The sequence below is a fragment of the Lactuca serriola genome, chromosome 8 (assembly GCF_051521515.1).
Source record: "Lactuca serriola cultivar US96UC23 chromosome 8, Lser_US96UC23_V15, whole genome shotgun sequence".
NCBI classification, from domain to species: Eukaryota; Viridiplantae; Streptophyta; class Magnoliopsida; order Asterales; family Asteraceae; genus Lactuca; species Lactuca serriola.
In genome coordinates, this window is record NC_136415.1 from 179,987,018 (window position 1) to 180,047,965 (window position 60,948).

The 60,948-nt window shown below is 37.0% G+C and overlaps 3 protein-coding genes across 5 annotated transcripts in view; all 3 read right to left on the minus strand.

Moving 5' to 3' along the window:
* LOC145065919 (disease resistance protein Roq1-like) overlaps positions 1-2,003 on the minus strand; it is a 5,362-nt gene extending 3,359 nt beyond the window's left edge. For both annotated transcript variants that reach the window (XM_079013029.1, XM_079013028.1), the window contains exons 1-2: positions 1,175-2,003; positions 1-976 (exon numbers count right to left, since the gene is read on the minus strand). The exon at positions 1-976 is cut by the window's left edge and continues 156 nt beyond it. In XM_079013029.1, coding sequence (XP_078869155.1) covers positions 1-976; positions 1,175-1,725 — 1,527 coding nt within the window. In that variant the 5' untranslated portion in view covers positions 1,726-2,003. The remainder of the gene's footprint in view (positions 977-1,174) is intronic.
* Positions 2,004-40,792: 38,789 nt separating this feature from the next.
* On the minus strand, positions 40,793-45,068 carry LOC145069307 (disease resistance protein Roq1-like). 2 transcript variants are annotated; one of them, XM_079016244.1, is made up of 5 exons: positions 44,424-45,068; positions 42,773-43,910; positions 42,261-42,677; positions 41,354-42,172; positions 40,793-41,255 (listed from the first exon to the last, which is right to left on the minus strand). In XM_079016244.1, the coding sequence occupies exons 1-5, from the start codon at positions 44,939-44,941 to the stop codon at positions 41,154-41,156; spliced, it is 2,994 nt and encodes a 997-aa protein (XP_078872370.1). In that variant the 5' UTR covers positions 44,942-45,068; the 3' UTR covers positions 40,793-41,153. The 2 variants fall into 2 exon arrangements, with proteins under 2 accessions (XP_078872370.1, XP_078872371.1); XM_079016245.1 differs by having other exon boundaries at positions 42,773-44,293; positions 44,424-44,533.
* A 6,269-nt stretch (positions 45,069-51,337) lies between these two features.
* Positions 51,338-56,093, minus strand: LOC145070080 (Protein kinase superfamily protein). Its single transcript, XM_079017004.1, has 16 exons — positions 55,774-56,093; positions 55,558-55,641; positions 55,156-55,296; positions 54,822-54,892; positions 54,602-54,695; positions 54,088-54,165; positions 53,755-53,821; positions 53,253-53,338; positions 53,112-53,162; positions 52,897-52,944; positions 52,574-52,694; positions 52,308-52,488; positions 52,072-52,209; positions 51,863-51,975; positions 51,683-51,754; positions 51,338-51,530 (listed from the first exon to the last, which is right to left on the minus strand). Exons 1-16 carry the CDS (start codon positions 55,987-55,989, stop codon positions 51,427-51,429), a joined length of 1,665 nt encoding a protein of 554 aa, XP_078873130.1. The 5' UTR covers positions 55,990-56,093; the 3' UTR covers positions 51,338-51,426.
* Positions 56,094-60,948: the final 4,855 nt, after the last annotated feature.

The window sequence follows — 60,948 nt, forward strand, 5'->3', positions numbered from 1 at the left end:
ACCTCTATTGATGAGCTTTGTTATCCCATAAGATGTGCGGATACCACATCCCTTTAATATTCTTTCGGTCACTTCTCTATCTCTTCCAACAAAAAAACATGCAATATGCTTAAACAATTCTTTGCAATTTTCAGATGGCAAAGAATCAAAGCTAATCTTCAGGACCTTGTGTACCTCTGTATGAAGTTCTCTAGTCTCTAGCGGTTCAAAGATATCATTCCATATGGCTACATCTTCATTAATTAATGAACTACCCAAAACTTTAAGAGCCAATGGATTTCCTCCACAATACTTTGAAGCTCTTATTGCCTCTTCTTTATAACCTTCCTTGGGTTCATAGCCTCGAAATGCATGCCAACATAAAAGTCTTAAAGATCCGCTATCACTTAAACCATGAAGTGCATGTTTTCTATGTTTTGGAGGAAATCTCATGCAAAATAATGCACATTTTTCTGTTAGGGACACATCTCTAGTTGTAATGATAATCTTGCTTCCAGGATGAAAACCTTTTGCTCCAATCAACTCATCCACTTGCTCAGAGTTATCAACACCATCAAGAACCAAAAACGTTTTTTTATTAAGCAATGCTTTCTCAATCTTAGATGTGTGAGCATCTACATTATGTTCTTCATTCATTCTTTTCTTAAGAATGTCTCCAAGAAGCTGTCTTCGTAAATCAAGCAGTGCACGTTTTTGTCCTGCACATCTTCTTTCAATGTCTTCAAGAAAGCTACTTCTTTCAAATTCATGGCGATGCAACCTATAGATATATTCTGCTAGAGTTGTCTTTCCGATCCCAGCCATTCCCCAAATTGTGAGAATTTCCACAGTTTCTGATGATCCTCCTTTCAACCAGGAACTGATGAAATGAACAGAAATGTCCATCCCAATTAGGTGTGGGATTTTACTCCGCATGTGTAGTTCCAGTTTACTACTAATTTCCTTAACAAGTTCTTCAATGACCACTGTCTCTCGTCTGAAAATTGAATATAATTTGATGAACAAGTCACACAACCCAAGTATATCTAAATAAATGAACGTAATCAAGAATTTTACTTTTCTTTGTTTATTATAATTAACACTCTGGCCTAGGCTCTACTATGATCTGTTTTGTCTATAGTCGATGATACAAAACTGACAACAATTTTGTGGAAATATAGTATAAAAGTATTACCTGCCAGTTGCATTTTTTCCTTTCAAATCAGCAATTTCTGTAAGTCCTTTCGTCCACATCTCCAACTTACAAGCGCCTTGAATTTTCTTCTTCGCATCCTTTTCGGACTCAATCCTCTGTTTGTGTTCAAATAACGCTTCCCCAAAAGTGCTTTCTTGCTTTCTGATATGTGTCGGCTCGACATTGTAAAAAACAGGGAGAACAATATGATCAGAGACCCTTCGTTGCTCAAGGATCATCACCAGCTCATCCAGACACCATGTTGAAGACGCGTAGTTCTTAGACAAAACAATTATCGAAGCACGAGAGCTTTTTATAGCTCTTGCAAGCTCGGGTTTAAGTTCTTCCCCAGTTTCAACCTCTTCCTCATCAAGAAAGGTAGAGATGTTTTCATTCACCAAAGCTTGGTAGAGGTGATCCGTAAAACCTAGACGAGTGTCTTTACCTCTGAAACTCAGGAAAACATCATATGTTGTTGTTGCTTCTTCTTCTTCTTCTTCATCTTCTTCTTCTTCTTCTTCTTCTTGTATATGATCAGTTATGATGGCCATGCTTGGAAATTGAAAATTTCACGAGTATGTATGAGCTGGGAATATAACTTTCCTTGCTTTTTAAACGATAAAGAGAAATCACAGAAGTGCTTCAATAAAGTAAATATCGTTCTTCGGTGTGAAGAAGATATTAAAGCACAATTTGTGAACAAGTACCGTTACACAAGAAACTGACCTACTAAAGCATCTATGAATTTAACAAAAATCTCTCAAACACTCGAGAACGATTTCAGAGCTCTGTTTAGGGTTTCTAGTAAAACGACGACTAAAATGAAAATTCTGCTATGGCAATAGTTTTATATGTGGAACATACCCCGCGTCTTCTAAATCTTTTGCATGTGACACTTTGGGTTCTTCGAGTTCCGTTTAACACAAAATCAGCAACACTTTAAAATAAATCTGCACAAGACCCTTCTGGTTCCAAAATTTACAGTAAAGACCCTCCTAATAGCAAAATTGACAATGAAGACCCTCCTGATTGTACACTCTTGGAAATAACAAAGCTTCTCATCCGAGAGATGAAACTTGTAGCAGATCTCAGTGCAACATTGAAAAAATGTTCTTGGGAAGAATTATCTGTGTGCCCATTCTGACTCGATTTTTGGTGCTATTGCTGAATTTGTTGACAATTCAAGAGATGCCAAACAATATAAGCCTTTCCTCACCCATTTGGCTATCACATTGTAAAATTGTTTATCTTTATTTTTCTTTTTGATAATTATTGTGTGTGCCCACACAGCTCTTATTTTATAATATGGCTTACTGCATAAAATAGCAATGTACTTCCATTTTTTATAGCATCTATTTTCCATTTCTTTCTATTACAACATTGTACTTAAAAAAAATCTTTTTAAAACATTCTAGTTTGAAATTTCTGCAAAACTATAGTATTGTACTTTTTTTAATGTAGAAATTGTTTGTAGCAGCAACATCTACTCAATTATAGTGGTGAAATTGCTTTGTATTATGTAATAGGAAAAATAAAAAGGGATGTTATAACAAATAAATAAAATGAAAGTATGTTGCTATTTCTGATATAATAAAACTCAATTGCATGTGTTTGTAATTATCAGGTTGGATATTTCAATTGACATGATATATTCAAGCATTGTTGGCAAATAAATTCCAATGCTAGCAGTTATAGATAATGGTAATGGGATGAGTCATGAGGAGATTTGAAAATGGTGTCATTTGGTCAGAAGCAACCTGATACATATGATCCAAATTATATAGGAAGATATGGTGTTGGATTTAAGGTACTTCTTCCTTAATTTAGGAAAACAGTCTAATTTTATTGAGAATGAAAGTGTGTGTGCTGTTTTTTGCATTTTAACCCTTTCACTTATATTATTTTCTTTCAAACTGGAATAATGAGACTTAGAAAGGATGCATTTATTCTTACACAGACGACAAACTCCAGGTCAATTGCTTTTCTTTCACAATCACTAAATGATGGATGTCTTATTTGAGTCTGTGTTGTTACACGGGATTGGACAAGGTTTGAAGGATTGTTTTTCAATGAGCATGAGAAGAGCATTCATGTCTTTTGTATTGTGTAATTTTCAAATATATCCTTATGCACAAGTCGGTGTATAAAGGGAAATAAAACCTAGTTCGAGTAGGATACTAGTGATGGGTTTATAAAACTATGTGCTTGCGGAATTTCACTTAATACTTAAGGGGACATGCAACCTAACGTATCTATGCCGTAACACTTTGAATGTAACATACAATGAACAAAAAAATTAACATGGAACCCAATGAAACCCTAGTATAATTAAAATACAAGAATTAGGTTAACATATCTTTGATTTGTTATAGTAAACAAATCACTTCAATCCCTTGTGTTTGTTGGTCTTGAAAATCTAGGACCAAAAGGATGATGTCTTTAATGGCTCACATCCAAAACCAGAAACCCTAGAATAAGGATGAGAGAGGATATATGAGGGAAATTTTGTTCATATGCTTATAGGTAATGTCATGAACAAAATTTGCAAGCCAATGGGTCCTATTTATGGTTTAGGTAACTTACAGGCAAAGCAAGATTTGAATGATTTAATAATAGATTTAATCATAATTTAAATTCTTTCCTTTTATGCAACCAGGAGGCTTCCATAAACCCTAGAAGAGCTCCTGAAAACGTTCATGTTTGGATGGTTCTAGAATTGCATCTTTTATTTAACTATCGAACAATTATAATTCACTCATTGCACCTTTAATAAATTTCAATTAATCACGAATTAATTTCAGATTAATTCTGATTAATAATTAATCAATTCTAATTGATTTAACATTAATTTATTAATCATATAAATTAACAAATCAATTATTTAACAATTGATCTCATATTAATTTATTAATCACATAATAAATTAACAAACCAACTATCTATTTCCAATTAATATATTAATCTTATAATATATTAACAAATCATTTTCTTGCAATTTCAGTTAGTTTATTAATCATATAATAATATAATAAATTATCATCTCTATACAAATGTCATTCTAACTAAGTTCTAGTTATTTCTAGTCATGAGGACAACCCAAAAAAGAATTAGATTCTAATTAAAAGAGTATATCAATTTAGTTATGAGGTTAGACACCTTAATCCAACAACTAGGAGTTTAAGTAAGAGTCAAGTTTCCTTGGAGAGCAAGGATTAGGATCTCTGTAAAAGCTATGTATATGTTACGATTAGTCTGATTAAGAAAATTGATAGGCATTGTTTGTAACCCAATTTTTGAGTAATTTTCTTAAGTTATAAGAAGTTGTAGTTTCGGTTTTGTCAATTGTGTTCAACAATTGGTATCAGAGTAGCAACGATAGATGGCTAGAGAAGACGGTAAATTGGGTGGAGATGGCAACAAAGGAAAATGTGAGGTGAGTACCAAGGAAGGTCTGTCTATATCAGTCTAAGTTCCCATGCTCAACTCGACAAACTACATAGTATGGACGATACGCATGAGAGTGATCCTAAATACACACCAAGTCTGAGATGTCCTTGATCCAGGTACGACGGAGCCTAAAAAGAACAACATCGCGATACTGGTATTCTTTCCAGCAATCCCTAAAGATCGCATATTGCAAGTTGGTTCAATGAAGACGGCAATGGAAATATGGGAAGCGACTAAAACACGACATGTTGGAGCAGACAGGGTAAAAGAAGCTCGACTTCAAACCCTAATGAATAATTTTGAGAATCTGAAGATGAAAGAAACAAGTACCATAGATGACTTTGCAATTCAGTTGTCAAGTATATCATCGAAATCAACATATCTTGGAGAAACGATAAGTGAGACTAAGCTTGTCAAGAAGTTTCTCACAAGTCTACCAAGGAGATTCATACATATCATAGCCTCGATTGAACAGGTCCTTGATCTCAAGACTATTGGATTTGAGGACGTGGTAGGACGTTTATAGGCATATGAAGAATGAATTGGGTAAAATGAGTCAATCATTAAACAAATTATACTCATGTTTAACAAGGATGAACATGTTGGATTGGGTGTCTAAGCATATAACTATAATTGGTATAAACTTGAATTGATAGTAGCACAGTCACTTTGGGTTGCCCTCAAACCTAGCAATTGGATAGGATGACTTTTAGATCAAGAGAGAGAAAGAGAGAGAGAGGGAGAGAGAGAGATATATATTAATTTATTATTTGTATAATAAATTAAATAAATGGTTTATTAATGCATTACAAAAATAATATATTAATTAATAATTAATCAAAAATTAATTGGAATTAATTTTGGGATTAAATGGATTAATTAAAAGTGCAGGGACTATTTGGTTATTTATTGAAAGTTGAAGAAGGAAAGCCCAAGGACCTCATTGGATAAGGTAGACGAAAATCACTTGGGCAAGCCCAAGAGTTTTCGTCCAAGCCCCTTGAACGAGGGGAGTGGGCTGCTTGGTCGCCAAGCTAAGGAAATTAGGGCTTCCTCCTTAAACCCTAGCTTTGGCACCAAGCTACCTTAGCTATATAAAGGTCATATCCCTTCAGAATTTCGTGTACTCCTTCCCTAAAGAAGCCTTGGACGAATTTGACTATCTCTTCTACTCTTTCTATATTTATCATCTTGCTAACTTGGGTATGATTCCATTAGAGGCGCGACAATTGTGGTGTTTGCTTCCAAGAGATCAAAAAGAAGGTGTTCATTGTTATTTGCTACAATGACAATATAGGTGTGTAATCCGTCACCCTAATTTATTATTTTCGAAAATAGCCTATTGTTCTAAGGGTTTCTTTTTGATGTTCTTAGTTATAGGTTCAATAGAGAAAACATAGTTCCTTATTAGGGTTGCATGAACACTTAAGATTTTAAGTTTATTTGTTTTGCATAAAACCCATCAATGGTATCAGAGATTGGCTTGTTTTCTATTGAATTTGCTATAATGGTTGAATTGATCAAATTAGGGTTTATGGAAATTAAACCCAAAGAGGCCAAAAAATTCGATTTTAGGGTTAGGTTTTTGAAACCCTAATCTTGCCACCTATGTTTCGAAATTAGGGTTAGGGTTTTAAAACCCTAACCCTCCTCCTCAAGATTTCGACTTTTAGGGTAAGGGTTTGAAACCCTTACCTTCCTCCCCAAGCTATTTTCGAAAATTGGTAGGTAATAGGGATAATTTAATTTTGGTAATTATCTTGGATAAATCCTTTACATGATTTTCGAAAATCTAGGGGTATAAGGATTAGGATTAAATTAATTGTTTAATATAATTAGTTTATCCTTATTTGATTTAATATAATTACTCAAATTTTAATTAATAGATAATCATTAAATCATTTGGTTTATTTTTTAAATTTAAATTAATTATTTAATTTTCTAAATTTAAATATAAACATGGTATTTTGAAAAGTTTTAAAATACACCTTATATTATATGTAAAATTAAAAGTTTAATTATTACTATATGTATAAGACTAAGTCAGTCAAACCGCTAGTACGCCTCATTCACGAAGTCATACTATAAAGGGAGTTTAAGGAAGCGACTTATAAAATGACCGACATTGGGTATCTATTCTTACCCACCACTCTCTTGTATGGTGGAGGATCGTTAGCCGAACGGGTTTGATAGGACAATTAATTCTCATTAAAACTATAATGATATTAAAAAAGTACTAGAACCTTCTTTTATTAAAATCCCAAATGTAGTTACTTTAGGAAAAATGTGAAAAGTATGCTAATCCATGAAAACACACATCATGCTTTATATGTCGTTAGTAGAGCGTGTGTGGTTAACCAATACAATAACAGGGACTATAAATAAATATGATGGGCATCTCGAGAATTATCATTATTGATGGAGCGTGTGTGGTTAACTGACACATCAATGTAAGATGATGAATGACATCAAGGTTGCCAAATGAGTTTCATGGTTATTCACATCTCGTTTGTGATCCTCGGCATCCCAGTCACAAAAGTGAGAGCATAATCTGAGATTAAACATGTCATTGAATAGATTCAATGAATCTCAAAAGATCTAGGAGTTTCATAAGATTGAAATTGGTAAGATCCTTACCTACCTAAAATAGATTCGAATTTGATTACGACATCTCTCTTCAAAGTTCGAATAAAAAATATGGATCCTAGCCTTAATTTAAAATTTATGGGTTAATAATTAATGATTAAAATCAACTAAATTGAATTCTCCTTTCTCCTATTATAGATGTCGAGTCAAGACGATAATGGTCTTCCTCGTTCCTATGGAAATGGTTTTCCTCTTCCTTCTCAAGATGATCCTCCACACTTTGATCAAGGTGAAAGTATGTTCCCTTCTTCGAGAAATGGTGGAACCATACATCATGCTTCTTCAACTCTTCCACCTCCTCTAGTGACTCTCCCTACATCATGTTTTCCTCGAGTTGAAAGATACAAAACTACTCAAGCCTTATTGGCATGCAGACATCAAGATGGAAATTCTATGTATGTGCAAGTTCTGGAAATGGAATCGTACATCAACAAATTGGATAGAATGGGTGTCGTTTTCCCAAGGGTGCAAGCCACTGGTTTGGTTTTTCTTTCACTTCCTAAGTCATATGTTTAGTTCATTAAGAACTTTTATATGAGGAACCTCGACGTGACCCTAATTGATCTAACCCAGATGTTGATTGTTTCTGAAGCAGAAATGATTAAGAGCATAAATGATTAAGAGCACAAATGAAGAAAAGGTGATTGAAGGGTCTAATTCCAAAGTTTCCATGGATATTGACAATGGTGACAATGATGGTCCACAAAAGATTTCTTTTCTAAATGGAAAGAGGTCAGCCAAGATCATACCGTTTGATCGTACGGTAAAGAGAAAGGCTAGTTTTGAGATAGTTCCATGTGCTAACCCTAAGGAGTCCATATGTTTATATTTCCACTTGAAGGAACATTGGTTGCGAAGCTGCCCAAACTACCTGAAAGATCTCACAGATAGTGAATTCAAGTTAAATGACTCTACTTCAGGTACATCCATTATTTAACTCCATTATCTTAACAATTTCCTATTCATAGACTCTTAATACATGAATGTGATGATCACATTTTGTAGTTATTGTAGTATCTAAGAGAAAGAATGAAGTTTAAGAATAGTGAACTAAATCTTATCGTGATTGATGGTCTTCGGTTACATGGTTCAATGATCAGAATTTGGAGCTACTGATTGGGAGTTAAGATAATTTAATAGATTGCTTAGGAGATGTCTAGAAACATAGTTTTCATTTTTATGCATTGTAAGGACAAGTTCCAATTTTTCGTTTATTTTCGATAAAAGTAAATTTTGGTTAATCTAGTTGGCTTATTTATATATTTCCATACAATGCAATTTGTGAAAGTGTTGGTTACATTTCTATTATTGGCAATGCTAATTAGATTCTTGTTATATATCGCTTGTGGAAATGTCATAATTGATTTAGTGATAAAGAATTCTCATCACCCAAGTTTCAATTGGATAGAAACTTGGAGTCATGCAATTTGAATTACATGATGTATGGGAATCTTGATCATTGGAAGATTATGACTAATTCATTGATCACATGTTTGTGTGAGTCAAGTGAAGGACCGATGGATCTAATACATGTTAATGTGGACTATTCAGAATGATAACTCTATTCGTCATGATTTCTTGATGTTTCAGTAAATATGGTTGTGCTTATAAGATTACGCATAATTTTGATACTTTGAAAAGATTGAAAGAATAGTAGAATGAATAAGAAGAATCTATTAGGCAGAAAGATAAGAGTTTCTCAAATCTGAAAGGAAATGATAGTACTTTAACATCATGTTTTATGATCATCTTAATGATTGTGGAACTAAATCACTATTGATCCTCGAAGAACGTATTAGTGCAATTGTATGACTAAGAAGATGAATTGGATATGGTTGAGATGGTTCAATTGAGAGATGAGTCATACTTCGTTTCCAATCAAGTTTTAGAGCCATGCTCTAGTTACTACAGATCATATCTTTAAAAATTATTTCATACTAAGTAGGTTTATAACACCTCATAAAATGTGGAGTAACAATTTTTTTCTTACTCTAGTACATTTGGAATTGGAATTTGTGATGTTTTGGTTAAAACAAAGGATAAACTAAGACCAATTCCATGAAGTGTTTCTTGTCGGGAATCTACACTAACTTTTGAATATTTGTTTTAGCTCGCCAATGAATGTTCCTTAAGAGGTAAACTTATATGTCAAGAAGTCAATGGGAGTCTTATTGATCTTGAGAGTTTCAAGAGTCAATCGACAATGAACCTTTTTAGTTATCACTAGCACACAATCTAATGAACCTTTTTAGTTATCACTAGCACACAATCTAAGATTAATAACTTGTCATGTTTAGATTCTTGTTTCTATGCACCTTCTAGTTAAGTTGGCAATGCTTATGAGGATCTATGTTTTTTTATTTGACTACAAAAAGCAAAGCACGTTGGTCAGTGAATGTAAATTGATCAATATGGGTGAGCTACTTAACAACACGGAAGCACTGGTAGGCCCTTGTGCTACCAGAGGACAAGAAATTTAGAATAACAAAGTTCAATCCATGAAGGAAAGCTAAATTTGAATTTGGTTTTATCCCTAACCTTATCTTATGATTGTAGGTCAGAAATGATAGATTCACATGGATGGGAACGTATACACCATAAAATCTAGGTGGTAAAAGGTTTCGCTCTAATTTATGAGAATGATTATGAGGAAACACTTTTCCTAGTAGATTTTGAAAGATCTGATAAATACCATTATAGTGAGTAGTTGTGTTAATTGCATTCTCAAATTCATAATATGATTACGTAATGCATCTTCATATTTCGAATTGTGCGAAATGGCAAGGAGTTTTTTAAACTTTCAGGACATATAGTTCTAAGTTATGAAATGGTTTAAACACATGCATATTCTATCTAGTGAAGGTGTATAATCTTAAGAAGTCTATTTGGAGATTTATCGAAACATCATGTATCAGAAATCTGCACTTTAGTAAGAAAGTCAAGAGTATTGATTTCTAGAAGTCCAGTTGATTTCTGGGTACATGTCAAAGCAAGTTGGAGCATAATTATTATGTTAGTGGGGGCATAATTGTTATGCTGGTATTGCAAGTTGGCAATACTATTCGTAGGGAACAAAGTTTTCAATTTGCAAATTTCAAAGTTTGGGAATTGTTTCTCTATGATAAACGTAAGGGAGAGGGCACTCATACTTCTTTTCGAATCTAAAAGTTTAGATTGCATAGTTTAATATAACTTAGTCATAAACATATATTAATATCATTTTAAGATAATTCAACATAGGAAATTCAATATATAGAAATATTATAGCAAGAGACAGAACAAATATCGGGTCCTTATGTAAGACATAATGAATCAAGTCACATATGATTTGGATATAGGATCGATTACATATGCTATAATATTCACTTGTTCTAATTTTTCCAAATGCCTTGGGCATTGAGAGGGAAAAGGACTAGACCTTTGTGTGACTAAAGTTTTTAGGCAACTGTCAAGAATATTCTAAGGTTATACCAGAAGATTGGTTGTTAGTAGACATTTGGAAATATGGTATTGTTTAGAAGGACTATAGTGACATGTTTTAGATTGGGATGATTCTTGGCCAAAATTGATGGTCATATGAGAATATGGAAATGTTTCCATAGTGGGAGTTGATTATTAAAATCTACATGTGAGTTGGGAACTTTAATCCAAGAAAGGTGTTCAAGGAGTGTACCTTGAAATTTGAGACTTCATTTCCATGGAGTTGTATTTTAAGAGACAAAGTTCCAATGGAACATTTTGTACTATCCTTGGCTAAGTCTCTACGACTTTTAAGCCTCGACATCTCAGAAGGACAATGCATATAAGGTTGTAATTCTAACACATTTTAAGTAGTGACAAAAATTTGGAATTGTGAAATGAGCATCATTGGAATAGTGTCCAGTCGATCTGTTCACAAAAGAATGAGCATATAGAAACATAGTATGCATGTTTATAACATGACATAACTGATGTTTAATTTAAGTGGCTACTTGATTACTCAAAACATTATACAATGAATAAAGTCTTAATTAATATGGTGATTAAATAATAACAGTTTTATTTATATTTAATAGTGTTGAGGCCACAGTTAATTAGGTTATTAGTGTGTTTCACTTTGCATGTTTTACATTCTGAATAATTTGATTATTCGAAATTCCATTCGCTCATACTTTTGGAAGTAAGTAGTGAATTAAGGTTGTCATGAATTGAATTGTAGAATGTCTATGGAGATTAGACATTTCAATGGTTGCTACAATGTTCATGAGTACTTAGAAAATAAGGATTTTGAGTATTGAATAAACTCACGTTGAAAGAATTACTTCAAGGATTTTATCATGAGTAATTATGAGACGATAATATATTATATTCTTAAAACGGATATATATGAGTTGTTGTTTACATGTTAGTTGTTCATTGATAATACGTAAACGTATCAGTAACTTGATGTTATAAAACGTATTGTTGTGCATGATTTGATGAGTAAATGGTGCAAGCATATAAGTTAAAGTTTATTCATTCCTTTTTCCCTAACGGGAAAAGAGATATCTTTGGGCCCCTCAGTGATTTGGTGTTGACTTATAAGTGTTAGGCCTAGCCAAGACTAAATTGATGTGCTCAATTAGAAGTATTATGTCGTTATCACAAATCAGAAATCAGGAAACAAAAATTGGACAATGAGATTGATTATAATCCATGTCTCATGTCCGTACGATAACTTGTAGAACAGAGAAATATTTGATCACTTATCTTAGGACACGTAACTGACTGGGTTAGAGTTCAGCAGTGGCTTTTGGAAGCTACAATTTGCTGATCAGTTTGGAAGTTATACTGGAAATTATAGTTACATATTTATCCAAGTGGGAGACTATTGGAGTGGGTGTCTAAGCCCCTAACTATAATTGGTATAAACTTGAATTGATAGTAGAACAGTCCTTTTGGGTTGCCCTCAAACCTAGTAGTTGGACAGGATGACTTTTAGAGAGAGAGAGAGAGAGAGATTAATTTATTATGTGAATAATAAATTAAATAAATGGTTTGTTAATGTGTTATGAAAATAGTATATTAATTAGAAATCATGTTATTTAATTAATAATAAATCAGAAATTAATTGGAATTAATTTTGGATTAATTGGATTAATTAGAAGTGCAGGGATTGTTTGGTTATTTATCAAAAGTTGAAAAAGGAAGGCCAAAGGACCTCATTGGATGAGGTGGATGAAAACCACTTAGACAAGCCCAAAAGGCCAAGAGGTTTAGTCCAAGCCCCTTGAATGAGGGGAATGGGCTGCTTGGTCACCAAGCTAAGGAAATTAGGGTTTCCTCCTTAAACCCTACCTTTGGCACCAAGCTACCTTAGCTATATAAAGGTCATAGTGTGACATCCCCAAATTCACGGCCAGAAAAGACTGGTTTCATTTATGCTTTTAAAAATAATTTCAGAGTAAATCCATTGATTTAAAAGAGTTGCGGAATTTGTCCCCAAAACGATACATGATAAAATAAGGTTTATCAAAGCATTTCTTAAAGAAATGTATTTTCATTATATATATCAAAACACGGGACGTCATATTCCGATACAAACACAAAAGCATAAACAATAAAACATAGACCTTACACAGTTACATACAACTACTGGTCTATAAACAAAATATCTTCACAAGTTCAACAACTTATGCTCTCGCGCCACTACTTGTAATACAAAGAAACTGAGTGGGTCAGGCTTGGGATCCTAGTGAGCATATAGGGTTTTCAACCCACAATAAATAATTATATTAAGTTTCACCAACCAACAATAACCCGATTACCCATTCCCGTTATCCTCACTTTTCGTCCCTAAAACAACAACTATCACGAGGGACCTAGTCTAGGAATTTTCATCGGGACGGACACTACTGCAAAGGGGATTCCTCAGCAATGAATGTCCTAAGGCAACCATGAGGGGGATAGAATACAGCAAATGAACATCCAAGTTCACTACACCTACAGGTTATGAGCCTACCAGTGTTCCACTAAACTATCTAGAAAAGTTTGTGGTCGTCATCCAGATTCTGCTGGACAACTAGATCACAATCTATGACAACCCAAGTTTGTTCCATTACATTTCCCCGTTACCGTTAATAGAATATCCCCTTTTGTAAAAAGTTCCGTTAGTTAGAGGTCGCGAATTAAATAAATATTTCATTTATTTATATCTTTATGTCGTTAAGTCGTGATAAGAGAAATAAAAACTCATAATACACATTTCCATTAAATTGGAAAAAGTTAGTTTTTATTTTCACGACCACTAAATCGGGTGCGACCAAAAGCCCCGTTTAACGACAGTATCGGGTAGAATATCACTGAGCTCCAACTTCCACCCATATATAAGGGGGAGTAAACCCCATTTGAGCCTTTTCCACCCTCTCTCTCTATACCCTCTCTCTAGACTCGTTTTCGACCCGAATCCGCAACCAAACGCTTCCAAATCGTAAGTCCACTTATCCTAACTAGTTCTAAACATTATGATTCATTTTTATAGCTTAAAATTCGACCATTTAAGCTGTTGAAAAGGAGTTCACGGCCTAAGATCCTCCTTAGGCCGTAAACACCTTAATTGAGGCCAAAAGGACCCAAACTTGTCCCTAAAAGCTTGGAAATAAATTGAGGATTTAGCCTAGGAGTGTTTGCTCATTTAAAACAATCAATTTAGGGCATAAAAGAGAGTTTACAGCCCAAGCACATGCTTAGGCCGTAAACACCTCTAAACCTTGTCAAAATTCCCCAAAAACACTCCCAAAACACCCTTAGGCTTAATACATAACTTAGGGACTTGCTACTTCGGGTTTAGATCATTCAAACACAAAGAATTGAGGGACTAAAAGGAGTTTACGGCCCAGACATATGTCAAGGCCGTAAACACCCCCAAACATGCCAAAATGTTGGTTTTTGTTCCTCAAATGGCCTTAGACTATTATTATAAAATGCTAGGAGGGTATTAGGGACTTGAAACTTCAATGAACTCATGATATAAGAGTTCACGGCCGTGAACTCCCTTAGGGGTGGTTCATGGGCCGTAAACTCCATAATGGTGCCCTTAAAGACCCCAAACTCATTCATACCATTTAGATTTGGACCTAGAAAAATCCCACGAACAAGATTGAACCCTTAAAACACACTAGAACCCCTCACCATGATTTTACGGCCGTAAACTCATGGGGAGTTGTCCCTGGGCCATAAACTAAGTGTAGAGAGTTTACTCTCGGAGAGTAAACTCCATTCCTAAGCCATACACACCCTTAGATGTTACCCGGGACACCCCAAACGCTTAACCAAAGTGTTTTCCGCTCCTTAGAGAGCGTATACTTGTTTAATTAGTATTAAATATACTAATTGTATGTGAACATATGTTATCATATGTTAAATAGGTCATTGAGTGTGTTCGAGTCTTTACTTGACAACCGAACACCCAACCGGCACCTTCTTCGGATCTACTTACACAAGGTGAGTTCATACCCCTGAATGAACCTTTTAAATGTTTTTACATGTTTTGTAGGGGGGGAATACAAGTTAAACATGACAGTTATCATATCAATCACATGTGATTGATAACCCGCATGCACAAGGTTTTACCACACTGTACACTATTTTACCAACTAGGATACTATAAAGGGGTTTTCAAAAAGGTTTTCACTTATTCAATACTCTTACTTATACTATTTTATCTAAATACATTTTAAACTGGTTTATAAATGTTCCAAATATTTTTAAAGGTTTTCAAACTTATCTTACCAAAGGATACCAAAAGGTGATTTTCCCTGAGTATAAAGGTTTTTCCAAGGTTTTCATCAAAGTTCCCTTCACGTCTTACACTTTTACTTGTTAGTTACCACTGCTTCGCTTTCACTTATTTTAAACTCCTACTTGATAACGCTTTCACTTATTGATACGCTTATACCTGTTATCGCCTCTATTTTTCTTATACTTGTAGTCGCTTATACCTGTTGTTGTCTCTATTTCGCTTATGTTGGTAGTCACTTATACCTGATAGACGCTTTCACTTCACCAGTTGTCGCTTCCACTTCGTGATATACTTATACTTGGTACACTTATACTTCACGATTCGGTTATTCCACACTATACGATTACACACCACGATGATACGTTTCCACTTGTTACACACTCAGTCGTAGTTAGGTGTATGTCTGTGCTTGTATGGATATATATAAATAATGATTGAAGGACTTAGGAAGGTTCATCCGCCCTATTTCCTTTTCTTCGTTGAGATGTGGTCTGGTGGGATCGGATAGCCGTCCGAAGGTCGTTTGGTTCATTTGTTATATATTATGTATACGAGTATAGATGTATAGGTATGCTCTAGTCAGTTCAGTCATGAGTCTCTACCTCTAGTTCAACACTTACATTAGAAACCCACTACCCACTGTTTGGAAGTCATTACCCACTATTTGGGATGCATCTTCGGGACACGACCTTCTTCGTCGTCTAGTTGGTAACTAGAGTCTCCTGTAGGGAGAGCGGATATTGTGTGTATAGATCTATACGGGATTGACACCCCCGCACCCTGACTGCTAGCTACAATCCACGGCCCACCAAGCCAAGGGGTGACAAATGTCATATTTTATAGACGCTTGTAGGGCGTCTGGTACTCTAGTGTCGGTTAGTATGGTTACGAGTATCCCGGGTTACCTTATAATTCATGACCTTAAGGTAACGGTATTTCACCAGCAATTTACATTGTATGCTGGTAACTCATTTTCAGAGTCACACTGTTTTTGACCTTGCAAGTTGTATCTTTCATTTGATACTGTCTGCGGTCTATATTCTCTATTTTTGACCTTGCAAGATGTATCTTTCATTTGATACTATATGTGGTCTGTATTCACTGTTTTAGACCTTACCAGGTGTACCTTTCATTTGGTACCTTCTGGGGTCTGTATCTCCATTTGTTAGACTGAACCAGGCGTGTCGTTCGTTCGATGCTCTCCTGGAGTCTAGGATTCCTTTGCCTTAGTCAGCAGTCCTCACTGCTGAGGCATATGTTATTTCCCTGATTCTTCTTGCTTTCTTTAATAATCAAATTCAGTATTTTGACAATGATAGCGATTAAGGGAAAACTACTTTTACCACACTAACTCCGTCCAGTCTTAGTAGAAGACTGCTTTTATTAAAGAAAATATAGGATTTTCTGGAAAGAACTCTAATACACTGTAAATTCTTAAACTACTACATTATAAATTTATTCGAATAAAATGTCACTAAATACTTATGAACTCACCAGCATTTGTAAAAATGCTGATACTCGCTTTTCAAATAACTTGTATTCTCAGGTCAGCATTAGACAGGTACATCCCCGAAGCTGTTGATGAAGATGGCTTAGTACCATGCTGTATTTATTATATTTGCTTGTATTACTTTGATACCCTGTAATGTAAACCATGTAAAATTATTACTATTAATGCAATGTTTTGTTATACTTTGATTACTATAATACATGTGTTGTGATACTTGACATGACGTCATCCACCCCAGAATGTTTCCGCCGTTCCGGTTTTGGGGTGTGACACAATCACATCGAGGCCTCTCATCATTTTTATTTCATCACATATCACTATCTTGTGGGCAGAGCTTTGGCTCGGAAACTCTTTTCTTTTCGGGATCTTCAGCGCATCGGGACTTGCTTCGGGCGTCGGGGTGATACCGGGGCTTCGGGGGTATTTCTTGCACATAAAACGAGGGAATAAGGGTGAGAGAGAAGAATTTTGGCAACCAAACTCGGTTGTCCTTGTGATCTATTTATAGGGTGCTGAACCCCTGATTACGCTGGGCGTAACCCCAGAGTACGTCGGGCGTACTCCCCTATCGACATGTACGCTGGGCGTACGCCTCGTACGCTGCGCGTACTGGGTGGATAAGACCGAAGGCTTTCAAGGCTGCGACGTGGCTCATCCGTGACCAAGAACACGAGTATGCTTGGCATACTCCCTTACACTGGGCGTACTCCGCATTTCCGAACTTCTAAAATTCGTATCTTTCGCATACGAGCTCCGTTTTCAACGTTCTTTATATCCACGCATAGTTGAGACCAAGCTCTACAACTTTCATTTAGACTCCGTCGGCTAATTTTGACTTTATTTTTATTATATTATTTTTAGTAGGTCGGGACAGGAAAACTCCGTTAGAAATTCATAACTTCTTGATCTGACGTCCGTTTTCATCTGTCTTTCTTCCGTTGCACTACTATCGACGAGATCTTCGATTCTCGTTTAGATTGTTTCGGTTAGAAATCACTCGATCTCAAATCCGAACTTCGGGCTGCGTACTGCTAAGCTGAAACTAGAGAAAAATCATAACTTCCTCATACGAAGTCAGATTTGGACCTTCTTTTTATGCACGCTCTCGGTTTAACAAACTCTACGAATTTCATTTACATAACTAAGGCTAAATATCGCTCTATCGTAAATTCACATTTTATGTCATGCAGTGTCGTATTGGTTCTGTCGCGAAACTTCGACAGGTCATAACTTCTTCGTTATAACTCGAATTTCGGTATTCTTTATATATTCGGAAACCTCGTATTGACCACCACAACTTCATGTATTGATATTGGTTTTATCTAACATTTTATTTTTACGCTCATTTTTATTCTTAATTCAATTAAGCCACACAATTAAGCATAAAACACATAATACTCAAATAATACATAGATCCTTATTAGGGTTGCATGCACACTTAAGAGTGTAACTTTATTTGTTTTGCATAAAACCCTTCAGAACCATCCAGTCGTAACATAGATTCAAATATGGGATGAAGAGGAGGTCGCGGAGGTGGACATGGAGGATGTGGGGGACGTCACAATACCTCATACCAGCAGCAGCAAAGGACCATTTCTTCGAGCAATGGGGATTCATCTGATAAATGGAAGGGTAAGTCCAAAGATAGATCCAAAGTTCAGTGTTATATATGTGAAAAATTTAGACACTTTGCTTCTTAATGCCCTAAATGAAAAAACAAGCAAATGGAAGCTAACCTAGCCGAGACAGAAGATCATGACCTACACTTGTTCATGGCCAAAACCCTATATGAAATGGTGTTTTTAATGAAAAGGGTATGATTCCAAGTCACTGCGAATCAAGAGACGATGATAAGAACATATGGTATTTAGATAATGGTGCAAGAAATCACATGACATGTAATCTCTCCCTCTATACTTAGATAAACAAGCGAATAAGAGGTTAAGTAAGATCTGGATATAATTCATGTGTTGAGATTATGGGTAAAGGTTCCATACTCTTTGAGGAAGAAAGTGGTAAACAAAAGCTACTAACATATGTGTTTTACATCCCAAACGTTAAGGCAAACATAATAAGTTTGGGACAAGAAACGGAGGTATGGTGTGAAGTCTCAATGAAAGGAGACTGGTTGTTATTATTTGATAGCGGAAACTCTCTTTTTCAAAGTAAAACATTCACTAAACAGGTTTTACAAAAGTAGAATTGCAATTGGAAAACCTATGTGCTTACACAGTCAACTAAATAACCAAGATTGCATGTGGCATGCTAACTTTGACACAATTGCAATAATGGGAAGAAAGGAGTTAGTCTCAGGCCTACCACTCATCAAAGGGAACAATAAACTATGTTATTCATGCCTAGTTGGAAAACAAACATGAAAACCATTTTCCAAGAGATCACAATTTCGAGCAGGAAACCTCTAAAACTTGTTCATGGTGATCTATGTGGACCCATATCCCCGCCAACCCCCAGTGAAAATAGGTATATTTTTGTATTAATTGGTGATTACTCACAATACATGTGGTGTTTTCTATTGAAGGAAAAGAGTGATGCAATAAAACACTTCAAGATATTCAAAACAAGGACAGAGACTAAAAGTGGAAATATTATGTATGTACTACAAGCAGATAGAGGTGGCGAGTTCACTTCTCATGAATTTAACAACCTATGTGAAGATAATAGAATGATAAGTCACCTCACGGAACCATACACTCCACAACAAAACGACGTGGTGGAAAGAAGAAATCGTACTATTCTTGAGATGACTAGAAGTATGTTGAAAGCAAAGCAAGTTCCTAACAAGTCTTGGGGTGAAGTTGTACTTCATGCAGCTCACATAATAAATAGAATTCCAATTAAGGAAGTAAAATAAAATGACTCCATTTGAAGTTTACGACAAACGAAAGCTAAATATTGGACATTTGCGTGTGTTTGGATGTGTAGCTTAATCGAGATTGTAAGGTTGCATGTGAAGAAACTTGGCGGGCATTCGGTAAAAACAGTACACATTGGAACAGAACCAGGAACCAAAGGATATCGACTCTATGATCTAGAAAAATAGAAGATTATAGTATCAAGAGATGTTGTCTTTGATGAAAAACAAGTTAGAATTAGAATAAAGATGAAAATTCCACACTCAAACCCTAAATGTTTTGAGTTTACTGGTCTAATCTTGTTGATACATGAGATAGTTCAGTAACACATAACCTAAACAATAGCGACGTAGAAGTAGAACCAGAAGTAAGTGAGGATGAGGCATAAGAGGTTGTTAACAATGGAGGTGGTGGCAGAGATACACACGAAAAAAAGAGTCATGAAGTCTTCGATCATCATAAGCCAACACAAGCAGCGTATACTCGCCCAAAATCAAGTTAAATTTCACACCTACCAAAGAAATTTAAAGACTTGGAAATGAACTTTCTTATTGAAAACATCAAACTCTTATTGTCTTTAAATGAGGATGAGATATCAACTTACCATGAAGCCAAAGACAATCCAAGGTGGATAAACACTATGAAACAAGAGATAGATTCAACTGAAAGGAATGGAACTTGTAAACTAGTCCCAAGACCAATTAATGCAACCATCATCAGTTTAAAATGGGTCTTTAAGGTCCAACGAGACACAAATGGGTCCATCAGCAAGTACAAGGAAAGGATCGTAGCAAAGGGTTATCTACAACAACAAGGGGTTGACTTTGAAGATATATTTAAACCTATAGCTCAAATAGAGACAGTTTGAGTGCCTATTGGCCTCGTAGCTCTTAAAGGATGGCAGTTACATCACCTTAATGTAAAATATACGTTTTTACATGGTGAGCTACAAGAAGAAGTGTATGTTCATCAACCACAAGGTTTTGTAAAGACGGGGCAAGAAAACTTGGTGTATAAACTAGAAAAGGCATTATATGTCTTAAAGAAAGCACCATGAACATGGAATATGAAACTTGATAAAATCTTGAAAGACATGAAGTTTCTAGGGTGTGTACAAGAATAGGCGATTTACACAAGGCGAATAGAGGCAAATTTAATTATTGTTGGTGTGTATGTTTATAATCTTGTTCTCACATGATCAAACACCAAAATCATATAAAAATTCAAGTAAGCAATGGAAATGAAATTTGACATGATAGACTTGGCTTACTTACTTATTACCTTAGAATTGAAGTACACCAGGTGGAGAAGTATATTATTATTACACAAGAAGGGTATGCAAAAAAGGTACTCAAAGATGTGTAACACCTGTTTTTCAGAGTGGATCAGCTAAAGTCGTAATAGGGTCAAAGTTAGGGGTTTCGGAGAAAACCTTGTGCCATGACGTGGGGCATGGGTCATTACAATGTGGCATGGATTTATGAAACAAGCATCAATCTTGCGAGCCACGATGAGGCAATATTATGGTCACAACCTGGCGGCCGCCTGAGTGCTTAACCTTTAATTATGGGGTTTTTGTCCCTATTTAAAGGAAGTGAGGGCTAGGGTTTGCACACGATCAGCCTCCATCACCTCCCTTTCACCCTCCAAGAAACCATAGCCCCCATTTTTGAGTTCTTGAAGCTTTAGGTGGTGTTTTTGGTGTCTTGAAGGAGAAGGAATCATCCTTGGTACATAGATCTAGCTTTCAAGTCTCATCATCATCTTCTAGCACTTATTTTGGACCATTGTGAGTGTTCAAGTTCCAAGCTTTATATTCTATGCTTCTAAATCTTGGATTTTTGTGCATATTATCCATGTTTAGGAGAGTTTGAGTGGATGGATTTCATAAAGTTGGCAACTTTATGGATCATTGAGGTCCCTTTAAGGTTTAATGTTCTAGATCTGAGATTTGGTTGGGTTCTAGATCATGCGTGAGAATTTTGACCACATTTCCACCATTGTTATGACATAGGTTGGAAAAGACATGCATCAGACATGCATGACAATAAAACAAAGATTTTTATGACTCATTGGGTGTAAGGAAGCCTTCTAGAGGAGACGAGTGTGTGGCTTAATATATTAAGAGCTTAATCCATTAAATTTTCCAGGATCAGTTCCGATGACATGGTGAAATGCCCATCACGTCATGGCGTTTGAGGTTCTCGCGACTGTTTTGTTCGGTGTAACGTCCCAAAAATACTAATATAAAAAATTTCTTTTCCAACCATACATTTTTTTTTCAAAACCATTCATAGTAAAATTTATCTCTCAAACATCAGAGTAAAATGATAATTATCAAATGCAAAAAAATCCATTAGGGGATGTTGTGCAGTAAAGTCGGGTCGTTCCATTTGGAACTGGAAGTACCTGGAAATATTCAAACCACAAAACCGTAAGCATAAAGCTTTATGAGTTCCCCAAAATACCATATACCATACATATCAGTGGGCCAAACCCTAGGGGTGAATTTCAACCATATATGATCCAACCATGGTCTTCCATACAAGTCACAAAGAAAAAGAAGTATTGTGATCCAACCATGGTCTTCCATACAAGTCACAAAGAAAAAGAAGTATTGTGATCCAAGCACAATCTTTCATATAAGTGTTGTGATCTAACCAAAGTCTTTCATACATGTGTTGTGATCCAACCATAGTTTTTCATGCAAGTGTCACAAAGACAATCTTGAAACTTACATAGTATAGTTAAAAGACTCACCTCACAGACATAGTCAACAGCTAACAACTCTCACGGACAATGAATCGGGTGCTATACACCTCCTAATAAACCATAAAAGGTAAAAGTTTAGTCCACCTTCTAAAACTACCCAATTAGAAAAAAATCAACCAAGTCATAAAGTCGATGATCAAACTCAACTCTAAATGGTTGTCATGTTGTGGCCAATCCTTAGCCACGCCATGTAGACTAGTCGACAGAACAGTCGTGAATTATTTGATCCCTATGTCGTATCAACATACTTGCCATGTCGTGTTTTCTGGGTTTGGACAGCCTAATGGATTCAATCCTTAGTCCATTAAGCCATAAACTTATACTTTCCAGAAAGCTTCTAGGGACACCAAAGGCTCATAAAAATCTAAACTTTATGGACATGCATGCCCCATGCATCTCATTTATCCAAGCTAGGTCAAAATGGTCAAAATATGGCCAAAAACTCTTTCAAAGTTCACAAACCACATCCAACTCTTAGATCCATAGAATATAATGCTCATGGAACTTAGAAAGGTCATAAAGTTGCAAAATGTATTCCACCCATTCACTCTAATCAAAACCATGGACCATAATGGGCTAAAACAAACTAGATCGAAGACATTAAACTATAAATATGAAAACTTGAATCTTTATAAATGGTCCAAAAAACTATCTTAAGGATGGGGTGGTGTTGCTTGCTTGATCCTTGCACCAAATCTTCTTCTTCTTCTTCTTCCTTCAAAGTGCACCAAAAAACTAAAGATAAGCTCAAATATGAGAAGGAGAGAAAGTGTTAGGGTTTCTTCAAGGCTCTTAGAGGTGATGGAGGCTGAGGGTGGAGAAAACTCCAGCCATCACTTCCCTTAAATAGGGCCTTAAACCCAAAATTAGGGTTTGCCCAAGACAGATGTCATGTCGTGGACAATATATTGACACCTCGTGGTAGCCAATTTGAGACATGCGATTAAAACGGAAATGCCACATCGTGGGGATACTTTCATCACATCGTGACCAACACTAAAACTCAAAATTACTTTAATTTTCATACCTCGAGGATCCGGATGTTACATTCGGAGATTGCAACATCGTGGAAAAAGTTGGGCCATGATGTGGTGGCCAGTAAAGTTGTCTTTTGGGCTGTTGACTTTGATCGTTAAGTTTTTGACCAATTTGACTTTTGGTTAAACCTTGGTAGAATTGAGTGTTTATCTAAGAGCTAGTCTCAGTTTGGCGCTAGATAGCTTGAGTTAGCTATTATGATTTTTGAGGGTTACGATTGAGCTTTTGCTAGTTAGCTCAGGTGAGTTTCTCACTATACTTTATACTGCAGTATGCATCCTTGTATGTAGGATGGTGGTATGTGTTGGTGTCAGGTCCATTAACATGGCTCCGGCAGCTCTGGCATGCCAGCCTTGCCTGGAGCTCACCTGTCAGCCATGTCTGGCGCCTGCCCGTCGGCCTTGCCTAGTGCGTGCCTCCAGGCCACATCTGGCACTCGCCTGGCACCCCCGAGTGGCCTTGCCCAGCTCCATAATATATGGGCATGAACTGTTGGTCCAAGACCATATCCAATTCCCCTTGACCTAATTTGTCCCCTACAAATAGAATGTTTCCTCCTCCATGAGGAGGCAACTTCTAAGGACCTGAAACCCTAGACCTTTCTCTAGGGTCTTGAACCCTAAGGGAATCAACCTCAATTATGGCCAAACTCACACCCTACACACTAAGATGGTTCCCTCCATCCAAGAAGAACCATCTCCTTTCACACACCGATCTGACTTGATCTTCGGAGATTGATCTCGGGACATAGTCCATGGGGAAACTCTAACGAATTCGTTGTGATGGCAGCTAGGTATCTAGCTGTAAACATGCTAGTGGAACCACTTCTAGATCTTTTGTCCTGAGACACTAAGACCTGGCATCCTGAGCACATATCACAACATTTGGTGTCATCCTTAGGAACTCGAGCAAATAGCTACGCTTTTTGATCTCAATCTCATTTTCACCACCGATCTATTCAGATATGTTGTTCTTAGCCTCAGTTTTGCTTAGATTTGTTCATATATACCATTATTTGTTCAGATCCTTTTAGCTCTCACAAAGATCTGTCCAGATCTGCTTCCCAGACGCTCAGATCTCTAGATGTGTTTCATTATTTTCACTTATATCTCTAGATTTGTTTTGTTTTTGCTTATTTGAAAATTTCTCAAGCTTGCAAAGATATTTTCATATCAGATTGGTTATATTTTGATATTTTATCTAACAATTTAAGAAGAACATAAGTTTTCATAAGTTGTTACACTATTTAGGATTCATATTACCAAGAAAATCATTTTTAGTTTATGGTTTTATGTGTACAAATTCATTCTTTGAAAATTTTGCTTCTACATACAACTGTACAACTGCAATGCTTGTACATCCCTCGAAAACCTCAAAAAAATTGTTTATTCTTTCACCAAAATACATTTGAAACCCACCCTCAAAAATTTACCATATCTAATTAAATTTTACTGCTTAATAAAGAAAAGAGAGAGAGAGAGAGAGAGAGAGAGAGAGAGGGAGGGAGGGGGGTTTAAAGAAAAGTGTGCATATGTCTCATCTTGGCCGAACAAGAAAAAAGAAAGCTTAAGACAAAAAAAAAAAGTGAAAGGTGGTTAGCCCACCACCGGTTCACCTCTATCCGTTCCAAAAAAAAGGAGCAGTATTGCAGTAAACTAAAGAAAAAGCAGGCCCCACACAATCAGAACCTGGTTCACCCCCTTGTAATAACGTGATTAACGTCATTGGTATGGCCTGGGTTTTTCGTGTTTTTCTCTCAACCAACAGCAGTTTCAAAACCACCTCATTAAAGGTCGAAACCAGAGCAACACTAGCCACCTCCAACTTTGGAAAAGCAGTCACACCTTGTCGGCAGTTATCGCTGACCGTTTGTTTTCTTGATATGTCGCCACCGGGAACCAAAGCCACAACAATGCAGCATCAACTCTGGCTTCGCCAACCGACACTACTAGAAAAAGGTTAATAGAGTACGGTTGAAATTGTAAATATAGTACGTACATAGAGGGCGTATTAGTAGAGGGGTGTATTAGATTACATTCATAATAGAGTACGACTATTTGACCGTATTATATTATCCTATCTACTTTTTACAACCATCGCATACAATCATCTAATACGGCATATATACACATCTAATACACCAATAAACAATCGTACTTGATGTCTCACATCCCCTTTGCATTCCAGAGCCTTATTAAACAGACAATTCCACTCCAATTCCACTCCAGCCTTATTAAACAGCCAATTCCAGTCCATGGATGTTGTGGAACACATGGATCACCATTCCAACTGAAACAAACTTTTCAATTTCTACGAAGCTACTATATGATTACCATGTGAATTGTAACCGAATGATCAATCTCTACAAAATACAAACCTACTATATGATTCCATTCCAACCATAAGAAGTGGGACATCACTGATCATGTTTTCATTTTCAGAAATAGAAAAAAAAAATTACAATGAACTTAGTTCATTAAACAGAAAAAAATTTGTTAATGTCACATCTCTAATCTCTCTTTCCCCTTTGTCACCTCTAACCCCTCTTTCCCCTTTGTGGTTGATTCATTGTATGCCTACAAAAATTAACAAGAAAACTTAGGATTCAAAATCTCAAATAACTTTCAACGAAGAAAACTCAAATTATAGGACCTTCCTGCCATTAACAACTTCATCTATAGCAATGCAAGGGTGAAAACTTCTCCAGAACATAAAAAATATGAGCAAATACAACATGAAATACAATTTGTGTACCTTACAAAAAGGCTTCACTTTATCACCAAAAGTTCTCATCCATGTTTTAACACGTTCCTCCAATTCCTCACTAGAAAATGGTTTTTTGTCCTTCCAAATGTTCTACAAACAAATTAAGATAAAAAATTTGTTATTTAACAAAGGTGAGCCTTTATTACAATAAACAAAAATGAAAAAAAATATCTAACAATTAGAAATAGTAAAACATAATAATATTATAAATAAGAATAAACTCAAACATACCTCAAATTCTTCTGTGGATTTTAGAACAAGGAAATTTTTCCACATTGCTTTGTCAAGGTACGGGTATTTTTTTACTGGATTGACATCATTGTCCCACAACTTAAGAAGCTCCGACTTGTAGGCCTTCCAATGCATGTTGCAATCTCTAAGTACTTGTGCTTTATGATCATCATCTCGTATATGCCAATAATTCTGCTTTTTTAAATAAAAAATGAAGATAACAACTTTTAGGTATATGATATGATACAACTTGTATGATAGAAGAGAATAATATGGTAGGAAATTGTGATTGCTAGTATTAAATGATATCAAAAGTGTGCTGAATTGAGTTTTACCTTTATGTTTAACCACAATTGATCTTTGTCACATTGATCCACTAAATCCCAACTATCTATCAGGATAGAAATCATCTTCCTCGTAGTCACTCCACGATAACTGGTGAACTTAAAGCGGTTAGGTCCAATAGCTCTACCAAAGTGACCGAACTCAACTGTTAAATTTGATAGATATTCTTTGGAGTGATCTCTGATCAATGTCACACTTCTCTTTTTCTTTTCTGGACGTTCCATTGTATTCCTACAAAAGCATAAACACTCGTATAATTAACTCTAAGAGTCTCGAACACCAAAAAAACCAAAATTTTATATAAAATTGAAGATACCCAAGGTAAGTTATACCTGGATTCAAGATGTTTCGTTTTGGGTTTACCAACATTTCTTTTTCTGGTTTTTCTTTCTACCATACGGATCCTCCTGCTCTTGGTTGTTTTCACTAGTACCTCATCCATATGTAATGGAAAATTTCCGATGTATAACCTCAGACCTGGTTATAAGAAAATGAGCATAAAAATGATGATAGAAAATGATGAGGGTAAAGATATGTTAAAGATTATGACTTAATCCAACTAATGAGAAGATTATGACACGTTTTTTATAGTAGATCAAAACATTAAAAAAAATCATACCAAAAAAATGTGATAGAGACCTTGATGGTTATATAACATAAAAATAAGGACCAAAACTGTAAGAGAAAGCTTTTAAGGACCAAGATAGCTACCATTGGCACTCTCAAAAGAAATATGATGCAATTTATAATCAAATACAGCAAAAAAGAATTACATTTGATGGAAAAAACAAATATGATGCAATTTATATTCAGCCCCTATTGATGGGTACTGCAAGAATGGTCAAATAAAGGTAGTTGTCCGCATGGCAAATTTGTGTGAGGTTTTTGGGCATACGGTAAGATGTTTGAATGCTATAAATGTAGGAAAGACAACTAATTTTATATAATATTTGTGTGAGGTTTAGGCTCCCATCAATTCAGCCCATTTGTTTTTATCTATTTTGACAGGTTAATGGTGTAGCACAATTGCACAGTGACATCTTAAAGGCAGAGTTATTTGTAGATTATGTGTCAATATGACCAAACAAGACATTTGGGCATTACTCCTAGACGTTGGCTCAGATTTTGTAGTCCTGAACTTAATCAGATCATAACAAAATGGTTAAAAACAGACGAGTAAAACGCATTAATTCCATCTGCAGAAAATAGGTATCTAGTAACTACTTGTGGGTCTGCAGGAGGTACAAGTAACTAGTTTAAGTGCAATTAGATTATCTCACAACCTGCTCTTCCCTAAGCTTAATCTTTAACCCTAACCAAAAAATTTCAAATAAGAAACTAAGGTTTTTGGAGGTGTGTTGATTTTCACCATGAATGGTGATTTCAAACCTTGTAGATTAAAGAGATAAAGGTATGGAAGCAAAACCACCTACCTTTTGGACTTAATCTAGGAGAACTTGAAGAAGGTTTGAAGTTTTATGATGCTATGGATGGTTTTCCACCAAAGAGGTTAGAGAGAATGAACAAAATAAGATGCTGCCAAACTTCTAATTCCCTTTCATTTACTTTCATTCCTTGTAACGTGTTCATATGCATTGACATTTGTTTGAGAGTGCATTAAAATTGTCGTATCCTTGTAACGTGTTCATATAGGGTCGTTCTCTGTGAATGGCATTTCTGCTATGGTATTATTCGATTCGGGGGCTACCCGATCATTCGTATCGCTTGCGCTTAGCAAGAGATTTAGCAGAGCTCCAGGGGAGCTGGATTGTCCACTAGAGGTTGAGATAGCAGATGACAGGACCGTGAGGGTCGCCAGAGTGCATAGAGGGTGTTCTCTTCAGTTGTTTGGCGAGCAGTTTTCGGTGGACCTGGTTCCTATTCCCCTGCGAGGGAATAAGGTTATTATGGGCATGGATTGGCTAAGCCCCAATGGGGCGGTGATTGATTGTGAGCTTCAGCTAGTGAGGGTTCGCACTCCCAGTGGGGAGAGTTAGTGATTCAGGGCGAGAGGCCACAGCGCGGACCGACCTTTTGTTCCGCCGCAAGGGCGAGGCGCTATTTTCAACAGGGTTGCGCTGGTTATGTAGCTTATGTCTTGGATGCCCGGGAGAAGGGCAAGACGATAGTTGATGATGTTCCGATAGTGCGAGACTTCCCGGATGTATTTCCCGAGGATTTACCGGGGATACCTCCTGAGAGGCAGGTTGAGTTTAGGATCGACCTGATTCCTGGTGCGGCTCCGATAGCCAAGGCACCGTATCGCCTAGCCCCCCCTGAGATGCAGGAGTTGTCTACACAGCTGCAGGAGCTGCTAGACAAGGGTTTCATTCGGCCGAGCAGTTCGCCTTGGGGAGCGCCGATCCTGTTTGTGAGGAAGAAGGATGGGTCGCATTGTATGTGTATAGATTACCGGGAGTTGAATAAGGTAACGGTGAAGAACCGTTACCCACTTCCGAGGATAGATGATTTGTTTGACCAGCTTCAGGGAGCGTCTTGGTTCTCCAAGATCGATCTACGCTCCGGGTATCATCAGATGCGGGTTAGGGATGAGGATGTGCAGAAGACTGCTTTCAGGACCAGGTATGGTCATTATGAGTTTGTGGTGATGCCATTTGGGCTCACCAATGCCCCAGCCGCGTTCATGGATCTCATGAATCGCGTGTATAGGCCGATGCTGGATCGGTCAGTGATAGTATTCATAGATGATATCTTGGTATATTCCAAGACGCAGGAGCAGCACGAGGAGCACCTGAGGGAGGTGCTAGAAGTTTTGAGGAGGGAGAAACTTTTCGCAAAGTTCTCCAAGTGTGAGTTCTGGTTGCGCGAGGTGCAGTTCCTTGGTCACCTCGTCAACCAGAAGGGTATTTTGGTGGATCCGGCCAAGATAGAGGCCGTGATGCAGTGGGAGGTCCCGAAGTCTCCATCTGAGATTTGGAGCTTCCTAGGGTTGGCAGGGTATTACCGGAGATTCATTCAGGATTTCTCCAAGATAGCAGTGCCGCTCACCCGACTGACCAAGAAGTCGGTGGTATTTCGTTGGGGGCCCAAGCAGCAGGCAGCGTTCGAGACCCTCAGGCAGAGATTGTGAGAGGCTCCGATCCTTACCTTGCCAGAAGGAGTAGGGGACTTTGTAGTCTACTGTGATGCCTCAATCACAGGTATGGGAGCAGTGTTGATGCAGCGAGGCCATGTGATAGCTTACGCCTCGAGGCAGTTGAAGCCTCACGAGGCTAACTATCCTACCCATGATTTAGAGTTGTGGGCGGTTGTGTTTGCCCTCAAGATTTGGAGGCATTACCTTTATGGGGTCCGTTGTACCATCTACACGGATCACAAGAGCTTGAGGTACCTTATGGATCAGCCGAGTCTGAACATGAGGTAGAGGAGGTGGTTGGATGTGTTGAATGATTACGATTGTGAGATCCTTTACCATCCAGGGAAGGCCAACGTGGTGGCCGACGCCCTAAGCCGAAAAGTGTCGGCAGCCCCTATCAGAGATTTGTGTTTGAGGATGACAGTGATTACTCCATTGTTGGAGCGGATCAAGGAGGCTCAGGGCGAGGGCCTCAAGGAGGAGAGGCAAAATTGTGAAAGGATAGTGGGCCGAGTAGCTTCGTTTGATTATGACAGTCGGGGATTGCTGACACTTCATGGGAGAGTGTGGGTACCGTACTGGGGAGGAGTACGGCAGGTGTTGATGGACGAGGCTCATAAGTCTCGATTTTCTATCCACCCAGGGGCGACGAAGATGTATAGAGATCTTCGACCCGATTATTGGTGGCCCTGCATGAAGCGGGATGTCGCTTGGTATGTTGAGAGGTGCCTGACCTGCAGGAAGGTCAAGGCGGAGCACCAGAGGCCTCACGGCAAGATGCAGTCGTTAGACATTCCCGTGTGGAAATGGGAGGACATCACCATGGATTTTGTCACCAAGCTTCCCAGGACCGCACGAGGAGTAGATTCGATATGGGTAGTAGTGGATCGGTTGACGAAGAGTGCTCATTTTATCCCGATCTAGGAGAGTATATCGGCATAAAAGTTAGCCGATATCTATGTGCGTGAGATCGTGGCACGTCATGGAGTGCCGGTATCGGTGGTGTCAAACCGAGATGTCCGTTTTACATCCAGATTCTGGAAGCGGTTTCACGACGAGATGGGTACTCGTCTTCATTTCAGCACCGCTTTCCACCCTCAGACGGACGGGCAGAGCGAGAGGACGATTCAGACTCTCGAGGACATGCTCAGGGCATGTGTTCTAGACTTCGGTGGCAGTTGGGATACGTATCTTCCGTTAGCGGAATTTTCGTATAACAATAGTTATCATGCGAGCATTGATCGACCTCCCTTTGAGATGCTTTATGGGAGGAAGTGTAGGATCCCGATTTGTTGGGGCGAGGTCGGTCAGCGAGTCGTTGGGAGCACAAAGGTGGTGCTCAAGACGACCGAGTTGATTCAGCAGGTCCATAGTAGACTGCAGACTGCACAGCGTCGGCAGAAGAGCTACACCGACAGGAGGCGTTCAGACTTGGAGTTCGGGTGGGCGATATGGTCCTCCTGAAGGTCTCACCCTGGAAGGGTGTCATCAGGTTTCGGAAGAGGGGCAAGCTGGGCCCCCGGTTCATTGGTTCTTTCAGGGTTTTGGCCCGAGTGGGTCGGGTTGCTTATCGGTTGGATCTTCCTGTAGAGCTTAGCCAGATCCACAACACTTTCCATGTGTCTCAGTTGAGGAAGTGTTTGGTGGATGAGTCAGCAGTTGTTCCCCTAGAGGATATTCAGGTTGATAGCAGCCTGAATTATATCGAGAGGTCGGTCGCAATTCTGGACCGGAAGACAAAGACCTTGAGGAACAAGGCAATTCAGCTAGTGAAGGTGCAGTGGCAGCACCGGAAGGGGTCTGAGTGGACGTGGGAGGCTGAGGAAGAAATGAGAGAGCACTACCCGGAGTTATTTGCAGATTCAGCCGTAGCAGACTTCGAGGACGAAGTCTGAGACAAGTGGGGGAGAATTGTAACGCCCCATCTCTGGTATGTTGTTCCTGTGGCATTTATTTAAAAGTTTTATTGAGGGACTCGGCGAGTCTATAGCATGACTCGTCGAGTAGGGTCGAGTTTTTGTGCACGTGTTAGTCGGCGACTCGGCGAGTCCATATTCAGGACTCGGCGAGTCTGCCTGCCTGGAAGAAACCCTAAATCCCCGGGTTGCTCACTATTTAAGCAATGCTATGTGCCCCAAACTCGCCTCCTTCACCCTCAGAGAGCTGTGAGAAAACCCTAATCCATCCCTTATTGTTTTAAGTGCTTTTGTGTGTGGTTTTTGAAGGCTTGAAGAAGAAGAAGAAGAAGAAAGGAGCAAAGAGAAGACGTGTAGAGCAAAGATCCAAGGGCAAAATCAGAGTTCATTGAGGTAATTCTCGGATTCCTTCTGTTTTATGCTTTAGACCTCCATTAGAACTCTTCTAGGGCTAGTTTGATGCATTTTCCAAGCCTTATAGTTGTATGGATGCCTTAATAGGTCGAGATATCCCTAGATCTGTTCATTTAGGAGTTGTAGAGCCCGGATCTATTGCCTTTTTGAAGATGCTTTGCATAAGAACCCTAGATCTAGCCTTTATTATGCTTTTTGAGCCTTATTATCTTCTTGGTCACTTATGGGCACGTAAAGATAGAATCTTTACGTGCTAATCGAGTTAAGGAAGCCCAGATCTATAAGTTTCAGACGTTGGATTCAAGCAGAATCGAGTTTAGAGTAGCTGCATGGATGAGACTCGGCGAGTCGGAAGAACGACTCAGTGAGTCAAGTCGCGAGTCCCGTTTTTCCCCTTTTTGAGTGATGTCGAGTGGAAGCCTGTGAGTAGTAGAGTGGACTCAGTGAGTTGGAGGGCAGACTCAGTAATGGAGGGACTCGACGAGTTGTTCATACAACTCGGCGAGTCCAAGGCAATCTTCTTAGCTCAAGAACAACTCGTCGAGTTGTTCATATGACTCGGCGAGTCGGATGAAGATTGTCTGGGTTCTTGGATCGAGAGGGTACTCGTCGAGTCGATGCCATACTCGACGAGTAGCCACGAGTAGGGTTGAGAAGTGAGACTAGAGACTCGGTGAGTTGGCGACCCAACTCGGCGAGTCAGGTCAACTGTGGGTTGACTTTGACCGAGGGAGTTGACTTTGACCAAGGGTAAAAGAGTCATTTTACCCCAGTGCAGTGTTTAGCATTTGATTGAGTGTGTTTATGGACTTGTAGCCGGGGAGATACCGGAGCAGCAGCAGTTAGCTTCCAGAGCCATTCACTCAGCAGCCAGTTCACGAGGTGAGTTTCCTTTCAGTAGGGACGAGTCTACGGCCACAATGTCGGCCCGTTTAGTTAGAAGTAGTCCCGGACTTTAGTCCGATGCAGTAGTTAGAGTGCTTGATGTCTTTGTGATTCAAGCATGTTTGTGTTATGTGTTCCGGACTCTGTTCCGATGCAGTCTGCAGTATATGTGTTCATATTAGTTGATATGTGTTATGCTATGCCATGATCAGCCAGTTCCAGACTTCGGTCCGATGCAGGGGACAAGGTCCCAGTCAGTTCCGGACTTCAGTCCGATGCAGCTAGTTCCGGACTTCGGTCCGATGCAGTCAGTTCCGGACTTCGGTCCGATGCAGTTAGTTCCGGACTCCGGTCCGATGCAGGGGACAAGGTCCCAGTCAGTTCCGGACTTCGGTCCGATGCAGCTAGTTCCAGACTTCAGTCTGATGCAGTGGGCAAGGCCCAGTATGTGCTTATTATGTATTGTATGGTATGTGGTAGTTTGGGGGAGCTCACTAAGCTTCGTGCTTACAGTTTCAGTTTTGGTTTCAGGTACTTCCGCAAGCAAGGGGAAGAGCTCGGGATGATGGCATCGCACACACCACAGCTTCAGTTTTTGTCCTGGGAGTTGATTCCGTTAGTTGATATGTTTGGATACAGTTGTGATACAGTTTTCTTTCTCTCAGTACTTTATCATGGTTTTTGAAACACGCGACGTATGATGTTGTTATGTGATACTTGGTTTCATGTTTTTGTTATGATAAAAAAAATTGAAATTTTTGGGTTGTTTCATATTATCATGAAAATATTATGGGATTGAAATCCCTATGTATCTCACCTGATTTCCCAACCTGGCCCACTCAGTTTATATGCATCACATGTATCAAGACTTAAGCTACTGGAATTTGATTAGGATGCTGAGTGATTAAGAGACAACCTGCAATAGAGTTCAAGGCCAGTAGATCTTTACGCTGTAACCTATGTTTATGTATCGATTATGACATCTTTAGGATTTTATTTAAGACAATCACTTGTACTCAAAATGTTTCAAATGTACTGGAAATCGCATCAATGATAATATAATTTAAGAAGCATAAAGAAAGGTTTTAATTGATTTTGAAAATTAGAGGATGTCACACAAGGTGCGCTAGGAGTAGGATTTCAAGGACGAAATCTCTTTAAGTGAGGGAGAGTTGTAACACCCTAATTTCGACTTAAAGTATAAACGACCAGTTACGTAAATAGACGTTTTGATAGAACTATTTAGGATAAATAATCTTGACGAAAGTCATAGTAAACGTAAAAGTAAGAGTGTGCATATAGAGAACATCCAAATCTGACTTCATTAAATGAAGTTATGATTTTTAAAAGTTGCAGCACAACAGTGTGCGACACAAAAATCTAAATAGAAATCAGTTGATTGTTATCCGAAACAATCTAAATGAGAGTTAAAGATCTCGTAGATATAATTTCGTCAATATAGATACAGTCCAGAATGGATGTCGTATGAAAGAGTTATGATTTTTTTACGGGCTTTAACAATCTAAGTTTGTTGAAAATATAACTTTAAAAATAAAGTGAGAATTAGCTGACGGGGTCTAAATAAAACTTGTAGATCTCGTCGATAGCTACACATAGATATAAAGAACGTTGAAAATGAAGCTCGTATGAAGAAGTTACGAAATTTACAGAATTCACATTTGCATCACGTGCGCATACGCGTGGCGCGCGCTTCTAGAAGGTGGCTACACTGATCATCAGGAAATCGACACATGCCAACATTTCGGAGGAGAAACATAGATGATATTGTTCAACACACCCTTCCTAAATTTCTACTATAAATAGATTGCAGGCCCCTTACTTAATTCTACACCACCAGAAACCTTTTCTATGGATTTCCTCTATAAATCTCGAATATATCTAGCTAATAGGAAGTTTTAGCGAAGTCTTGGAGTATCTGAGATCCCGAAAATTAGAAGTTATCAGGTCGGAGTTATGCCAGTACAATTTCCAACTTTTCGCTAGAAACTCTCTGTAAGTTAAGCTGCACTTATCGTAGTGTAATTGTAATTTATATTTACATTCGTAATCGTTGTTATGCATGGGAGGATCTATAATAGATCCCGGGGTATCCCGGGATACCCCTGAAAAAAATTTCGATAGTGTAAATTTTTTAGAAAAAATTCGTTTTATGTAGTGTATTTATACATAATATTAATATTTAGCGAGATAATAACACAAGTTGTAATTGGTTTAGATGGTTAAGGTGTTAGGCAATCCTATTGGAGGTTGCAAGTTCAAATCTTCTTTCAAACATTTTTCTTCATTTATTTCTCAGCTCTTTTTATATAGTTTTATACAGATTATACCTATTATATCATGTTGTTGTGAAAATTAACCTCAAATATTGAGTTGTCTAAGTGGTAAAGTGCTAAACTTTTAACTTTGAGGATCTAATTTGGAATCTTGACGCTTACATTGGTTTACTTATTTTTGTTTGTTACTTTTTCAATTTGTTTTTTAAAATTCTAAAAATGTCCCACATCGGCAATAAATGAAACATAACTCCTATACATCTGTTATATAAGCAACATAAGCTTCTTAATTCTCAACCAATTAAACTTCCGAATGGATTTGGGTTTAAACCCGAAACCGAGTTTGAAAAACCGAGAAACCGAATCCATCGGTTTGGGATACCACTTTGTTTTCACCCTGGCTCCGCCACTGTTGTTATGAATGTATAAATAAGATTTATTAATAGTTCCAGTTATAATTCTGATCAATCTACTTACAGGAGAGGTGTCTAGAATGGTCATGTAGGCTTGGTTGTTGGATTTTAGAAAGGCTATATGCCAAAATGGTCCTCCTCCCAACTTTCTTGCCTAGGTGATCCTTATTTGATAGAACTCTCAGTATTCACTGGGGTTAGTGAAATATCTAGCTTTCAATACCAAATTTCCATAGGAATTAATAAGTTACAGTATTATAGGTTAATACTTGTTATGCATGTTACCCACCAGTGATCACCCATATAGTTGTCAATCGTCTGAATAATTTTTCATGTGAGTTATCTCACTATACTATATATTACAATATATATCCATGTATGTTAGGATAGAGGACGGGTAGAGTTGAGCTAGTAGTATGATCTCTATGTGCTTAAGTGTAAATATACCTAAAATTGGTAGAGTATGAAGTGTAGATATGCCTACACTAGTAGAGTCTAAAGTGCAATCTCTATGTGTGTAATTGTTCTGATGTTAGGTTTAGTTAGAGGATAATGGTGGAACGACAAAGAGGCCGGGAATCTATAGACCCACGTGTTAACGAAATGGCATATAGTATATGGTATTTTGGGGGATAGTGTGTCATTGTTTGTATGCATGTATATGTATTGTGGTATATGGTATTTTGGGGAACTCACTAGTCACTAAGTTTCATGCTTACCTAGTTGAATATAAATGTTTTTCAGGTACTTCATTGATCCATGCGAAAGGCAATGTTCATCTGTACACACGTGCATGCACAACATTTTCCCGCATAATGTAATTATACTATGATATATTGAATAAATACAAATGAAAAAATTGGGTTGAAAATCGGGACGTTACACCGACGCTGCCATTATTTCGGTTTCCTCCGCCACTGATGCGTCTTCTTCTTCACGTCAGATGCTTCTCTAAAATCGATTTTTATGTGTCTCAAAATTTGATTTGCAACAATGCTTTTGATAGAACATGAAATCGATTTTTATTCAGCCATGGAATTTCTACTAAGTCCTCTGCATCCTCCGTTTCTCATAATAGATTCACCTTCATCTTCGATAATGTTCTCAAACAGGTAAAAAAATTCATCACTCGTTTCTCCATTCTATCCAATTTCACTATCTATTATTAATTCCATCAATACTTATAGGGAAATTTATGTCAATCATTGGACTTTAAAGCAAAGGGAGGAGGGGAGAAGCTTCAATGGCTACTTCACAGTAATAAGAAGAAACGTAATTCATTCACATGTTTTGTAAATAAATTACATCTTCCTAAGTTAATTATGTACCTCGTGAGGTAAGAGCTTTGCAAAGTTATGTTATGACTCTTGTGGCAATTAACTAAGAAAATGAAACTTTTGATGAAAATTTTGTGTTCCTGAGCAAAAGGTACAGAGAAATGGATTTTATAGAACTTAAAAGGATCAATTACCGAAATGAATTGAATGAAGAGGTTTGTATGGTTATCTTTGGTCTATTTTATATGAAATTTATGTATGAATTTCTTGATTTTTGATCCCACGTTGGTTATTAGTCTGGTCCTACATTGGGTTTTGTAAAACAATTCTTTGCTTTTTGTTTTAAGATTACCGGTTACATGAGGTTTTTTGCAGGCTTGTTAGGAAAATATGCATTTTTGTTTTAGGTGGTATATACTAGGAGTAATGAAAGAGACACGGAAAAGACGAGAGATATAATAAAGGCCTTGTTTGGAGAATAGAACCCGTGATTCAAGACGAGATATTGACATTCTTTATGTTCAACGACATGGAGGCCACATAAGCAACCATTTGGAAATTGCTTTTTTTATCAGTTTTTCACTACCATCCAAAAACATATGATATAAGCAACCATTTCGTTTGTAGTGAAACCGGGGGACAGTGTAAAGAACACATAAAAAAAAATCTTATATTTTATATATAGTTATGTTCTTTTGAGTTATATGTTTATATTGTTTCTCATATTCTATATATAGTTATGTGCTTTTGAGTTGTATGTTTAATTTTAGTATAAATGGTGAATTAGATACAATTTCAAAGTACAATTTCAACTTTCAATGTCATTGATGGTCGGTTTCATTTATGTAGAAAATATGAATTTGTATCGTTTGAGTTGCAAATATAATAGAAGGGTAAAATGGTCATTTTCATCATTGAGCACAATTAATCAAACAGTTTTAGTCAAATGTAAATTTGACTCCATATGTAGATTTGACTCCTGACCCATCTGGGTGCTTCTGACTCAATCTGCAACTATCAAACGACCCATTTGTTTATTTAATCATTAATTAATGGGTAACGATCCAACTAAGTTGTTTCTATTTTGTGTTGGATCGACCAAAACGTCTCAAATGAGTTCTAACATACGAGGTGTGTTTAAATGTGATGAAATTGTAGACAAATAATGATGATACGTAATGAAAGGAAATTTAGACTAAACTACTAATCAAATATTAGTTTACACCAAAAGCTTGCTATTTACCAATATACACACTTTTTACTCCAAAATGATAAGTCGATTCATTAAGAATGTAACTTGTTTTAACCATGAAATGAGCGCTTGTCTTGTATTCCCCAACCAATACAACAACCGCAATACCCCTGAAAAAGACTAATCCAGAGAAGCATCGTCTATCTTTTTATTTAACAATTGGAAATAAGAAATAGAGACGTCCCCTCATTTATTCTATACCAGCTTATTAATCTATTTAGCCTCAACAGAAAACACACAGCCCTTTTTTTTGGAACGAAAACTTTTATAAAACAAAGGAAAAGCCGCAAATAGGTTGAGAGAGACTTGCCTCAAAAGGGCTGATTCAATACCAGAAATATTAAATAAAGGAGTCCTATTAAAAGAGTCCTACTCTACTCATACAGAAAAACTGGAAGAAAAACTATTAAATAAAAAAACTTCCGAAAATACCCCTGCGTCTTATTTTCTGAATTAACCCAACAGTTAATACAAACACTCATGATCTGCAAGTTCATCAATATTCAATGTTAAGGAGCAATAATTAATCTCATTAGTTTGCCTATTAAAATTTGGAAATGGAAAAATATTTTTAAATTAAGTGTGTACCTTTAGAAAATTGGTTTATAATAGCAGAGGTCTTTTAAATACAAGGGTATGATAAATAAAACGATAATTGCTTAGAGCATTGGGTGTGGGCAACAAGGTGCAACGCCAAGTTGTGCCACCTCGCATGCCACATAAGCAAATGGTGTTATAACACCAAGTGAAGAAATGAGCAACAAGATGCAACACCAACTTTTTGAAAATAAATATTTTTATTTTTCTATTTCTTTTTACTATTTCGCTTTTTTTACCATTTTTTTTGTTTTCGTTTTTTTTCTTTTTGCGTTTTTTTAATAACTAATATATTTTTTATAAAACATATAATTTTAAAAACAAAAAAAAGACATAATATTTAAAATCTAAAATCCGATTACAATTAAAAAAACATAATTTTAAACCTAAATTAGTAACTAAAATACCATTGAAATTACTACTAAAACCACACACAAATCCTAATTAACCCAAATATTTTTTTCCTAATTTGTTCCTTCATCGCTTGTAGCACCGCTAGATCAGCAGGCGCTAAACCCTCCTCGCTTGTCCGAAAAATTGACAACTGTTGTGTCATTAGTTCCCTCTCTTTTTGCTCCTGCTTCTTCCGTGCCTGCCTTTCCAGGAATTCCAAATGACGACATTTCAAGTCATTTTGTCTTTTATTAATAAATTGTGCTCGTCGAGTTTCGCTCTTACTTCTGCCGCATCTTTTGCTCTCGTCTCCACCTCCTTCGAATGTCTTGTAGCGCGCCTTGCTTTGTAGCGCGCCTTGCTTTGTCGCGTCCGGACGGTCGTCGTGGTGGGGATATCTCTTGGATATCATCTGGGATCTCATCGTCATCGGCGTTTAGGTCGATGTTAATCCGTGCGTCCAACACGTCGACCGAGGTAGAATTGCAAGACCTTTTGGATTGAACCTCCGACGATGTAGGCGTTTTATTCCACTTTGGATCCACTCGCAACAATTCCCATGATTTTTCAAAGTCGAAAACATGACCCATTTCGATCCGATATTGTTCTTTAGCAGCTTTGAACAAATCGAAGTTGTTGGTTCCACTTTGTTGTTGCGCCGCAATCCGGTTGTAAATACCATTGAATTTGCTGCACCGCTTACTTATCATACCCCATTTGCTGCTCAACATGTCATTGTTGCGATACGGATTTTTCTTTAAAAAAACGTGAAACTTGTCGAGCACCGCCCCCTAATAAGCTCCTTTTTTCATTCCATTTCCGCGAAGTTCGTTTTTTGAAGTAGCACACCAAGCCGTCGTCAAAGCGTATTCCTCCTCCGGTGTCCACCATTGTGGAACGTCTGCATTTTCTGTTTCTACCGCTATTGATTTCCCTTTCGATTTTCCTTTCCCTTTCCCTTTCTTACTACTTCCCGCTTCCACTTGAACCGATGGTTGTGTTGTAGGCGATGGTTGGTTTGTTGTTTGTTGCATCGAACCAAAAGTAGAGAAAAGATTTTGTTGTAAATTTGGGTTTTGACCAAATTGAGTTTGTTGAACGTAAGGTGAGTTGGGAAATTGCAGTGGCGGTGAAGCGGGATTGAAAGTGGCGTCTTGGTATGGGATTTGCGATGAACCTTGAGACGATAAAATGTTGAAATAATTTTCATACCCCGCAAATCCGAAAGGCGAGGTTGTGTTTGGGTTTGATGATGGAAGGGGGGGTGTTTGGGTTTTGCTCCATTTTTCGATTAACAAAGTGTAGAAAATATAGAGAGGATTTTAAAAAGATATGTAAAGTTTAAATTAAAAAGAGTATATATATATATATATATATATATATATATATATATATATATATATATATATATATATATATATATATATAAATTTTTTTTTTAAATGAATTTCAAACGTTTGCAAACGGTCATAAAAAACGGTAAAAATAATGTCCGTTTCACTTCGTCATAACGCCCACGAGAACTGCTCGACGAGATGCAACGAGTTGGGGGGGGGGGGGGGGGCGGTGTTCCCCCCGTCACGACGGCGTTGTCGTGTGCCACGTCACCCCGTTGATTCTCATTCCTGGCCCATACCGTGCACTCTTAGAAAGAAAAGCGGACAGATCACCACCAATAATATGTTCCCATAACTTGTAATAACTCAAAAGATCCTCTTCATTGTCCTTATGAGTATTATTCACATACACAGGACTGATTGCACACTCTCTTACCATTACTCCATTATTTCTCAAAGGATTTTCTAATATTGTAACACAAACTTGATCACCATTTTTAATCTTATTGTCCCCAAACATCCAATGACTTAACCATACTATATCTTCATTAGTTTCTCCCACAGCATATATACGACCATAATATATCCAGGTGCAATTTGTTGTCACATTCTCTACTTTTATTCTTAAATGACTTAAATTTTTTGTGTCTCGAAATGTATACACAAAGCTTATATTTATTCCTTGTATTGTTTTATTCATTGAAGACGATGTCATGGCTATCGATATTGATATTGATGAACCCTTGCTTTTATGAGGTAGCCAATCTGGAACTGCTTTCCCAGGAAAACATATGCTAATATTCCAAATTCGTAAAGCACCTTCAATTAAAACATTAGATTGTATGAATTTTAAGCATATTAGTGTATGTGTGTGTGTCTGTGAGATCCATAGAAACAGAGCAGAAGAAAGAGGATACCTGGACTGGGTCTTTCTTTGGAGGAGAAAATCTGTATGAATCCTGTATCCGTATCTTCTGATGTTTCAAATGTTGTAAATTTGTCCACCCCAAGCTGCATAAGATCTGCTCATCAATTTCCGCTATATCTTGAATTTTTATTCTGCCTTCAATTTCGCTCAATGACTCCGCACCATAATGATACAGAACTGATGGTGATGACATTTCTTGAGGGAATGTTATTTTAATAAGTGACAAACAATTTTCAGTAGACAAATATTTGATTGTAGGTGGAGGACACAATACCGACTTCAACATCCAACATTCTCCAACATCGAGTTCCTCAAGCCTGCTAAGGCTTCTCACACAATCAGGCAGGGAATCAATCGGATTCTTATTTAGATATAATTTCTTCAACATCGACATGCTACTGAAGTCCTTTGGAAATGATTCATTAGACAAATTATTGCCCTTAAGCGACAAGGCTACTAGTGAAGTTAGCCAAAATGATTTTGGAGTTTTCGGTATAATAGAGGAAGATGCGTATGACTCCATATCCTTCATCCGCATTAGAAACTCACTAGCACCTAAGCATCCGTCTAATGATAGTCTTCTAACATTCTTTAACTTGCTAATGCTAATTGGAACATTACTAAGCTTACTGCAGTAGCTCAAGTCAAGAATAACAAGGCCATCACATCCGCCAATTGACTCACACACATGAATCAAGCTTTCACAGTTCGTAAGAATCAACCTCTCAAGTACAGGTAGCCAAGAGAAGCCTTCAACTCTAACAATCTTGCAATAACTCAGATTAAGAATCTTCAATGACCCAAGAAGCTGTTGCATTGGATATCCTCTAATCAGGAATATTATAACGAAGATATTAATTGTCTAAAAATTGAAGTAAAAGCTTTTAATTTCATACCTTTGGCTTCTTCCAAAGCTGTGTGAGATTACTGTAAGACATGTCAAGAGCAACCAAATTTTCCATTGGTAAGCCCGAAGGTATGAATTTTGAATGGAATCCATGCATGCATAACCACCTTAAACCTTCTGGAAAATTCTTGTAAGATCCGTCGATTTTGACATGATTGAGTTGGAGCAGCTTTAGCTTATCCATCTTTCTTAATGCATCTGCTCTCAATTCGACGTTTTTGCAATGAGAAGACGAAAGCATTAGGAGAAGCCGAGAAAAAAACAACCAAATCCTTAAAAAGAACTCATACACAATCTGGATTGGTTGATCAGCTCTAAAACTCTTGTTCACGTCATCATCTTTGAAGTTATGCTCCTTTCTCAATAAGTTCGTGTCAAGGATAAGACCTTGAATTCTTTGGGTACCCTATCAAAAAGAAAATCAAAACAAACATTAATCATTTTGTTATAAGGATGATAAAGCTAACGAATACTCATGATGACTATATATGCTGTATTTACCTTGTCCTTTTTCAACAAATCGAGGGACTCCTCATGTTTCCATACTCGACTACGCTTCCATGGCTTTTCAGGTGATTCTTTGCGGACTAAATCTCTCCCCATCTCTTGAAGCAATTGATGCATCCTCAACTCATTTCTTCCTCCAATCGTGAGAAGACATCTATCAATGAGCTCAGTGATCCCATATGATGTTGGAAACCCACATTCCCTTAATATTGTTTCTGTAACTTCTCTTTCTTTTCCAACAAAAAAGCAAGCAATGTGCTTAAAAAGTTCTTTGCAGTCCCCTGATAAAGAATCAAAGCTAATTTGCAGAGCCTTTTGTACACTCTCTTGTACATCAGTTAAATATCCTTTTGCCTCCAACATTTGAAGGACATCACTCCATATGGATGCATCTTTATTAATTAATGAACTACCCAAAACTTTAAGAGCCAATGGATGTCCTCCACAATACTCTGCAAGCTGTTGTGCTTCTTTCTCATAACCTTTCTTGGGATCATTGTTTCCAAATGCTTGCCAACATAAAAGTCTCATAGATGCAGTGTCACTTAAGCCATGAAGTGCAAGCTTTGTATGTTTTGGAGGAAATTTCATACGAAACAATGAACACTTTTCTGTTAAGGAGCCATCTTTGGTTGTTACTATAATCTTGCTTCCTGGATGAAAACCTTCTGTTCCAATCAACACATCCAGTTGCTCAAAGTTATCAACATCATCAAGAACTAAAAGTGTCTTTTTCCTAGATAATGCCTTTTCAACCTTAGATGTGCACAGATCTGCATTATTTTCTTCAACATTTTTTTTCTTGAGAATGTCTCCAAGAAGCTGTTTTTGCAAATCTAGTAGCAAACATGTCTGTTGTTCACATCTTCTTCCAATGCCTCCAACAAAGCTACTTGTTTCAAATTCATGGCACTGCAACATATACATATGTTTTGCCAATGTTGTTTTTCCGATCCCTGGCATTCCACAAATTGTGAGAATTTCAGAAGATCCTCTTTTTAACCAGGAACTGATGGTATAAATAGAATCCCCCATCCCAATTAGGTGTGGGATTCTCATTCTCCTTTGCAAGTGTAGTTCCAGTCTAGTACTAATTTCTTTCACGACTTCTTCAATCACCACCGTTTCTCTTCTGAAAAAGGAATCAAATTCGATCAACAAGACACAGCAGCCCATATATCAAATTGATACAACTGATCAATAACTAGTCTTTTGCATCCTTTTAATTAATATGAAATTAAGGGACTGAAATAAAAATATGCACACGGTTTAACCATAATGGTGAGCCACTTTGTATCTGTTTCGACAGCTTAGTCCCCACAAAGCTTGTCATCCCAACAATGGTAAAAAGCTAAATCTCACAATGGTATGCAAAAGGGACAGAAAACTGGGGAGAGGAAAGGAAGAACAGATAACCAAAAAACTTTGGGAAAATTTACTTGTTCACCAAGCCTTTCAAGCGTAAATAAACACATATGCAAGAATAGAACAAGTGCAGGTCTTTGTTCTAGAAACCTTCAAAAAAGAAACGTGATCAGGTGATGAAAATACCCCCTGGATTATTTTTGTCCCAGAGTTTGAATTACTCCAACACTAAACCCCATGGATTGTGGGATTTTTAATGGACTTGGTATGAATGTTTTACCTTCCAGTTGCATCTTTTCCTTTCAAATCAGCAATCTCTGTAAGTCCTTTCGTCCACATCTCCAACTTGCGAGCACCTTGAGTTTTCTTCTCCACATCCTTTTCGGACTCAATCCTCTGTTTGTGTTCAAATAACGCTTCTCCAAAAGTGCTTTCTTGCTTCCTGATATTTGTCGGCTCGACGCTGTAAAAAATGGGGAGAACAAAATGGTCAGAGACCCTTCGTTGCTCAAGGATCATCACCAGCTCATCCAGACACCATGTTGAAGATGCGTAGTTCTTAGACAAGACGATTATCGAAGCACGAGAGCTTTTTATAGCTCTTGCAAGCTCGGGTTTAAGTTCTTCCCCAATTTCAACCTCTTCCTCATCAAGAAAGGTAGAGATGTTTTCGTTCACCAAAGCTTGGTAGAGATGATCCATAAAACCTAGTCGAGTGTCTTTCCCTCTGAAACTCAGGAAAACATCATATGTTACTGCCGCTTCTTGTTCTTCTGGTAATTCAGTGAGGATGGCCATGGAAGTTGAGAAGAAATACAAGAGTGTATATGACCTGGGATTATCAGTTTCGCTGCTTCTGATTTTGGTTGTCTTATTTCCCCTGTTTCTTTCCTCCCTGCGGTCTTCTCTATCAAACCTTAATTGATTAAGGTAATCTTTTTCTCATTACGTTGAATAAAGATATAGATATATACAGGAAACATATTTGCAAACTAACCCCTTAACTATAAACTATTGTTAAACATTGGTTTAATATGCCCCCACAGGGCGGGACACGAGTAAGAGATGGCAACGGGGGTGGGGAACACTGGGGACCCCAATCCTCATCTTCATCCCCGAATCCTCATTCTAATCCTCATCCACATCCCCATCCCCATCGGGGAATATAAATAAACCCACATCCCCACCCCCAACGGGGACCGGGGATCCCCAACGAGGAAACAGGGAATTCTTTTTCTCTTTTAACATGCAAACTTTTACATAAGAACAAACTCTATATTTCAATTTTACCAGCATAAGTTTAAAGATTTCATAAAATATATAAATACCCATAAATTGCATAAAAAATATAAATAAATTTCCTACCAAATTTAAATATATACATGAAAAATCAAGTAGAAAAAAATTATCAAATTGATATTTAAAGTAAAATAGATCAACCAAAGAGAATATATATATATATATATATATATATATATATATATATATATATATATATATATATATATATATATATATATACACATAAGTTTAAATTAGATAAAAGAAAAAGCAAAAATTATAATTTCAACCAAGTAATTACTAATGAGTTAGGTTACTTAGATCAAATTTTATGTATTATAAACTATACTATAAATATATGTTTTGTATTATTTTTATATATTAATATATGTCGGGGGTGGGTCCAAGGTCGGGGATTAAGGGTATCCCCATCCCCATCCCCATCCCCACTTTTTTTATTCGGGTATTCCCCATCCCTGTCCCCATCCCTGATCAACCTGGGGATTCCCCAGTCAAAACGAGTGCGGGTTTCGGGTTTCCCATTTGGTATGGGGCTTTTTGCCATCCCTAGACACGACCTGAAGCTTGGACCAAAGAAATTGAAACCTGGGTGTTGGTAGTGGCTTGGTGAAGACATCAGCCACTTGATCATTAGTGGAAATAAACTGAACCCATAGCTCACCTCTGAAGACCTTTTCCCTAACAAAGTGAAAATCAATTTCAATGTGTTTTGTACGAGCGTGAAACACTGGATTGGCGGAGAGGTAGGTAGCGAAAAGATTGTCACACCAAAGTGTTGGAGATGCATGTGTACTAACACCTAGTTCTGAAGCCAAGTAAGTTTAGCCGCTGTGTCGGCCATGGCATTATATTCCGCCTTAGTGGAAGAGCGGGAGACCATTCGTTGCTTCCGTGGACACCAGGAAATGAGATTTGTGCCAAGAAATATAGCAAAGCCTTCTATCGATCTCTGATCATCCAGACACCCGGCTGTAACATCCCATTTAAAATATAATAATTAAATAATAAACCCGGAACCCCGAGAAGCAATTTTTATTATTATTATACATTATTATAGTCCAAAATCAAATAATAATTATCGGAATGTTAGTTTCGGGGGTTAAAGAATAAATATCGGACTTAATTTGAAAGGAGTTTAGATGGTTGGGGCTAAAAGGGTAAATTATGTGCCTAAGTTGAAAATAATTGGTCATGGAGGGGCCATATGGTAAGTATTCGGACTTGATATGTAATGATTTTCAGAAGGGAGGGTTTAGATTGTAAATTAAGGACTTAATTTGAAAGAAGAAGGGAAGGAAGGACTGGAAGCGTATTTATGGCAAAAGGGTTTGAATGTAGACGGGGTTTATAACCCTTTCATTCCCGTAACCCTAACCCAAACGGTGACACTCACTTCAGTCGTCACCTCTCTTTCTCCATTGCCAAGCCGACCTTCTTCTTCCTATTCCAATCAACCAAAGGCCACCAAGACTATTGCTACGGACGAAGACGCTGTGAACGAGCCCCACTCGATTGTGCCGCTGCCAACCTCCATCGTTCTCCTCTTCTTCTTCTCTTTTCTATCACTGTACGCAGCCACACTCGGTTGTTGTCGGTACCATTCCGACCACCACTCGCTTTGGAGCTCGTCCCACAGCAGCTAGTCGCCACTTTTCCGTTCTAGTATCATCGCAAATCACCGTCGTCGACACCGCCGTTAGTTGGCACCTCCTTACTCTTCTGTACCGCCACCAGCCATAGTTGTGGATACTAGAGTTGCTGCTGACATCACCGTGAACCACTAGGTGGGTGGTGGTGTAGTTGTTCCGGTGTTTGTGTGTGTACCTTTGGGTGATCCAGTCAAGGTCGTGTACGGGGTTTATTTTGGCCGGAAAACGTTTAGAGCTTTATGAACCCATATTTATAAGTTGTATGGAGCCATTTTGCATGAAAGCCCTAGATCTACTCCTTTATGTGTCTTTTGAGCCTTTAAATCCCTTTTCATGCATATGTACATGTAAAGTTGGAAACTTTACGTAGTAACCAAGCTTTATGAACCCATATTTATAAGTTGTATGCATTGGATTGGAGCAGAATCATCGGAGTAGTGTTGCATGCAACCGACTCGGCGAGTTGTTCTTCAGACTCAGCGAGTCGAGTCGCGAGTCCCCGATTTCTTCCCCTTTTATGTGTTATGCCGAGTGGAACCAGTGAATTATAAGTAGACTCAGTGAGTCGGAGATCGGACTCATTCATGGAGGGACTCGGCGAGTCCAAGGCAATCTTCATACCTCAAGAACAGACTCGACGAGTTGTTCATACAACTCGGCGAGTCACAGCCAGAGTGTTCATGTGTTGAAGGAGGACTCGACGAGTCGGATACAGATTGACTGAGTGTTAGTATCGAAGAGGAACTCGTCGAGTCTATGCCAAAATCGACAAGTAATAGTGAGCAGAAGCGAGAAAGTGAAAGTAAGGACTCGACGAGTTAGTGGCCCAACTCGACGAGTCAGGTCAACTGTATGCTGACTTTGACCAAGAGGTTGACTTTGACCAGGGGTAAAATAGTTATTTTACCCTCACTATAGTTATCAGTGATTGATTGAGTGTACTTATGGAAATTGTAGCCGGGGAGATACCGGAGCAACAGCAGGCAGTTTCCCGAGCAGTTCATTCAGCAGCCAAATTACAAGGTGAGTTTCCTTCTAGTAGGAACGGGTCTACGGCCACAATGTCGGCCCGTTTAGTTAGCAGCAGTTTCCGGACTTCGATCCGATGCAGTAGTTAGTATGTTTGATGCCTTCGTGGCTCAGATAGGATTTATGTGTTATGTGTTTCGGGCTACGGCCCGATGCAGTATACAATATATGTGTTTATGCTAGTTGATATATTTATGCTATGCTATGTTCAGTTAGTTCTGGACTTCGGTCTGATGCAGTTTCCGGACTTCGGTCTGATGCAGGGGGCAAGGCCCCAGACAGTTCCGAACTTCGGTCCGATGCAGTTTCCGGACTTCGGTCCGATGCAGAGGGCAAGGCCCTGGTTAGTTCCAGACTCCGGTCTGATGCAGTTTCTGGACTTCGGTCCGATGCAGTGGGCAAGGCCCAGTAGTTGATAATATGTTTGTATGGTATGTGGTAGTTTGGGGGAGCTCACTAAGCTTCGTGCTTACAATTTTCAGTTTTGGTTTCAGGTACTTCCGCAAACAAGGGGAAGAGCTCGGGATGATGGCATCGCACACACCACAGCTTCCATTTTTATTTCCTGGGGGATTGTTCAGTTTTTCTTTAGATGTGACTTGATACAGTTCGATACATTTTTTATCATGATACTTGTTTCTAGGTTGAGATATTGATGCATGATTTTTATGAAATAACTTGCAGTAGTATTAAAACAAAAAATTTTGGGTCGTATTTTGGGATGTTACACAAAGCTACCAACATGGAGCACCACCCACTACCAATCTAGCATAGTGGCTAATGGTGGTCGACGATGATGGCCATGGCATCCATGGTGATGATGATTCTTGATGAAAGTTCACAAGAAAAGAAGAAGGAAAATTGAATGAATTTGGATGCTTGCTTGAACCAAGATTAACACCACCAAGAAACCTCTATTCTCCTCATTATCGACCAACTCCAACGACCCTTCCCTTCTTGATCTCTGTCACAATATCAACCTCTCTCTTTATCTCTTTTATTTGCTTGGATCCCTGATCACTAACAACATAGGGTTCTGTTGTTGTCCCGACCTTCCTATCTTTGATTTCTCCTCCCTAGATAAGAGGGATTACTTCTACAATTTTTGAAGAGTTTAGATACGGGACCATTTTTGCTATTTTGTCTTTTTATATATATAGTTAGGTATGTTTTTAAAGCCTTCTAAGATTAAATTTGATTGAAAAAACAAGTCTTCTATTTCATTTCGAAAATATGCGGACAAAACAACTCATAAAAACACCCAAATGATGTTTGAGAGACAAAACTGTAAAATTTGTCTCTGTGGTTTTCTAAAAACTTTGGATAGGGTCCAAAAGGTTTTCAAGTTGTATGGAAGGTCCAAAATCAAAAACTTTCTTTGGTTTTAGTCCCTAAAAGACTTGAAATGACTTTTATGCCCTTTTAATTTCTTTTTAAAATTTCCTTTATTTATTTTAATTGTTTTATAATTAAAAAAAGGAAATGGGCCCTACAAGCTACAACACCCCGACTCATTTCTTTCTCCCTCTCTCACTCATCAAAAAGTCATCAGCGTCAAAATTGCTATCCATTCTCACTCGCCTTTCTCGTCGAGAAGCCCTAACGTCGCCGCCCTAATGTCGTCGTCGATCACCCAGATTTCTTGCCGCCCTTCATTGTCGGTAAGTATCTTACTTCTCATCACCTCTATTCCCCCTCTCCTTCTTGAACCAATGGATTCACGTCTTGAAGATTGAAACCTGCCATCACGTAACCTCGATGGTAAAACCCCATTGTCAGACATCTACACGTTTTCTGTCATTTCATCTTCAAGAATCTACCTCCCAACCCCATTGTCGGTATCCTCCTGTCAATTATGCACCCTCATGATGATGAGTGAACCCCACTACAGGTTTCCTAAACACAGCTCCGATGAAACCACATTCCCCTTCAGGAGGTCAAATTAAACTTTGAACTATGTATCGCCTTTCTGGAGAAGTTTTTCAAGTTCGGTGAAAATCTAATTTGCATAGAGAACTGAGATGATCACACTGGATTAAAAGAAAAAGAAATTTGATGTGTGTAATAGAGAAAAAGAGGTAAGTTTGAATTTGAAATCAGATGCAATGTGTTTTTGGTTTTGTGGATTCCAATTTTGGAACTAGAAAATAGATTCCAGATAGGGTGATTGAACAGTGAGGAGAGAGGGAAGCAAAGATTAGGTCGGTCAATGGTGCTCGAGTTTTGAGGAGTTACCAACGGTGGGTTACTGATACCACACAAGTCAACCGAGTAGAGGTTATGGAGTTAATGTTTCGTCGTTCTTTTCCTGATGAGGGAGGGATAAATTATGATGAGACTGGATGCAAGCTTATTGGAGAAACCTCAAGTTTTGAGGAGTTACCAACGTCTCTGGGTTTTGAAGAGAAAGGGAGGGGTGAATGATAACATACATCGGAGGATGGGATACGTCGAAGATGTTCTAGCCTTTTGGGTTTGATCGTCTGTGAGTATGTGTTTGTGTGTGTGTGTGTGAGAGAGAGAGAGAGAGGAGAGTTTTACCTATTTTCTCATTATTATTATTATTATTATTATTATTATTATTATTATTATTATTGACATGTTAATAAAATGTAAAAAAATGTAAAAGTAAATAAATAAGGGTATAACTGTCTTTTCAAGTTTTTTTGGACTAAAATCGCATGAATTTCTTGATTTTAGACCTTCTGTGGAGGTTAAAAGCTTTTTGGACCCTATCCATGGTTTGTAACACAAACCACAAGGACCAATTTTACAATTTTGTCATGTTTGAGAGGAATCCTCTTCGGTGGCTTTTGAGACCTTTTAAATTTTTTTATTCATTTTTCTCCTAACCGGCTCATCATATATTCAAATCGGAGCAAAGCTAAAGAAGGTTTATGTAACCAAGACACCCAATATATCATAGCTTCCTCACACCTGTTAAAAGAAAAAACTTGCAATTATAAAAATTCCAATGACCATGGCAGCAAACGCCTTCTGTTGGCCACCAACCATCTGAATCGAATCTGCCCAAATGATGATCCAACTAAATTGGAATTTATGTTCTGTTTATTTTATCATTAATTAATCGGTAGTTAATCAGTAACGATCCAACTAAGTTGTTTCTATTTTGTGTGGATGGACCAAAAACTCTCAAATGAGCTCTAACATACGAGGTGTGTTTAAATGTGATGAAATTGTAGACAAATAATAATGATACGTAATGAAAAGAAATTTAGACTAAACTACCAATCAAATATTATTTTACACCAAAAGCTTGCTATTTACCAATATAGACACTTTTTACTCCAAAATGATAAGTCGATTCATTAAGAACGTAACTTGTTTTAACCATGACATGAGCGCTTGTCTTGTATCCCCCAGCCAATACAACAACCGCAATACCCCTGAAAAAGACTGAATTTTTATGGACATGTTTTTGGTGCAATTTGCTCTATTTATAATTACAAAACACTATATCCCTACAATATAATATTATTTTCTCAGTAAAGGAATTTATGTTATTGTAAGCATTTTATCACATAAATTTGTGGTTTACCGAGTAAGAGCCTGAGTTGAAGATGATTAATTCTTGACATGATTCTGGCCCATACACCTTTCAATACAAAATCTGTAATGATAGAGAAAAAAAATTTGACAAAATCCAAATTAAAAATGAAGTGAAAGCAGGTTGCTATATATTTAATTATTTCAGTTGCTGATAAAAAAAGGATAATACCAGAATGAAGATTCGGCTTTGAGGATAGACCGTCTAATGCAAAGTTGGCATACACTAGTAGCCGTACACGTGGAGGAGAACCAAGCTTGCTAGTTAATGACCTGATAAGTGCACTGATATGATATCATGCATAAAAATAAAATTAGAAGATATTGCAGGTTAAGGGATAGAAATTGGAATTTCAAGGATGTAAAATTTGTAGTGATTACTCTGTACGCAATACTGTAAGAAATTGTGAGGGTAAAGATTCCATAAATTCTGATATATTGCCAGCTGTAAGCGATTTCACTTCCTGTTTCAGATTTGTTTTTTCTTCAACCGACATTCCGTTCCCAAAACCAGCTTTACTGTCCTTAACAAAAGTAAAACCATTAAGTGGCTAAATGGTGAGATGTTTTTTCTGTATTTTGCGCTAAAATAAAAGGTAAAAGGTAAAACGAAGCACCTGTTGATAGTTCTTCCTGTGAAAATGAGGGGAAGATATTTAGCGTATTTCCCGATACCAAAGTGTTGGCCTACTTGTTGGATTTTATGCAAGTCCAAAAGAATCAATGCTTTCCAAAGTTGGCAGTAGTTTACTCTAAATTCTTCATCTAGACTTGTATAGATCCCATGATCAAGAACAACTGCATAATATACATTCACAAACATGCATTTCTCTCTAAATTCTAAAATACAAAAGAAAGTAGTTAGGATGTGAAATTTAGTTACCTAAACAAAAGCCTTGTTTTTCATCTGGGGAAACCAGTATATTGCCAGGATGTGGATCTCCATGCACAAAACCATGGACAAATATCATTTCAGCAAATGCTTCCACCAACACTTTTGCAACCTTCAAACAAAACAGTTGTTACTGCTATGATTGGGTAGATTTTTCATAGTACAATGATGAGTAGAGAAGTATAAGTACAATGATATTGCTATTTCCATGTTGACAGGTTATTACATTACAGAATGCAAATAAATGGAGAAAATGAAAGCATGTAAACACAATGAGCAGAGTCGGGAGTTCAAACTATAAAAAAAGTTATAACCTTTTTTGGATCAATTCCCATGTCCCGAATAAATTCCAAATCATCTACCTGAAAGGAAATGAATATATAAAATTATTTAATTCTTTTTAAATTATGCACACATGAAAATCTAGTTTCCTTTTAACCCCAAATTCAGTTACAACAATGTTTGATCCATTTAAGGGCCAGGTGGCAATAGATAACAATGCTATAAATCATGAGATACTATTACTAACCCTTCGTCCCTTGCAATATTGCATTGTCAAAACCTGGCTAGTGGTTAGCTCCTGTTTGTATGAATATGATGATTAGTCTACATAAGATAAGATAATATAATATTTATAGCTTTGTTATGTACCCATAAAATGATGAAATACCTGAAAAACCTTGGGGATTCTGATTCTGCTACTATGCTTAAAGTTCATGCCAGTTTTGACTGAATTTCTTGCCTCCTGAATGAAATCTGTAAAGCGGCTCATTTTAGCATATGCCCGGATCAAGGAAAAGAGAAAATCGATTGCCACAATATTTGTATCCTTTTTACTCAATGGATACAAGGAAGTTGTGGACCCTGTTTCTTTTTTCCTATACAGTTGACTTGTCTGGATAAAGTGGTGTCTTTAACAGATATTCAAGAGAACAGCAACACATTTGGGGAAATGGAAGAAAAAAATAAACGAGGGCAATTTTGTAAAAAACTAGGACTTAGAAGGGGGAAAGTCTTATTTCCTAAACTTTCTCTATTAAGTCGTCCTTTTTGCGTTCACTCAAAAAAACACTCATTATATATCATGGAAAAGAGGCTTTCTCCATTAAATCCAACTTTTTACAAATTTGCCCTCTATCCAGAAAGCCTTATCAAGAATTATTGTAGCTCACCAAGTTCCAAAGCAATCACCTCTGAAAATTCTGATACCATCCATTGAAACCGATATTCAGGAAAAAACTGTAGAAAAAAGACAAGCATGGATCTTTAAAAAAGATAGGAGACTACAAAAGGTATATCATTTTGTAATTATGAAAGTATAATAATTAAGGTCACCCAACTTTTTTCTGTGCATAGTAAGCCATGTGGACTCCACATGGCGTCTTAGTTGCCACCTCATCAATGAATAATCATCAAATGAAGTCGCCTTTTGTCCAAAAAAAGATGAAGTTTGACCCTTTAGTTTACAAGAAAAAAAAAATCTAAAATATGAACATGAGTCATACCCATGTGACACATTTGGAGAGTAGAGACATAGTTGCAATGTCCATTCTCATCCGATCTTTCAAACCAGGATATTGGACCTGTATTCAGAACATAAAATTTTCAATTCTTAGCAGATTAAAATAAGATTGCACTTTGACTCCAAATAAAAAATCATAATCATAATCAGTTTTTTTCAAACACTCCAAATAACAACATACTTATATTTATCTGTTTACCATAGCATTCTACTTTCATTGTACTTTGTAAAAGCTACCCAATTATAACAATATCATCCGAAATTCAAATACAAAGCAATTCCCACTACTCTAACTGGATAGATGTTTATAAGTACAATGTCTCAAATAACTTGGTAGATTTTCAAATGCCTTAATAAGAAAAAAGTTGAAAGTACAATGCTTTAAAGTAGGATGCTATAACAAACAAATAAACAAAAGTACACTTTTATGATAAATGAAAGTACATGCTATTTCTTGCATTAGAGAAATACTGAGATGATAAATGTTTGTGACCAACCTTAAGCACTACTTCTTGATGGTTTTTCAACAATGCACGATGCACTTGAGCTATGGATGCAGCAGCAATAGGCTTTTCATCAATAGACAAAAAACTGATACACCATACATGGAATCAGTTATTAAAATTTTTGTATATACTTAAAGATAATCTTTATCTTTAAAAAGATAATCAAGAATATACAAATTAACCCATCTATTAGGGAATAGGAATAACTTACATCTCTTTTAAGTCTGACCCAAGATTGCTGATTAGTACTTCTTTTATAGCTTCAAAAGAACATGGAACTGCCTAAAGTCATAAGAATCACATATTAAGTGAAAACTAAAACCAATGATGCTGAAAACAACGCATAACAACATGAATGACTTACTGACTGTGTTAATTCGGGTTTATTGTAGGTTAAATTCATAGTACACTTCAAGAACATATTAAATTGTGCAAAGTAATTTTATTATCTTTAAGATTATGTTATTGAATAAACTCAACAGGCCTCTGTTTTTAGTTTTTACACAATAGAGGATTGTTTTCGCACAATAACAGGTAATGAGGACCTGATCCTGCAATGATGCAAGAGTAGATGAGTATTCTTTGGGAACTTGTCGCATGGATGCTACAAATTGACCAGCTTTGATGTAGAACCCTTGGTTGATTTCACATAATTTTAATATCCTCTTGGCTGAGCGTAGATGAACCTGAATTGAAAAATATGGATGATATTGATATATCAGACATCGTTCTATTGTCAATGATGGCATTGCTACTGTTACGTTGTGTTTTCAAAGTGTGATTGGAAGAAATGAAAGTAGGATCCACAATAAACAGATCAATGGAAGTACAATGATAATTTTCCATTTACTCCGTGATGAAATGTAACAAAGGTAATAGGGCAACGGACTTCAAAGTTATTAAAAATTGCCGATAGAAAAGAAGTAAATAGTACGAAAAGCAAGAACCTCGGATAAAATTCTTCTATATTCATCTGTATCCGGCGATAACCCTTGTAACGAGTACTTGTAGTCGACAACATTCGCAGTAATCTGCAAATCCCCATACGCAATTAATTAAACTATTTTGTAGACCTGATATAAACAATTGTCGCTACTAGATTCGAAAATTAAATTATGGGATTGTTATACGCAATATGTTAGAGTGTGGTGAAGGAAACAAACAGTATAGAGAGAGCGAGAGGACCGAACGGCACCGTTCAATGAGGTAGCGATGTAGTAGAGAGGAGAGCGTCGATCAGAGTGCGAGGGGAGCAGGTGAGGGTTTAGAGTATGGTGGTAAGTAAGAGCAGCGGCGCCGGTGGCGGAGATGATGAGAAGGTAGAACGGTTTTTTCCTTGGTGAGGTGCCGAAAACTCTGGAGACGAAGGTTGTCCTCATAGAAAGCGGAACGGGCTTCCGGTGCTATTGCCGCCGGTGGTCTGTCCGGAGGTCAGCGGTTCTAATTGAAGTCAAACTGCGTAGTAATTTTTAGGCTTATATATCATTTTGGACACTCAACTTATAGTATTGTTTCTCATTAGATCACCAAGGTATCTCCCATCGTACAATTGTCCCTTACCACACACATCCACATATCTTAGTGTTTAGTTGATATAATTAACAACTATTATATTGTTTTATATTGATATTGATTCTAATGTTATTAAAATAAATTGCAAAAATTATTGTATTAAATTAATTAGTAACAAAAAGGTTTTCTATTATTTTAGGTTTATAGTTTGTGGCAAACCGGTTAAACAATAAGTTGAAGCATTTATATTATGTATTAGGTGTGAGACTCATGTATTACATGAGTTTATTTAAAAGAAAAACTACATATAAAATTCTAAACAATTGAGAGGTTTGAATTTATAAGAAAAGTGAGAAAATATTGAATTATAAAAATTAAAGTGTTTTTTTCTTTTAAATTTAAACAAATAATTTAGATAAATAAATAAATAAAATTAATGAATTTTTAATTTAATAATTTTGAAATTAGAATGAAAGTTCATTAACGAAATTGATATGCATTTATTATTGCATTTAAATTTAAATACTATTTGGAATTTAATAAAATGAAAAAAACCATAAAATGACATGTGAAATAAAAATTAATGTAAAATAACCACAAAATTACATGTGGCAAAATAAATGAGAATGTGAAAGAGAAAGAGAAAGGGCCTTTGTGATATCTTTATTTTTTCTAAATTTTGGATAAACCTATAGTCAAGTTCTAACTATTTCTTTTATCCTCCAATTTTACAACATTTCTTGCATCAAGATTTACAATATTGAAGCTATTGAAGCTTTGTGATATCTCATTTCAAATTGTATCAACATCTACCCCTTTTAAAAGAAATCATTTGATTAACTTTCTTGTCCCTTCCCATGACATGCTCAAAGCATGCATGTTTGTTTTTTGATTTCATATATATATTTCATGAATTAACCTTTCACCCAAATTTTATCTAATTAGGTATTGATAATATTCAAATTGATATTTTAATTGAACTGTTACATATATTGTAAGGAATATAGTCTTTTAATACTTTAAAATAAATATTCTATTAATAAGAATATTAAAGTAATATATATATATATATATATATATATATATATATATATATATATATATATATATATATATATATATATACACACGATAAAGGTGTGTTTAAAAGTAAACCCTTATCATGATGGATAAGAAATTAAGAATTCTCGTGTACGTACCTTAGTGGCATGCCTGTGGCGTTACATGAAGAATTACGTACACCACGTCATAATAATGATAACCATGAAAAGTAGTATAAATAGAAGCAATCCTCTATACATTTCGATTTTGGCTTATTTTCTCCTAACAGAAATTAAATATCTTTCTGTCTTTTGTTCCTACCAATCCTCCTACCCATTTAAATGATGACATGTGTCATATTATTATCCTAAAATATCATTAAATTTCATTAAATGAACGTTAAATGTTACATATGTCACCATTTTATTGGGTATGATGATATGTAGGAACAAAAAGTATGAGGATATTTAATTTCTCTTCTCACAAAATATTCACCGAACCTTCTCTATTTCTTGGAGTTATTTCCTCACCTCAAGGTCTTCACCCCCCCCCCCCCCCCCAAAGCTCCGATCACTTTCACACGGTGTTTATCGCCAAATAAAAACACGCTACGAGGGTGAGGTTCACGGCCCCATTTTTAACTTTTTATCATTTGTCGGGGAAGGATACATGTTTTTATATTATTTATTTATATAAATTGTAAATTGTTTATATCCTTATATAATCTAGTTACATAATCGTTATAACCATTTACCGCTAAAATAATTGTTTAAGTTTAGTAAACACTGGTGTTACACTACCCACATAATATAAAAACACGCTATGAGAGTGAGTTTCACGACCCCATTTTAAACTTTTTATCATTTTTCGGGGAATGATACATGTTTTTATATTATTTATGTAACGTCCTAAATTTCAAGTCCAAAAATTTCAATTTTTAATATAACGGTTTGGAAAACATTTAACAAGAAACATCATTAAGTCATATCTTTTGTAACCATAATCTCGTGTCTGAAAATCATATCATAAAAGTAGTAACATTGTCAGAGTACAATCCTAATAAATCTCGTAATGCGGAAATCCAATGTGTATGTATATGATGTGCAGCTACCGCGCCGACTCCTTCCCCTTCGCTGAAGAGGTACCTAAAACAAAACTGAAAATTGTAAGCACAAAGCTTAGTGAGTTCCCCCCATCATACCACATACCATACAATCACATAGCATACATACCGTCGAGCAATTTTGGGTGCCCGACCTACCCGGTACGGCCATTATGGGGTGCCGACCTACCCGTGTCAAGCCATTTTGGGGTGCTGATCTACCCGTGTCAGGTCGTTTTGGGGTGTTGATCTACCCTTCGGTCCTAACAACCGAACCTCGAGGACTATTCCATCTCCTACTACTACTATCACATATATCATAACATAACATATTGTCAGGCATATCTTCACTTCTAAGATCAATCTAGCACGTAAAGTTATGAACTTTACGTGCATGCATGGGAGTATAAGCTTAATGGACCCAAAAATGAGGTCTATAAGTGCATGTGGCTCTCAAAGGCTACAAAGTTGGCCACTTTAGGCCATGTAGTCCCCTAAGGACCCTGGATCTGGACTCTTAACCCCCAACCACGCTTGCCCTCATGATTAGTCACCAAAAATGGTTCCTAAAAGCCCTAATTCACTCCAAAAGGGGATCTAGAACATGAATGAACAAGGTATAAGCTTTATACCTCTAAGGAACTATAGATGCTGCACAAACTCGAAATCTCCCGGTTTCCCCTTGGCTTCTTAAGCTTTTCCTTCTTTCTTGTGATCACAAACTACCAAAATCACCAAAAAGGGCCTTAGATCTTCACAAAACGATTAGGGTTTTAGTATGGGGTGTTCTGGGAACATAAGGGACGATGGAGGCTGCATTAAGACGTTTAAATAGGGTACAATCCCTCATATTTAGGGTTTTGTCCAAACAACGCCTACTCGTCGAGTCGGTTTGCCGACTCGTCAAGTAGGTCACTAAACTCCCGTGTCTAAAGTCGATTCTACTCGACGAGTTGGACCTTCAACTCGCCGAGTCCCAGGCCAAAAATGTTATAATTACTTGAATGAAAATACGTACCAGGAACCAGGTGCTACAATTTATTTATATAAATCGTAAATTGTTTATATCGTTTATATAATTTAGTTGCATAATCGTTATAACAATTTGCCATTAAAATAGTTGTTTAAGTTTAGTAAACATTGTCGTTATGCTACCCATATAATATAAAATTATATATGTATTTCCGTTATTCTACCCACATAATATGAATTATATTATGCATTGTCGTTACTCTGCCCACATAATATAAAATTATATTATGCATTGTCATTAATCTATGAATAAATTATTACACACTATTGTTACTCTATCTATTTAAGTTTTACAAAATTATTTAACGATATAATTATAAAAATCTTTTTATAATTATATAATATAAACCGGTAAACATAAACATGAAAAGTTAAAATACTACAACTTTTAGTGTTACTCATTCAAGGGTTTACATGAGACACATTCATCACCTACGTGTAGTACTTAGCAAAGTCCCCTACCTATAATCGTTAAATATTAAGTGAGCGGGAGAATTATGTATAGATCTATACGGGTTGACAGCCCACCTGCGGTTGCTAACTACAACCATCGACGGTCAAGTCACAGGTAATAATTGTCTAAACACTACAACGTTCGATGAAGCGTCGTGAGGGGCAACAACTTGTCGGTAGCTCAATTATGGGAACTCATGGAACATTAATAGTCACGCCTAAAGCAAATAAAAATATAAGTTTGAAAATACTTATAAATGATAAAACAAGTACTTTTCTAGAAATAAATTACACATATAATATAAGTTTGAAAATACTTATATATGATAAATTATCTATAATTTTTGGAATAAAAAGTACGTTAATACAAATATAAAAACCTATGAACTAACCAACTTTATGTTGACATTTTTAAATCACATGTATTCTCAGGAAAATAGGAGTCAGCCGTTTTAATCTTTTGGGAAACATTCATGGGATCGCCAAAGCACTCTTTATCTCTATTATACTTACCTGATTACGCACTACTTGTAATTTTTGGTTTCTTATATTCTAAAAGCTTAGTATGATATGTAATATATTTTGTAATATAAAAATAACATTTGTGTTATAATTTTGTATTGTTCAATGTAAACAACACTTGTAGATCATGATGACGTCGCACAAGCTCGGCATTTCCGCCACGGTCGGGGGTGTGACATAATCCGTTCAACATTCAATTTCAATTCTTATAGAAGCTTAAGGGGACCCTAATGGTCCATACAACTTCTTGCTTTATGGACATGCATGCACTATGCATGTCCCTACACCATTTAAGGTCAAAAGTAGAAATATGGCCTCAAGTTCTCACGCAAGCTTCTAATACTCTACCAACTTCCAGATCTGAATGATATAAGACTCAAAATACCAATTGAATCCATAAAAGTTGCTAACTTTATGGATCTTCTTCACTCCAACAAGCTATAACATAAGGAAATGAGACCAAAAACCTAGATCTAGCCATGAAATGAAATAAAGCTTGAGTCTTGATACTTACAATGGTTCAAATAAGAGAAGAGTTGATGACAATGATGCTTCCTTGCAACTCCTTTCACAATGGTGCTTCTTCTCTTTCTTTATTCTCCTTTAAACTAGCAAAACACCAAGGATCTCAAAGAGGGTCGAATTTAGGGTTTTAAGAAGGCATAGAGGGTGAAAG

Bases quoted from the DNA above. Each gene is read 5' to 3' on its own strand.
- LOC145069307 (XM_079016244.1), bottom strand. From the start codon at position 44,941: ATGGCCATCCTCACTGAATTACCAGAAGAACAAGAAGCGGCAGTAACA. The intron at 43,911-44,423 runs GTAAAACATTCA...TTCCTTTTTCAG, and splicing joins GGAAAAGATGCAACTGGAAG to AAGAGAAACGGTGGTGATTG. The intron at 41,256-41,353 runs GTATCCTCTTTC...TTTTAATTGAAG, and splicing joins CAAAGAAAGACCCAGTCCAG to GTGCTTTACGAATTTGGAAT.
- LOC145070080 (XM_079017004.1), bottom strand. From the start codon at position 55,989: ATGAGGACAACCTTCGTCTCCAGAGTTTTCGGCACCTCACCAAGGAAA. The intron at 55,642-55,773 runs GTTTGTTTCCTT...GGGGATTTGCAG, and splicing joins CCTCTCGCTCTCTCTATACT to ATTACTGCGAATGTTGTCGA. The intron at 52,210-52,307 runs GTGCTTCGTTTT...TGTTAAGGACAG, and splicing joins ACAGGAAGAACTATCAACAG to TAAAGCTGGTTTTGGGAACG.